The sequence below is a fragment of the Rhipicephalus microplus genome, chromosome X (assembly GCF_043290135.1).
Source record: "Rhipicephalus microplus isolate Deutch F79 chromosome X, USDA_Rmic, whole genome shotgun sequence".
Classification (NCBI taxonomy): Eukaryota; Metazoa; Arthropoda; class Arachnida; order Ixodida; family Ixodidae; genus Rhipicephalus; species Rhipicephalus microplus.
The window spans coordinates 362,655,751-362,727,839 of NC_134710.1; the positions used below are offsets into that span (position 1 = coordinate 362,655,751).

The 72,089-nt window shown below is 46.5% G+C and overlaps 1 protein-coding gene, 1 long non-coding RNA gene and 1 pseudogene across 3 annotated transcripts in view; 1 reads left to right on the forward strand and 2 right to left on the reverse strand.

The window, feature by feature from the left end:
• Positions 1-35,552: 35,552 nt before the first annotated feature.
• Positions 35,553-38,345, reverse strand: LOC142775362 (uncharacterized; annotated as a pseudogene).
• Positions 38,346-61,070: 22,725 nt separating this feature from the next.
• LOC119162310 (uncharacterized) lies at positions 61,071-64,585 on the reverse strand. Its single transcript, XM_037414752.2, has 2 exons — positions 63,636-64,585; positions 61,071-61,777 (listed from the first exon to the last, which is right to left on the reverse strand). Exon 1 carries the CDS (start codon positions 64,346-64,348, stop codon positions 63,719-63,721), a length of 630 nt encoding a protein of 209 aa, XP_037270649.1. The 5' UTR covers positions 64,349-64,585; the 3' UTR covers positions 61,071-61,777; positions 63,636-63,718.
• A 6,449-nt stretch (positions 64,586-71,034) lies between these two features.
• LOC119162309 (uncharacterized) overlaps positions 71,035-72,089 on the forward strand; it is a 5,311-nt gene continuing 4,256 nt past the window's right edge. Inside the window, exon 1 of one of the 2 annotated variants that reach the window (XR_012888015.1) lies at positions 71,035-71,887. This is a non-coding gene — a long non-coding RNA (uncharacterized LOC119162309). The remainder of the gene's footprint in view (positions 71,888-72,089) is intronic. The other variant, XR_012888016.1, reaches the window with a different exon arrangement.

Genomic DNA, 72,089 nt, shown 5'->3' on the forward strand with positions numbered 1-72,089 from the left:
CGCTTGGAATCTCTGAAGCACCGCAGCCTGAATGGCAAGCTATAAAATACGCCGCTACAGTGCGCCGCAACGCTCCTCTACACCCACGTCAGCAGACTGCCCCACCGCAGTACTACCGCCAGACACCGCCTTCACCACTACTGATGCCATACGACCCACCTGCCGGCCAGCGCTATGATTCTAGGAAGAGTGACATCTGGCGCGCCCCTGACCACCCACTGTGCTACTACTGCGGTGAGGCCGGCACACATACCAACGCTGCCAAGTACCGCCAGATGAGACTTACTGAAGCAGAATCGTGAGCTGGGCGAGTTGTCGGAAGTTCATCGTAGCATATTTTACAGCGCAACGGGTTAGAAACGGACAGATTTTTCATTACATCCAATAACAAGTGCATAAGTCATCCATTTATCACTCTTCAAGATGAAGAATATAGGTTCCTGTTAGATAAGACATGAAGCGTGTTGTGCTGTAACACATGTGTCCATGCACAAAGTCTTGATGACTCATTGTCTCCTATATATGTCTTTTCTTTTTCAAAGTTAATTTCAGTTGAGAGTTAAGCACTGTGTGAATATTCCAAGATGAGATGGGGCTACCTGATTTTGCTATCGACGCGCTGCGTCCACAGTGGGGTTAAAGACCACGTGACATCGCCGACTATCTCACCGGAGCTCAGCGGACAAACAGAGGATCTCTCGTTCACCATCACCCGGCTACTACATATCAATGCACTGCCGGCCGTACACTCGCCCACACCAAGGCTGGTCGCCTAGCCAGTATCAGGAAAACTAAGGGCAGCAACCGATGAAAGTGCGATTGTTGTACGACGAACTTCCGTAGAACCTCCGGTGCCGACGATGACGTTGCGACGAAACCTCAAGAACCAGCCACAACATGAAATTTGCCATGACGTGAAAAATTCGGGGCCAGACGATGACTTCATGACGGAACGTCGAAGCAGCGGTACAAACCATCGTACCCAAGATCCGACGCCGCGTTCTAACTGCAACGCGAGGAGACGAACTAGTGACCTGGACGTACTCATCGACGGCCACAGCGTCACAGCTCTCGTCGGCACCGCAGCCGATTATTCTATCATCACTGGGACGTTCGCCACGAGGTTGAAGAAAGTTAGGACCACTTGGGAAGGCCTTGAAGTCGCTACAGCCAGAGGTCACCTATTAGCAGTAGCTAAAATCTGCGCAGCCAGAGTTACCAATAACAGCCAAATCCATCCCGGAAGTTTCGTTGTACTGCAGCATTGTTCGAGAGATGTCTTTCTTGGAATGGACTTCCCGAGCCTCCAAGATGCGGTCATCGACCTAAGAACAAAGTCGATAACCCTATTCACAGAAAAAGCACTACCGCCACGTACGCCATCAGGAAGCGATGCCCTGATTGTGGTGGAAGAAGAAGTCACCATCCCACTTTGTGCAAGCGCTATCATTTCCACCGGCACTCCAAAAGCTGAAGACAACGAAAGGCGTCGTTTAAGGCAATGAGCACCTATCGGTCAACCGCGATATTTGTGTTGGAAGATAAATCACTGAGCTGCGGGAGAAAAAGCAAAAATTATGCTCATATTTTTAGTAACGAGTACACACACGTGAATAAAAGTACAACAGTTGCCCACATAAACGAAATTATAGGAGCCACCGGTGCTTTCGTCCTCACCGATTCTGCAGAAACTACTCCGTAGAACAAAGCTCCTCACCCAGCTTTTGACGTCAATCCAAGCCTTCCGAAGCATAAGCAAGAGCAGCTCAATGCCTGCTCATGCAATATAAGGACTGCTTTTCGTTGTCGACGAAAATTAGCACACAGCAGTCGCGAGACATTGCATAATAACAGAGGAAAACGCCAGACCACTACGACAGAGCCTCTACTGAGTTTTGACGCGAGAATGCGAGATCGTAAGAAGACAAGTCGACAAAATGGTATACGCGATGACATCATTCAATCGTCTAAGAGTCCTTGGGCATCACCCGTGGTGTTAGTGAAGAAAACAGGTGGAATCCTGCGTTTCTGTGTTGATTATCGCCGCCTAAACAAAATGACAAAATATATATTTATCCCCTCCGTCGAATAGACAACACCGTGGGTCGACTCCACAGTACGAAGTGCTCTTCGTCGATAGACCTCAAGACTGGCTATCGGAAAATTGAAGTGGACAGTAGAGACCGAGAAAAGACGGCGTTTATAACACCGGGCGGTCTTTTCAAGTTCAAAATCACAGCCTTCGGTCTTAGCTCGACACTTGCAACTTTTCAATGCATTATGAACACAGTGCTATCAGGATTTAAATGGCCGACTTGTCTCGTTTACTTGGAAGACATCATGTTTTCCTTGATCTTCAACGAGCATCTTCGGCGTCCTTAAGCTGTACATCAAGCCATAAGACTTCCGGATTCACCCTAAAGCCAGAAAAGTGTTGCTTCGCATACGAGGAACTTTTATTTTGGGCCATGTGATAAGCAATTTCGCAGTAGGACCTGATCCGCAGAAGACAGCCGCCATCGCTGCGTTTACAGCCCCCGCCAACACGAAGGCTGCGCGTCGACTTCTCGGCCTGTGCGCCTATTATAGGTAGTTCGTCAGCAACTTTGCCCACATCGCCAAGCCACTCACTAACATTACGAGGATTGACGCCGAGTTCACGTGGGAAAAGCCACAGGAAGAAGCATTTGGGGAACTCAAATGACACCTGCAAAGGCCTCCGACACTCGCGCATTTCGACGGAAACACCGAAAGAGAAGTGCACAATAACGCCAGCAGCGCAGTTCTCCACGCCGTCATTGTGCAGAAGACTGATGGACTGGAAAAGGTTATTAGTTACGCTAGCCGGTTGCTATTCAAGGCAGAAAACAATAATTCCACAACAGAAAAGGAATGCTTTGCCACCATCTGGGCGACGTCAAAGTTTCATCCTTACCTTTACGGCAGGCTTTTCAAGGTTGCGAGTGACCACCACGCCTTGTGTTGGCTAGCTAACTTGGAGGATCCTTCAAATCACCTTGCGCGATTGAGCCTGAGATTTCAAGAATACGACATCACCGTGATATACAAATTTGACAGAAAACACTCCGACACCGACTGCCTTTCACGAGCCCCTGTCGACCCACCACTACCCGAACACCTCAATGACGACTCCTTCTTCGGCACGATAACTGTCGACGGCTTCGCGGAACGACAGCGGGCTGACCCGGAACTTAAGAGCCCAATAAAATACCTTGGGTACAGAACCTCGGTTATTCCAAATGTATTTAAACGGGCACTTACGTGGTTTTCGCTGTGAAACGGCCTTCTCCAAAAGAACTCACCGCTTCGAGCAAAGTACTTTCTTCTGGTGCCTTCAGCTCTGCGACCAGAACTTTTCCAGGCCCTGCACGATGATCCAGTAGCACGACACCTTGGTGTTTCCCGCATGCTCGCGAGAATATAAGAAAGGTACCACTGGCCACGCCTCACCGCCGACGTCGCTCGTTACGTGAGGACATGCCGAGACTGTGAGCGTCGAGTTTGGAAAAAAAATGAATCGTCGTAGCTACAGACTACCTCGCTTACTACGCCGAAATAAAGGCCCTACCCAAATGTAGTGCCGAAGAGGTAGCGAAGTTCATTGTTGAGAACATCATTTTTTGTCCTGGCGCCACAGAAGTTGTCGTCACCGATAAAGGTACGGCCTTTGCTGTTGATTTCACTCCCATGATCTTCAGACCTAGCCAGACAAACCACCACCGCACCACCGCCTAACACCCACAGACAAATGATCTCACCGCGCGGCTAAACAAGACAATCGCCGACATGCTGGCCATGTACGATGACGTCAAACACAAGACGTGGGACGTCATCCTTCCATACGCGACCTTCGCATACAACACGCCCGTGCAGAAGACGACGCGCATGCCACCCGTACAAGTTCGCCTGCGGAAGAAACCCGGCAACAACGCTTGACGCAATCCTGCCCGATGTATCGCTGATGAAGAAATTCTCGACATCACCCTATATCTTAAGCGCACTGAAAAAGCTCCTCAACTCGCCTGCCTGCGCATCACAAATCAGCAGATGACGGGCCGCCGCCATTACAATCTTCGGCGACGCTTCGTGGAATACAAGCCCGGTGAACGTGTTTGGGTATGGACGCCGCTGTGGACTCAGCAAAAAGCTTCTGCGATGGCACTTCGAAATGACATTCAAACTAGGCAAAATGAAGAAATAAGCGCAGTTCCGTTACTGTCTCTCTCGATGAGGGCACCTCCACGGTTTAGCGCAGGGAAGAGGAGAATGGGAATTAAAAAAACAGAAGAAAGGAGGAAGAGAAGGGTAGTGAAAAAGCATTCGATCGATCGCATCACGCACGCGCGTAAGAAACCAAACACAGCACACGCAACCCACCAAAAGACCGTCAAGAAGCTGGAGGTGAAAGAATTCGTCCGCGGAGGGGAAAAAACACCTACTGGACAAGTGGAAAGAAGGTGGGGCGCTCCCCCTGTTAAAGATAAGGAAGAGAGTGACTGCTCCGTCGGCGCGGGGAATAGGAAAAAAAAGGCCGTCAGGCAGCTCGGAGCGGCAAACGTAAACAAAGTCACGTGGGACTCCAAGGAGGATGCGGCGTGGCGCGACGTCAACTAACTCCGACACGTGTGTAACGGGCCTCTTTAGAGGCGCGTGAAAGAGTCGGCGTCGTAGAAAAAGTTCAGCAGGGCTTCAAAGGCCCTAAGAAGCGTTATACAATGCGCGCGGGGAAAGCGTAGGTGGTCGAGACTCACGTGTGGCAGTCCCAATCGGCCGTATGCATCGAAGAGCCGCCGGCGTTGGTCTGCGTAGCCGGGGCACTGCAGAAGAACATGCTCGATGGTCTCCGCCGCCGGGCATGCCGCACACGCAGGGCTCTCACTGTTGGTGCGGCGAAATTGCAGCTCAGCCGTGCGGCTGCAGTCAGTGCGCAGACGGAGAAAGAAGGCACGAGCACGCCTGCCGATGCCGGTCCTCGGCAGCAGTCAAGGGGGGTTTCCCGTGGCCACACGTGAGTCGAGATAAAAGGCGCACATGGCGCGCAATACGAAAGTGCGCTACATCACCCGCACGGACAAACGTAGTGACAGGGGTGGATGGGTGGTGGGCCTCCTTAGCCAGGGCGTCCGCGGCCTCTTTGCCACGTAGTTCATATGCGAAGGCACCCACTGAAAAATTGGCTCCTTATCTGCATGTCATCTGAAAATGTCGTCCAAAGACGCCAGTCTTCCGTGTGGAGAGAGTGAACAAAACATTTATTTTATGTTCTGTGCAAGAAAATCGTTGAATGGTTTTCCGAAGGCGCTGCGGTAGAGTGCCTCGAGCGTGCAGCGGAGGCGAACGAGCGCATCAAGTGAAGTCACACATGAGACATGAGCGCCCTCTGGCAGTTCTTTTTGAAAAACAAAGCGCGTGGCCCTGAGACGGGCATGCGCGCCCGTCTCAGAGGTGATGAGGTTTGGAACGCCCGTCGACGGGTAGGTGCCACCACCATGTCATCTTAGCAAAGCGTTGGAAACGCTCGCTTTTTCGTGCAAGCGTTTCATGGTCGGCGGAGCGTAATACGCGCTACGGTGCTTAGAATTACTTATGTATGTCTTTTCTAGTAAAAGACGAACATACAGAATATATGTGTGTTGTTATGGTGCCTTAGATATGCGCGATAATTGCATTTTAATTGACAATAGCAGACGTATGAACGCTGATCCTTGAGCAACATTGGTGGGCGCTGCGGATGGGGTCAGCCTTTCGAAATATCGGCTGGTGCTGTTTATAGTACCTGGATCGCGGTAACGGTGGACAAACAGACAATTGTACAGACAGACAGATGGACAGACAGACAGACAGACAGACAGACAGACAGACAGACCAAAGTTTTCGCGTGGAAGTTCCCTTAAAATCACATTACAGCCACTCCGCACAATCACCCCGAACTTCCGTGCGAGCCTCTGCGCAATGAGGACGCCAGTGGGGACGCCAGTGGGGGACGCCAATGGGGATGCCAATGGGGACGCCACCTCTGTGCAATGGGGACGCCAGCTCACGCGAGCGCCAGTAATGCGGACCGTGAGTCGCACAACACCACCGCTGTTGGTGGAAGCAGTTCGGCGAGTCGATCTGCCGCTAGGTCAATGGCAGCGAGCTCATCTGTAGTTGACGATGCAGTGAATGGTAGCCGGCGCTGTCCATGAAGGCCGAGTGCGAGGACCACGCATGCGGCAGCCGCTGCGGCGTCTGCCACGACCGAGCCTTTGGTGAAGATGAGGAGGCGGCCAGAGAGTCGCTGCTCGATGACTGCTGCGGTCTCTTGTTGGAGGAAGCACAGAGGGGTGTTCCGCTTGGCTCAGATGCCGGGGATTGTGGTTGAGATCGCGAGGCACAGATAGTGGTGCGGAAGGATGGGGAGCGTGCCGCAGTTCGGTGGCTGCGGGACGAGTGCGCGGTACTCGAGCGCTCGCTCGCCCATACCAGAGTGCGGGCGACCGAGCAGTCGGTGAGCAAATCTTCGTCCCTCAGGCGTCCGATGCATTCGATGTAGGTGTCGCAAGACACCGCCCTTTTGGAGCAAAAGGAGCGTCTGACCGGTCTCCGCAAGGGTGGGGCCGATTGGCGAGGATCGCGGTAAGCCGAAGAGGCGGTGCACGACGCCGCGTTGATCAACATTGAGCGTGGCCCATTGCGTTGGTTTGAGCCCGAGAAGGGGCACCACATAAAGCGTTCTGGTGGAGGCCACGGCGTTGTACAGGCGCAAAGTGATGTCCGGGGAGCAGCCTGTGCCGCCCGCGAAGAGGCGAGAGGCCATTCCGGCTATCCTGATGATGATCCCTCCCGGATATCGGTGATTGCGGGCTTCCAGCTGAGGCGGTGGTTGATTGTAAGCCCGTGGTATCCGACTCTCCTCTTCTATGGCAGCTGGTAGCCACGAAGGTGCAGCTTCGGGACTTCGTAGCGGGCCGTTTCGCACGGGTGGGCGAAGTGGGCCGCAGTCTTTGTGGCAGAAAGTTCAAGGCCCACGCCACTTATAAAGCTGTCCACTGCATTTATGGCAGCCTGGAGGCTCTAAAAGACTTTTGCGACCATGGGAGGTAGGTCCACTCGTGAAGAGCGCGTCGTCGTCGGCATAGATGGCCACACGCACCTCGTAGGCTGTGCCGCATGGGATGGAGTTGGTGATGCGCGCGAGGGCTATGTTGAAAAAAAAAGGGCTCAACACACTGCCCTGCGGCACACCAGCGGTCACAGTTCGAGGCCCGCTGAGCTCACCGGCGACGCGCACTCGAAATGAGCAATCACGGAGGAATGCCTCCGCGTTATCTCCACATCCTGCACACACGCATGGCACGAAGGGCTTCCATGACGGTGACGATGGCACTTCGGACAACACAAGGTAGTACGACGTCTCGGCTGACTCGACTACGAGGTTGTCGCCGACGGCATTATGAACTCTCAACGGCGCTGATCACGACCGGAAGTCGTTCACGTCGCACGCCTCAAGCCCGTACATGCACGTTAAAGCGTTGAAACGGTCTATTTTGTGGTAATATATTAATTCCTGTATTGTACTTTATTATTTGTACTTTCCTACACTATTATTGTACTTTCATCTTCCTCTAGGAAGATGAAAGGCATCGGAATGATGCCTTTTTTTAAAGGGGGAGCAATGCCAAGTTCCTTCCTCAAGTTTTCTTATCACCTCGTAACGCTGTACGCAATTCTCAGCATGAACCACAGTTACACTGTTCGTGAAGCTTCGGGACGACAGTAGATCAGTTGAAATTTCGTCCACTTCATGAACATGATTGATTGATTTGTGAGGTTTAACGTCCCAAAACCACCAGATGATTATGAGAGACGCCGTAGTGAAGGGCTCCGGAAATTTTGACCACCTGGGGTTCTTTAACGTGCACCCAAATCTGAGTACACGGGACTTCATGAACAGTACAGTTTATTCTGGAACCTACGCCGCCACTAGCGATCACGCTTGAATGTTCGATGGCAAGTGTATAAATTCTGACACGCTTCGCCGCTTCTCAGTTGATTGAAGGTCGTCGCTGCGTTCGCACTATCAGTGCACGTCTGTTTCCGTAACCCGAATTTCCGAGTACCGGGTACAGATTCGCCCAAATAAACAGTTATTTCGGACCATCCAATCTCCTTCCTTCAGCCACGTCCTCATGACAATATACTTGATCGACACTCGAAATTTTCAAAGATCTGGGATTATTTAGGTATTCAGAGATTTACTGAAGATCACTGCATTATAATCGGCGTTTTATTTTGAGTGTCCCTTCAGGAGCTTGTTGGGTATGGCATGAGGTCGCGCACTTTTTGTCGTTTCAAATTTTAGCAACTGGTTAAGAACCCCAGCGTTAGTCATCTCCAGATAGACAACGCGTGTTGCAGAGCGATGTGTAAAAGGAAATATGTATAAATTGGTTGTTTCCAGCCCGTATTAAGAAGCAAATACGGCACCTTTCTCAAATTAAGGACGGCAGTGCCTACATGCCAGCAATGAAATTCTGGATCGAAATATAAACCACTGAGATGCATGAGATGCTAATCCTATGCAAGGCATTGCAGGCAGGGCAATAATTTTTTTGTTTTCGCTAAATCTAACACAGAAGTGAAGTGAGTGTTTTATGTTTTTCCTCTTACAAAAGTCGGCTTAAGGAATACAATATCGCATGAACTTCCTGCGATCATCATGATCAAATTAGCACCACGTCTGAAGGTGCCACATGCTCTACAGTAAAGTGATTAAAAACTGTGCTACGTTTACTTCGAAATAGGAAGTACTTTGCTCCCTCTACGTTAACAGTGTGGCAAGGCATGTTGGCCAATGTGAACTTGATCACGTACAATTGATTGTTGGCGAAGTAATAACTGTCAATTTATTAGTCCTGATGCCTGTTACAGGAAGTAATCTGATCTTTTTTACTTTATTTCAATGATATGAGAATTGATGTGATGTAAATTTTTATAGTTTAAGCGTTAGAATGTGGTGATATTTCAACTAAACTTGAAATCCTGTTTGGTCAATTTTATGGCTCGAAAATAAAATAACGGTGGCCGGTTGGATTCTATTCTTCTTATTTTGGCTAATTTTGAAGCTATTTTTCGTTTCGAGGCTCTGACAGCCATTAGTGAAAGCATAGCATTGAGAGAGCAGCATTGCGGGAACAAATTGCGTCCTGCATTCGCAAGCACGGTGCGTACAGCGGTCGCGCCTCTCTTGTGTTTGTTACCATTTTCTCTGGCAGTTCGACACACACACACACTCACACACACGTATATATATATATATATATATATATATATATATATATATATATATATATATATATATATATATATATATATATATATATATATATACACATATATATATATATATATATATATATATATATGTACAACATTATTGAGATCTAACAGACAGTATTGCCAAGTAATGCACAGGGGAAGTTATAAGAACCAATGGAATGTAAATTAGAAGAAAAAAAAGTGGATGAAAAAATAACCAGCCGTGAGCACGGCTGGTTACTTTTTCATCCACTTTTCTTTCTTCTTATTTACATTCCATTGGTTCTAATAACTTCCCCTGTACATTACTTGGCATTACTGTCTGTGAGATCTGATTAATGTTTTGTTAAAACACGGAAAAACGAGCCCTTAGGTATACACTTCTTTCCCTTATTATATATATATATATATATATATGTGTGTGTGTGTGTGTGTGTGTGTTTGTTTCTGTGTGATTTACCAGTCAATAATTCCCAGGAAAGTATATTAGACTGAATTGTGCTGTAGTAATTGGGAAGAAAGAAAAGTTGGTGAAAAGACAACTTGTCATGAGAAAGCACCAAACCTGCTACCTTCGAATAAAATTCGGTCTAATACCGCCCCCTATAGTTTGCTTGGCATTATTGTCTGCTGGATCTCATTATAATGTGTCAAAAGACGAAAAAACGATCCTTTAGGTATCACTTCTATCCTTATATATATATATATATATATATTTATATATATATATAACCTCTAGTAACTCACACTTCTCCCACTTTGTATAATTAATTCGAAAGTAATACTTGACCCTTAGCGCGGGCAATTAGGTGTAGCCCCACCGTGGTGGTGTAGTGGCTAATGTATTCCGCTGCTGACCCGCAGGTCGCGGGAACGATCCAAGTTGCGGTGGCTGCATTTTCGATGGAGGCGAAAATACTGTATGCCCGTGTGCTCAGATTTAGCTCCACATTAAACAACCCCAGGCGGTCACAATCTCTGGAGCCCTCCACTACGGCGTCTCTCATAATCATATGGTGGTTTTGGAACGTTGAACCGCACATATCAATCAAAATAATAGGGTGTCATTCCGGTGTTGATATATGGCTGTAAAAAAACCCATATGACCGACGAATAACGTCACATTTTAATGAGAAGTATAACTTACCTGCCCCCCCCCCCTTCTAAAGAAAAAGCTCTTTTCTATGAACACCTAATCAATTGGTAACGACTTTCTGATAACGTTATACTTCGTCGTCCCTTATGGGGTCTTTAGGCAACTTCTGCACATAGAAAAAATACAGCTCATTATGTTTTCTCGGTATTATACGTCTTTTCGACACCATCCATACGACAGCAGCAGTCTGTGCAAACTATAATGTGATGAACTAAGCTCTTGACGGCTGATATAAGATGTACATCTGCTCTGCTCTGCCATGCAGTTGCACTCCGGCGCTCCCCTTCATCTTGTTTCGATAACTCTGGTGTGCAATCAGGTGATTACACTTCGTTTCATGTGCTTTCGAATGCGAAAGCGGATGCGACAGCTTGTATTGGAAAAGCATGAGTCTCTAATGGTTTCAAAGCTTGAAGCTGATATCATTTTTTGAAGAAAATAGGTGGCGAGGTTGATATAGCGCTGTCATGCAAAGTTGTTTTAGATGTTTAGTAAGAAGAGCGCTCTAAGGTTTAAACCTACGAGAGACCTAACGAAGGGACCAAGCCGTTTGTACCAAAACTCAAACATGATGTTTAACTGAAAAGTAAAAGGACCAATATTCCCCATAAAACGAAACAACTAATAAACAGTTAACTGGACACGGCGAAATATATCTATCAGCACTCAACAAAGAAGTTCAAACTGTTCAATTGAATCTAACGTCCGAATGGGGCTGAGCGGTAGAGTAGGGCAAGATATCTGTTCGGTCTCACCCACACGCTAAATTCCGGCGACGCTGAGCAAACCGGAACGTGGTGATTCTGGCTCCAGCACGCGGGCAGGACGAGGATGAAGGAACGCTGGCTGCTGAAGACACGTCGAGAAACCAGACCGGAATGTGGTGGCTCTGGTTTTAGGAGTGTGGACCCGTCGATGACGAGAGAAGGCTGGCTGGTGGCGACGCGTCAGGAAACCAGGGTCAACCTGGCCAAGCAGCTGGGCGCACAGCTAGGGCCCGTAGCCCGACGGCTGTTGCTCACCTGTTGGAAGCAAAGTCCGCAAGCCCTGGGTAGGAGTTCAGGACCGGGTGGCCACGGTCCTCTCGAGCGAGAACACGACGGCAGGAGGCCCCGGCCGGTTGAAGTCCTCCAGGCTCGGGTCCAACGCCCGACGACCCATCTTCAGCGCCAGGTCCGGTGACGACTTTCCACTTGCCCCGTCTTCCTCAAACTCCCTTTAATCTTCTCTGCTCAGGCTTCTGCTTCCGCTCTGGCCCACTTGTCTTGTCCCGATTGGAGATTCAGTACTTTCGTGGTACCCAGCCATTGGGCCTTGAAATCTCCGTGGTCTATGATAATAGGTTACTTTATCTTTTATTTTGTTCACAGGATGCCACGCGACCTCATGCATGCGACGTCTTCACTGCCGTCGTCATCGTCATTGTCTAGGCAGCACCGTGCGTGCGCTCTGTTCTCTTCTGTTTTTGTGACGCGCACTTTCTGAAGGCGCGCATTTTGAACGCGCACTCCACTCATCCCAAGCGCCTGCAAGAATTTTAGTGAAGGCAAGACAGAAACTTGAACTTGGAGTGGTTTATCAGAACCGATTGCTGTTTGGCCTAACGGCTATCCATCCACACTAAAATCATAAATGCCAAATACCAGTATACATTTTTGTGCTCTCCTTTTTTTGCTTTCCTTTTGAGGAGCTTGCTTCTTCAGCTCACGCCCTGTGAGGCGGCCGCTAGTATGTAGACAGGTGTTGCCAGTATACACTTCTGCCGTTCCCGCTCAAGGTAGTCGCTACGGTTGCCTTTGTAGTTGTTCCAAAAATGCTGACTTGATAGCACCCTAAGGCGTCGGTTTTCGATGGCTGCCGCTTCTTCTCTTTGCTTCGTAGGCATGGCAGCACGTGACAAGGTCCTGCAATGAGTGTTATGCACGGGTGCCAAGTTCCTCTCAAGCCCGTTCCTGCCCTCGCGCCGCCCCCCAAGGCGGCGGTTCTCCATGGCCTGCGCTCTCGCCTCCGCGCTACTGTGTCCACTTCGTTTTCATCGATTCCTAGGCGTGGTAGCATGTCACAAATTCCTACGAGCTGTGTTACGCACGAATCCTGATATATTTTAAGCCCCCTCACCCTTTGCGCTCGCGCCGCCCCCCAAGGCGTTGGTTTTCGATGGGCTACCCCGTCGCCTACACGCGACTACATCCATTTCGTTCCCCTCAATTCTTAGGCACGGCAGCACGTGTGAAGTTTCCACGATGTGTGTTGCGCACGGGTACCGCTATTCTCCTAGGCCTCCTCGCCTGCCTGTTCTCAGCTCAGTTGAAGCACGCCTGATAGCTCCATTTCTGCCATTTATAAACTATAGGCGTGTTTCTGATGGCAGTGGCCAGTATGGCATAAGAGGGCAGGTGGCTAACGTGCTGATTGACGTGGCCAAGACTGTTCAGTGGTGGCCACGTGACGTGCCTGGCAACGCTGCCTTCGGCGCACATATCATGCGCCAGCTTGTTAGCCAGGCTTCCTAGAGAAATTGTCTTGCCAAAAAATCGCCCCATGCACCTCCGAGCTAGCTCCTCTAACATCATTCACTTTGTGCATAATGGCGGTGTTTTTCTCCGCTCGTCCATTCTTCCGCTTATTTTGTCTTGCTTTAAGATTGTTCAGGTGCCCATTAAGGGCCCGAATTCCCTTTGTTAACTTGAACTAGTAGATTCTTATCTCCGGAAAGTTTCCTGTATTTCAATCACACGTCAAGGTGCCAGCAGGGCGATACACGTGACTTCATAAAGTTACATTATTTATTGGTTCTGCATGAAAACAGTACCAACACAGGACTAAGTGAAATAAACATGGAATACAAGCATTGGCGAACAACCACGCGCAAGCGGATTGCATCCAAAAATATATATCAGTTATAAAACCTTGGTTCATTCAACGAGAGATGTCTGGTGCCGTCCTACCACGCTTTGACATGCAGTGTGAAAACTTACCGAAACCTTTACGAAGACCAATTTTATTACTCCACGTAGGTTTCTTACGAAATATGTTGGCCAAGGACATCCGATATTTTATTCCACAAACAACTTACTTCCCACCATTATCCTTCAGAACGCGGTGAACGAAACCAGGATTTGGAAACATGTGTAGGTAGCACCATCTCTCGTCAGTGGCTGCATTCCACACCAGAATAGTACACAGGCGAAAAAACTCGTAACGGGAAAAATAGTTTTCAAAAGTGACTCTCAGTTCCACACAGCAAACACTTGATTGAACACTCTGTTAAAAATACAGTGATGTACTGCAAACCGCGTGGCTTCCCAAAGTGTTTAATTCTTTAGAAATGGCACCTATGACCGTGTGCCATATACTCTTACGGTTGCTGCTCGATTGTAATGGGAAGTCAGACACTTCGTAGTCCAATACTGGAATTTTACCAAAATGTTCTGGTTGGTCTCTACTGCACAGCTATCCAAAACGACGTGTCGCTTCTGATGACTAGCGCTTGTTAAGTGTGAAAATGCGCTATAAGAAGATGCATGCGGAGATGCAACTTTGAGACTCCGGCACCAAGCACCATGACGTCGTAAATTTCGAAGACTTTTACTAAGCCCTTGTAGCTTATAATTGATAAAACTGTAGTACACTATAAAACCTGTGAGGGGTTTTGCAGAAGTAAAAACGCCAAGTTAATCTTGAGAGTGTTCTTCTACACTCACAAAGCATTAGATAGAGTGCGTTCATTTTTCTGCATGAATTGAGAGAATGAAACTACTCTACCTCTCTCTGAGTGAGTGGACTATACTCTTCAGGCATGAGAAAGCAAAACGAGGGTTATACTCCTGCTCTTGATTACATTTAGATGCATCGGCACACATCGAGCGATTAGCACTAATAACCACACATATATGCTGTAAAACGTTTGCATTTGTTTGCTAAGGCGCTATAAATGGTTAACAAAAAGAATAGCGTTTCCAGTGCACAACAGTGAAATTCATCGCACTGGAAGGCCCTTGCAACTCTTTATATCCGCGTGATCAGCTTCGAATCTGTGTATTGAAATGACCGAATACTCTGTTATTCAATTGATCTTATTTAATTGGTCATGATGGAAACACAGTGGAAACGGCTGCGACATTCTCTTTCATGTTTTTCACTACGACATTCGCACATGGGTTATGGTGCCGTGAGTCTAACGTACCTTACGGCTACAGTGAAGTATTGTGGCTTTAGTCGTAGAATATGAACAAGAAAGTGAACAAGAAGAACCGAAAATATGTCCAAGGTGGTGAAATAAAACTACATTGTTTAGTGCACACTCCAGAAGAACGATGTTTCGTACGCTGAAATGACTAACCACTTAGCGCAACAGTGCAAATGCCGCTCATATACTCGGTGGCGCTAATCCTCTTTTTGTACTGTGCATAACGTGTCGCATAGGCGTTCTAGTCTCGTGAAGCGCAAAACAAACACACTAAACAGGTTAGCTGCAGTCCCGCTAGTTTCGAGAAGCGCAGGGACATGAAATCTGCACTTCTAAATATGAAAATGCAGACAGGTCACAAACATTACTTATGACATGAAGAATTCTACGCTACTCACCATTTTCCAGTGTGGTGTGGTGGTTGTTTTGGGCGCGCAATGTGGAGAGCACCTATAGATCATTGGTTCTAGTCCCACTCTTTCATCGTTTTTTAACTTTTTGTCGTAGTGCTCGCATTTGCCATTCATTACAATTTTCATGCGTGAAAATGCGTCAATAACAATTAAGGAGCCCGATTTCGATCCAAGTTCTGCTATTTTCTTTGCGTGAGGTGTAGTACTACTACTCCCTGCGGTGGGATCATGCTACTCTGCTTTGGACAGCTTTACGTTACTCTGCTGAGGGAAGTGCTTTGACCCTTCCGGGGGGATCACTGAACTCTGCCTCAACCACAGGTGATGCACTCTGGAAAAGAAAGCGAAATTTGTGGCAAGAAAGTACTCTCCCAAGGAGAATGTCCAGCACTCTCTCAAGTGGTAAAGTGTAAATTTTCATATATAGGTGTCATAGGCCGAGAACACAAAGTTAGAGAAAATTTCATCGAGCCATTTTATGTCGCGAAAATACAACTTTATTTGGAAATTTTCGAAGTCACGCGCAGAGGTTGTGGCGCAGTGTTTAAAATCAAGCTCCATGCTCAATTTTCTTCGCTAATACTTAACTTATGGCAGTGAAACATATAGCATTACAGTTTTCAAATGGCAGTTTGTCAATAGAAACTGACTCAATATTCTTCAGTGTCCTTTTAAGACCTTAAAATATTCACCTGGCTACAATCCGCCCGTGTGCCGTGTACAGTCACAGCGCAAGCACAAAACATCTGTGCGCATAACCATATATAAAACGCACATATGGTTTAAAAATACACCATCTGTTCTTCTCTCTCTCCGTCCACCTGTCCATCCGTCCGTCTGTACATCCATGCGTTCATCAGTTCGTCCGTCAGCTCGTGCATCCGTGTGTCCTACCGGGCGTCCAGCTGTCCATTCTTTATACTAGTCGGCGACTTCAACATAGACATTATGGACCTTAGAACCTAGCTTTGCTTCATCATCAAAATCCACTTCGAGAATATGCGTCGATTTGGATTTTTGATGCTCGTAATAAGTCTTTGCGAATTGTAATATCTTTAAATGCATACTTAAAATTAACGCTATTTCTGTATATCTGCTCTAGTATTTTCGGCTATTTCGTTCTCGCGTGCAAAACGCCTTCTCCTGTCTCCTGTTCTGCCATGCGGCACCCGCCGGGTCGGCTTCAAGCAATGTGTCCCTCCGCCTCCAATGGTTACCGACCCTTTTATATATGTCAACCTGACCACTAGTAGGTCAAAATTACATCTAGGAGGTCCTTTTATTCACTTACGTTTGAAAATATTGAGACTCAAAGCAATGCCTTAAATTCTCCGGGCATCGTAATGAACACCCACGCAAGAGAAACTTTGATAACGACTCTACAGGAGCAAAAAACAAATGTGTGCGACACTCCACAAGCCTTGTGGTACACACCTCAGCAAGTGACAACACGGAAACAAATAAAAAAGTTGCATAAATAATCGAGAAAACAAAAGGTAAGCTTTGCTTATACATTTGCGCGCTCGCCTTTGTCGAGATCGCGCGATTCCTACTATGTTAGTCAGATATACCAACAGAGATGTGTACACTTAATTTTTCATCACACTGTGAATGAACGAACAGAAGATGCTGAAGTGTTTAATTTATTATGTGGCATAGTGACACCAGTATCAGTTTGAGAAGCTGACCATGAAGTTTTAGGGAGGGGCAGCACTATTCGTTCGAGAAGCTGATCATTTTGTTTTATTGAGGCGACTGAGTGACAGCAGCATCAGTTTGAGAAGCTGAGCTTGGCAACATTTATTCTTTTCCAGGGTGCTATTGTGATCCGAGTATCAGTTGTCCTAAAGTTGCACTGCAACATTTTTATTAGTACCAGTAGCTCTTAATTTTTATTTTCTTATTTACAGGATTTCTGCTGGCTTCAAAGTGAAGCCATAAGCAGGAGGGAGTAACTTATAAATATAGCACACTGAACATTTTCACAATATATTACGCACAGAGAATGCCGCGGTCACACAGGTTTTACCATGGTAAAAAGAAAATTATACAGTGCATGACATGAAATGGCGCATAGCATAATACCTACATAAGTGCGTACTAACACCACTTGTGTACTAACAACGCAACGTCACAAAACAAAGAGTACAAATATGGCAGGAAGACATGCTACAAATTTTTTAGCTCCGATAAGAATGACGCCACTGTCGCCGCCTCCACAATCCCACCAGGAAGGCGATTCCACTCGCGTACAGTTCGTGGGAAAAAAGAGCCCATGTACAAGTTCGTTCTGCAAGAAAATTCCTGTAATTTTTTTGAGTGATCCGCCCGCGTGGGTCGTCGCACGACTTTTTCTATATACGCACTTGAATCAATGCCAAGCTTATCGTGGCAGAGCAGAAACATATATTTTAGTCTTTCGCGATATTGCCGCAAATGTAAAGCTTCCAAGTTCGCTGTCTGAAGGAAAACAGTGACTGACGTAAGGCGATTGTATGAGCGAAAGATAATTCCAGCAGATTATCTTTGTAGGTTTTCTAGTTTATCAATATTTTTCTTTGTGTATTGGTCTCAGACGATGCAGGCATATTCTAAAAGGGGACGAATGTAGGTTTCATATGCTAATAGTTTTATTTCTTCCGTTGACTGCCGTAACGATCTTCTAAGATATCGAAGCTTTTTCATGGCATTCTTTTCTAGAAAAGTGATATGTTCATTCCACCGGAGGTCTGAAGTGATTATTAAACCCAAGTATTTAAAACGATTTACAGCACTAAGAAAGCGACCATTTATTGAATACTGGAAAGTAAGTGGTGCCTTCTTTCTTGAAATTGTCATTGAGACGGTTTTTGTAGTATTGATGCTCATCTGCCATTTACTTAATAATGCCTGGTCGGCAGGTGTGTTTACTTCCTGATAAAGGATGCAATCGTCCGCGAACAGTTTGATTTTGACAGGTATATCGTTTACGATATCATTTATATAAACTAAAGTGAATAGTGGCCCGAGAACCGACCCTTGGGGAATGCCTGATTGCACGGGGGCCGGGCGTGAGCACGAGCCGCCAACTGATACGCATTGACTCCTAGACGATAAGTATGACTCTATCCATGAGAGAAGTGAGTTATCTTGTAATATGAGTTTTTATTTTAACAAAAGCTTATCGTGCGAGACGCGATCAAATGCCTTCTGGAAGTCCAAAAACATTATATCGATTTGACTCTGTTTATCTAAGGCTGAGGCAAACTCGTGTATTGTCTCAAGGAGTTGGGTAACCGTCGACATTCCCTTACGCAAACCATGTTGGCGGCAATCAATCAATTTATTTGGTTGCAGAAAGTTTGACAAGTGCGTAAAAATAATATGTTCTAGCAATTTTGAGCAGGTACACAGTAAAGTTATTGGTCTGTATGACGTAATTAGTGAAGGATTTTCCGCCTTGTAGGGATCGCAATAACCTTCACGCGCTTCCAATCTCTCGGGAGTTCTGCAGTGGACAATGTTTTTTTGAATATAATAGATAAATACTTTGAACACCATTCTGCATACCTTACTAGAAATGCGTTTGGTATGCAATCAATTCCTGGTGATTTCTTTATATTCATTTTAAGCAGCAGTGATTAGACACCCTCTTCAGTTATCATTAAGTCAGAAATTTCACGTACGTCCTGAGAAATCGCAAAACTTGGTTGTTTCCCATCATCATTTGTGTAGACTGAACAGAAGAACTTGTTAAACAACAACGCAAAGAGTGATTCATCAGTTACCAATTCTCAATTAATGAGGATTTTATATGCCTGTTGCTTTCTAGGTGACAAGTGTCGCCAGAACTTTGCAGGAGCAGAAAGCAAGAAGTTTTTCAAAAATATGTTAAAAAAGTAGTCTTTTGCCTTCTTTATGGTTTCATTTAACTGCCAACGCATATTAGAAAATTTTGATACATGAGAAGATGACGGGTTCTGGCGCAGTTTTTTGCGCATCTTCTTTAGTTGGCGTCCCGCTCGCACTACTTCCCTCGTCGCCCAAGGGCGAGCAGATTGCATTCTGACAATCTTTGAGGAGAGATGACTTGAGATGCATTTCATAACAAGATTCTTGAAAAAAAAAACCCAGAAATCTTCGACAAAGCAACTACTTGATTCATACATATCACCGAAATCAGAAAACAATATATCTAACAGGTCAAGAACGGCGACGTCATCAGCACGAGTGAAATTCGGCACTACGCGTTTTTCCTTCACTTCTTTCCTTACGTGGAGTGGAATGCTTAAAGATAACAATCGATGGTCGGATACATTGTCATAGACGCACAAAGCAGGATTTCGACGAAGGATTCTGTCACTCACAAGAAAAAGATCCAAAATAGATTGTGCGTTACTTAGAACACGGGTGGGTTGTTTTACTAACTGTGTAAGTCATGAAAAAGAACAATGTCGACCAAGGGCTCAGCAGCACTAGAAAGCGGTTCCGAGAAGTCCGCCTCCCAATTCACTTGAGGAATATCAAAATCGCCAGCTAACAATATATTACAAGTGTTTGTGTTGCAAGAACAAAGAAAATCATTAATACCATCAAAAAACGCCTTCTCGGCAAGCGGAGGGCGGTAAAATGCACCCACAACCAGGTTCATTTCCTCAATGTGTATTTTAATAATGACACCTTCAATACCATCTCTATCGGAAAGCATAGTCACATTAAGGTAGTCTTTAAACAGGATGGCCACACCACCACCACGAGATGGTCTGTGTTTCCTATAAATGGCATATCGTGGGGGCGCTATTTCATCGTCCTTGATATCTGAATGTAGCCAGGTTTCTGTTATTACAATTAGATGGGGTGCATGCGCTATTGTGCTACTTTCCAGGTCATGAAGTTTATTAATGATGCTGTGGGCGTTAAACTGAATGCAGCGAAGTGAATTGCCTGATTGTGCTTTGGTTCACTGCTGAGATTCCTTAACGACATTACCTGTAAGTGGCACTCGTACGTTACGGTCTGCATCCCAAACGAACAGAACACCATTAACTCGGATTTTGTCGTAGATTAATTTCACCTTTTCGCCTGCCCTTCGATATTCCGCCGTGCTTTCCCAAAGTTTTCTTCTTTTATGTCGTGTAGCTTCCGAGAAGTCCTCAAAAATTGAGAAACCTGTACCCTTAAGTTTGAAGCAATTTTTAAGCACAGCAACCTTGTCACGGTAATCAATAAGCTTTAGAATTATAGGGCGAGGCTTACGTAGTTCTTTGCGCCCAATTCTGTGAATTCTTTCTGCAGACGACACTTGTATTTCCAGGATATCGGTAAACACACCCTTCAACACACTTTCACTCAGTTCATCGAAACTTTCATTAGTTGTTTCCGGTATACGGAAGACAATCAAGTTGTTTCGCCTATTTCTATCTTCAAGATCAGCTAGCTTGCTTTCCAAGCTTACGACCCTTTTTTCAACCTATACGCCATTGTTTTTACATCATTTACAGCCGTAGCGACTTCTTCCACTTTTTTTAACTTCAGCTAAATGCCATCCATCCTTTTCCGAACGCTTTTCTGACCATTCGAAAGCTCAGCAAGCAACTTTTGAACGTCAGGGCCGGGATTTGGCTCGACGTCACCACACAACAAAAGCAAAGAGAGAAGCATTTCGCGTAAACCAGAACAGATTCTGCTTAAGCTACATGGGCATGTCAGCTGGAGAAAGAAAGGGTCATCACATTTGACAGATGAAACATCATCACTAACCTGCATGCAGAAAATAAAGGAATTTGACATGATGTCGACGTGAGGCCAACCGACATGCCCACTGAAGAAGCTCGATGGATGCCGTGAATTTATATCTCCGTCCGGTGACGTCGATGTAGCCGCACGTGGCACTTTCTATCCTTCCCAGCACCGCTTGTAGTGCACTAGATGTCCTGCGCAGTCTTCAAAATTTTCCAGGGGTTCAGCGAGGACGAATGTGCAATGCGTCTCTCGGACCATCACCGGTCAATCCCAAGATGAGAAGCTGCATGAAGAAAATAAACGGATTTGACATGATGTCGACGCGAGGCCAGCCGACATTCCCACTGAAGAAGCTCTATGGATGCCGTGAATTTATATCTCCGTCCATTGACGTCAATGTAGCCGCACGTGGCACTTTCTATCCTTCCAAGCACCACTTGTAGTGCACTGGTTGTCCTGCGCAGTCTTCAAAATTTTCCAGGGGTTCAGCGAGGACTAATGTGCAATGCGTCTCTCGAACCGTTGCCGTCGATCCCAAGACGAGAAGCTGCATGACGAAAATAAATGGATTTGACATGATGTCGACGCGAGGCCAACCGACATGCCCACTGAAGAAGCTCGATGGATGCCGTGAATTTATATCTCCGTCCGGTGACGTCGATGTAGCCGCACGTGGCACTTTCTATCCTTCCCAGCACCGCTTGTAGTGCACTGGATGTCCTGCGCAGTCTTCAAAATTTTCCAGGCGTTCAGCGAGGACGAATGTGCAATGCGTCTCTCGGACCGTCACCGGTCAATCCCAAGATGAGAAGCTGCATGAAGAAACTAAACGGATTTTACATGATGTCGACGCGAGGCCAGCCGACATGCCCACTGAAGAAGCTCGATGGATGCCGTGAATTTATATCTCCGTCTGGTGACGTTGATGTAGCCGCACGTGGCACTTTCTATCCTTCCCAGCACCGCTTGTAGTGCACTGGTTGTCCTACGCAGTCTTCAAAATTTTCCAGGGATTCAGCGAAGACGAATGTGCAATGCGTCTCTCGGACCTTCGCCGTCGATTCCAAGACGAGAACCGGCATGAAGAAAATAAACGCATTTGACATGATGTCGTCCGCGAGGCCAACCGACATGCCCACTATAATAATATTATTTCTTGGGGTGTAACATCCGACAAACATCTTATGAATATGACATTTAGCATAGTGGAGGTCTCTGGAATTTAATCCGTCTTGAGATCCTATCGTGCACCAAAATCTGAGTACACTAGCTTTAGTATTGGTATTGAGACTCCTGTGAATACGCTAGCCAAACACGATAGTGCAGCAAGCGGTCTGGATTATACAGTTATTTCTCAAAGTATGCTAGAAAGTATTCTTTCTCCTTTCTATAAGTGAAGCCATACACCAAAACGATCGCGCCATATACTGAGCTTGCATGTCACTGGCTGATGTGAGCATGGCCTTCTTAATAGTTAGCGCGACCACCGCGGCCACATGGGAAGTCACCCACATCCACGCTTACGCTCGCAATCCCACTTAAGGTAAGCCACATGTTCCCAGAAAAATATGAAAGGCTCACTGTCATGAAGCCACGTAAGGTATCCTTTTTCCCAGTGCCATACAACTCTGCTTAGCTTGCAGGGGGCTCGTCGGTACAAAAGAAGAGAGAAAGCATTTGCAGCATGTGATACAATTTTGTCGAGGATTTGTTGGTGGTTGGTTCGTGAGTTAATATACTCCTCTAATGAAGCCTATCGGTAGTAACCTGTAAAATAGTTGCAGGACCTATTAAAGATACAAACATTATCTAAAGTATCGAAAATACATACACTGATACCCATATTGCCACATGTATTACGGGGCAAATAGAAGATTCTTAACGAGTATCTAAAATAATATCGAAGGTGGGGGTATCTTCCATACGGCCAAGCGCTGTGATTGGATGATAGCGTATATCGTCTGTTAGAGAAATAGAATAATTCTGGGAAAGATGGTGGCCTGTGTTTTAAGGTGTTGTGACTTATGTTATGAACCAATCAGTTTTACACTAAAATGAAAGAGTGTTTTATTATAATGTCTGTGCGTAAAAGAAAAATACTAACACTACTAATATATTCAAATCAGTGGAACCGTACTCGTAAAAGTACCACTTACATTCTTGCTTTATGAGACGGAGGCACAGGCTTGCCGGCTTCTTGTTTCTTACATAATGCATGAGAGAAGTGAGTTAAAAACCATGGCGGCAGTGTTGGTTTCCGGAACGTGGCGCGTACCCATAGAGAGGTGTAGGGAAGTGATTTAATGGTCGCTCTCACGGAGGGATGGTGCTAGCTACAGGAATACATGTCACGAACCTGAATAAGCTAAAACTGGATAAAAGAGAAACCCCAGGTAAATTAACAGTTATCGTTTCAACAGAAAGAAGCAAAATATTCAGGTTTTAACAATATGGCGCCGACTCCTGCAGTCGCTTAGTGGTGCGATTTCTAAGATTGTTTTTTTTAAAGATTTCAACAATATAACGTCCACTCCAGGTTTTTTAAAGCGCCACGCTTCCTAAGCTCAATGCCAGTCCGTAATGCCAGTTAGATCTTGCAGCCGGCCACACACAAGAGCAAAGAGGTTGCATTTTCCTGTTTTATACCATAATACATATGAAATTTTTGTGGCAGGATATCGCATGGAGGAAGGAAAAACTAAGGAGAGGTCATGACGTCAAATCGTCACGTTTTTCACGACAAACTTCATATAATGGGCTCGTTGAGTTGACTAGCCAAGCAGCAGCATAGATAGATCGTCTTTGTCCTTTTTCACTCATGGATTTCACCCAAGCAGACCATGTGGCAATAGTCCCCTCCTTTGAAAGCATCGACTCGATGTTTGTAAAGGAAAAAAAAATGAAGGCATACACACGCAGATATAGAGTACCAAAGAAGAAGAATGCTAGTACTCGCAGCGCAAATAAGGAAGTTTCTCCAACACTTGAGCCAAGCGCTAAAGGAAAATTCATAAAAACGCAGAAGAACACAAACAGCAGCAGCAACGCAATGTGGCGATGAGGGTGGCGATTTGGGCTTGTTGGTATGGTTGCATGATGATGGATGGTAGCGCAGACAACGAACACGGACAAGAGAAGGCACATAGACACAACACAGCGCTAACTTTCAACAACAGTTTATTACACGCAGATCTCCGTGGTGTATGCGATCCACCACGCCAACGTCGCACGTGCGTAGCTCTAAAAACCATCAAATATAACCAACGCGCGTGTTCCAATACTTGGAATTGCAGAGCTAGGTGACACGTGTGTGAGCAGCCCATCAGTGGTGTTGACAGATAAGGAACTTGATTACATGTATTCGCGATAGGGTTTGTGGTAACATGGGATAAAAGGAAGAAAGAAAAAGTAAAAAAAGATTGAAAAATATAAAATTGTAAAGTATTGGAACACGCGCGTTGGTTATATTTGATGGTTTTTAGAGCTACGCACGTGCGACGTTGGCGTGGTGGATCGCATACACCACGGAGATCTGCGTGTAATAAACTGTTGTTGAAAGTTAGCGCTGTGTTGTGTCTATGTGCCTTCTCTTGTCCGTGTTCGTTGTCTGCGCTACCATCCATCATCATGCAATGTGGCGGCCTGTCTTAACACGTAAAACCACAAGGGTTACTGTGTGAAGTAGCGCTTCAGCCGAACGACATGCACGATTTTGAGCTGAAGCCGACTACCAGAAGACAATTATCTCATAGGTATGATCTGTGACATGTCCAAGAGCCTTGTACGGTCCGAAATAACAGCTTAGGAGTTTTTTTGATAAGCCTGGTCACCGGGCAAGGATACACACCCACACTCGGTCCCCAGGGTGGTAGGTGACGTTTCGATGGGGGAGGTTGTGATGCCATGCGTCTGCATCTTGTTGGTGACCGGTGTTTATGCGAGCTAGCTGAGGAGCTTCTTCGGCGTATTGAGTGTGTTGCTCAGCGTCTCGGGCAAGGTCATTGCATTTGTCGCACGGAAGCATAGCATCGAGCATGGTTCACACGTTGCGTTCGTAAACAAGTCGGAAAGGCGGAAATCACGTTGTTTCTTGCGTTGCCGTATTGTATGCAAACGTGATGTATGCAGGAATCTCCTCCCAGGTTTTGTGTTGTACGTCCACGTACATGAGCAGCATGTCTTCTATGGTCTTGTTATGCCTCACTGTCAGTCCATCGGATTGCGGATCATAAGCCGTTATTTTTTGATGACTTGTGCAGCTGAATATAAAAATGTGATCCATAATTCGTGCTGTAAACGAACGACGTAACTCTGTCCGTAATCACGCACGACGGGGCACCATGCCGTAGGATGATTTGGTGCACGAAGAACTGCGCGAATTCACAGGCCGTGCCACGCGGTAACGTTTTTGTTTCAGCAACACGAGTAAGATTATCTGTCGCAACTATAATTCATTTTGTTCCCAGAGGACGACAAGCGCAAGGGTCTGAGAGGGTCCATTTGCACGAGATCAAACGGTGGCCGTGGTGGTGGTTCGATAAGGCTGCTGCCGGATGGGGCAGACGTCGTCGTCGGTAAGAATTCGATGCTTCGTGAGGTAAGTTTTACAGACTTTGGAAGAACAGGCGAGGCAAGATTATAGTTTCCTTGACAGGTCATGAAGCGCAACCTTTCTCTCGTCTGACAGCGTCGAATTACTGTTGATGTGGTCCAGAAATTTCTCATCTTCATCCGTTTCCTCGGACGCGAACCACACCGTGATGTCGGCAACAGGGTCTTCATAGGCTACGGTGGTTCCGCGGAAAAGATGCCGGTGCTCGTAGTTGAAGTTTGTAACTAGTATCTGCGACTGTTAATCACGAACACGCACAACACTTTGGGCGGCACATACACCTTGGAGCAGCAGAAGTAATAGGTTGCGTTCAGTCACCACGTCACCGTCTCGAAGATCTTCACAAGTGACTTTGATGGGAACAGTCGCTCGAGGTGGCAGTGTCACACCGTCATCAGCAACACGCAGCGCCGGTCTACGGCAGTTATCAGCGTCTCGATCTCTTGCGCCTTGAGTCTAGAAGGTCACGAGGCCCTCAAGGAGATTTATCATGGCACCGTATTCTCGAAGAAAGTCTATGCTGATAATCAGCTGACGTGAACAGTCGCGAAGAACGAGGGAGCTGAGTACAAACGACGCATGAATTTTCACTCTTGGTGTACAGCGTCCCAGCGGTGTTTCAACGTGTCCTCCAGCTGTTCGAATTCGCGTTCCATTTCATGGCGTGATCACTTTTCTGAGATCTTTTGCTAGCCTCCCGCTGATATCCGAATAGTCTGCACCAGTGTCTACCAAAGCATTGACCTGAAAACCGTCATTCAGCTCAAGTGTGTCGAGTGACACGCGGTCACTGTGTTCGGATGTCGATATCGGCGTTTCTTCGGTACTGCGATCAATCTCTGACGAAATGCCTTCGGCGTTGCGTGCAAGCGTCGATGGGAGGTCTCCCGCAATCTGAGTCCCAGTGACCTTGCGCCCACAGGCCGCTGCCTTCAGTTTTCCAGACGAGGGCTCGGGGAGCGTTCCCGTGCCGTCACCTCGAAACGTGGCCCAGTGGCTGCGGGTCTCCTTGGAGATGGTGACCGTCGTGATCGCCGTCGTGTAAAGGGTGCGCGTTGTTGCGCGAGATACTTTTCGCTATCCCTTGGCCTTTGATCAATTTGGGGACGAGGGGAATTGACGGAAAATCCACGCAGTCTAAGTCACTGGTATGGGCTTTCTCGGTAAATGTGACCAGCCTCGCCGCGATGATAGTAGAGGGGTCGTATGTCCGGCGTACGCGAGATATCAGACTTGCGCGTCGGTGCACGGTGATCATTGATGTCCAAACCAGCGCGCACTGACTGAATCGCGACTGACCGCATCATTGTCTGTATCGGGACGTGCGGCACTGGCTGGATCGGGACGTAGGGCATTGTCTGGGTCGGGACTCCTTGACCAGAAAGAGGCGTGGCAGATCGCAAGGCTTTCGAGTACGTAAGACGGCGACTGTCAGTAGACACAGAAGCTATTTCCGGATCAACCGACATCGGCGGAAAACCATGGGCGTGCAGCACCTGCTGGACCTCGTCACGGATGACATTAGTGATAGAACCGACATTGATGTGCCTTGTCCCGTACATCTTTCCCATTTCTTCGCGGACGGCAAAGTGGATGACCTCGCGAATCCATTCGGGGCTCTTGCAACGAGGTGTGGCGAAAATTTTGGGAGTGGAGGCAGCATTCACTTGACGGTCAAACAGGGCAGACCGTTGGTGCAGTACTTGCTTTATTGTTGCCTCTTCAATAAGGAGCTCAGCAACACTTTTGGGAGGACTACGCACCAAACCAGCAAAAAGTTGTTCCTTCACACCACTCATGAGGTGGCGCAACTTTTTTTCTTCTGCCATAGCTGAATTCACTCGCTTCAAAAGCTATGTCATGTCCTCGACGTACATCAAGACAGTCTCTTTGGGCATCTGGATGCGTGATTGTAGTGCACACTCTACCCGTTCGCGGTGGTCGAGACTCCTGTAGGTTTCCAGAAGGCGACGCTGGAACTCACGCCAAGATGTCAGAACAACATCCTTTTTTCAAAAACCACGTATTGGCACCGTTCCTTAGGCAAGTCTACACGTTCCGGAGGTTCGTGGCATCATTCCAGTAATTGATTGCTGCGACACGTCGAAACTCACTCAGCCAGTCGTCAACATCTTCAAGCTGCTCTTCCTGAAAGGGGCTAAACATCAGTGGGTTCTGGACGGTGCACCAGATTGGCATGGAAGGTGTCGGGGCTTGCAGGAGATCTTGTGTTGAAGTCACAGTCGCCGCGTCAGTAGGTGGTGTGTCAGGCGGTAGGCCTCGTTGGCGGCGGCTTACTCTGTGAACAGTAGTGTCCACGGTTGCAGGGCTTGTGTTCCGGCTGCTGAGCGGGGTTTTGGGCATCGGGTGAATCGTGAGACGTTGTACCAGCACCTCTACTAGTCTTGTCACGTTTCTCACGACAAACTTGTTATAATGGGCACGTTGAGTCCACTAGCCTAGCCAAGTAGCAGCTTAGAGAGATCGTCGTTGTCCTCTTTCACTCATGGATCTCACCCAAGCAGACCATGTGGCAATATTCGCGGAGCCGCCGCATCGTAAACGCCCGCACTACCTCTTAGCGGAGAAGCATATAAACACTTCGCGATATCCGGCGAGCAGCCGCCGAAGCGGCCTTGGAAGCGGCGCCGGTGGAGTGGTACGTGTTCTTAGCCGGCAGCGATTCAATTCACGAGTGCTGCATCTTTGGATATTTTCACAAAGCTGTAGTATATACTCAGTGCGAATCGTGTGCACCACCGGATGTACCTGGTGGCACTTTTCACGTATGTTTGCTTCACTGTTGTTCAATATTGCATGGTATCTGCATGCGGAACTCTCATTTGCACGCTCCGTTGATTCGTACTGGTTGTGTCTACTGAGAACGCACGCGAACTTTCGTTTTTAGTGTTGCAGGCATCGTGTTGAGTTTTTATAAGTTATGTCTTTCTTACGGAAGGACACTAAACTTTTTTATTATTGAACGTATCGTGCATGTATTGTACGGTGTGCACTCGCTGCGTGTTAGTTGTGTGCTCACTGGAATTACACACTTTACGTGCATGATCGCTCATCGATACATTACAGTGGTGCCTTTTTCCGACGTGAAGTACGTCAACTACTAGGCTGGCATTGCACAGAAAAGTTCCGAAGCAATCTCTTAAAATCGTGCACTGTCACCCTCACACTATATACCAGCAAAGAACTGCTATTGGGCCCGTAGATTGGGAAATCTGGCTACGAGCAAAAGGAAAAATGGCCTTGAGGTGAGCAGAACACGTAAGTCACTACCGGGTGAGCTTGAATACGTTGATGCAGGGGCTGAAGGATTTTGATAACGACACGTACAGGTGCTTTCTGTGATGTTGCACAAAAACACTTCATGAAGTATTTTAGCACGCCACGTTGGGGCCTGCCACGCACGAACAGTCTTGGAAAGTTGCGCTCGCAGTGTTTTTATGAATAAAAACCATAAAATACGCGTTAAGTTTACGCCGGGACTGTTAGTCTGCGCAGAAGCAAACCAGCGCTGAGAGCACGTCGCGTAGCGTATGCTGTTTTGTTTGCCCCTTAAGATTGACGTCATTTCCGCTACACGTCTCACAATGCATTGGGATACGATAGGGCCTCTCCTCAGTTTTTCCTTACTCCATGGGATATCGCGTGCAATCTTGGCAGTGCAACAATCATGAGACCCGGCCACTACCACTCGCGATAACACATCCACTACGCTACGGGTGACTTGTGAATGGCAAGAACTCCTTCACAATTTCATTCGAGCTCTTCCGCTCATACTCATCGAAGTTGTTGTACTGTGTCCTGGCTTGCATCGATTCTCTTTTTTGAGTTTACACTTGAAGCTGAGAGCTATCGCCCAGATCAATTTCTCGGAGATCATTCGTCGCTTCTGAAAAGGTATGTAGGCTTTCATAACGGCTCCACCGTTGAGGTATCCCATATATTTCATCGCATTCTTGCAGCGATACCAATAACAATATTGATGGTACTGAACGCCAACTGAGTAGGTGTAGGTATCGCACTGTTCACAAGCTTGCGATTTTGATATTCCCCTGCCGTATTCGCATGGGCGGGGGTCCAAAACAATGCACGGGCATACGTACATTTATGAGTACCCCCAACCTCCCCCCCCTCTCTCTGAACATAATAAAAATGAATCTGGAAACTCCCTCGTAGCCTTTGCTTTTTTGTAGCATCCTACTTATTATGAAGCGGAACCAATCGCTCAATTTAAACTTTGTCGTACGAAAGCCTAGCAGCCCCACTGAGAATACCCGTGCGCTTCTCTAACCTGAATAACCTATCTGCTTCCACTTAGGCACTTGATCAAAGTGTGAGTTACAGTGTCAAGCATTATTAAAAACGCATCGAAAGGCACTGATTAGACATCATTGTTCTTCCTAAATTTTTCGTGGCTTCGGAGAAAAAGGCAACGTTGTGAGCTCGTAGAGAACTAATATTTTACCTGTGGATAGGTTTATGACTCCGGAATACGAGCTGTTGGTACTCGGCTGCTTATCCGAAGTTCACCCGTTCGATCCCGGTCATGGAAGTTGCGGGGGCGACATGATCTGTGCCAACGTATAGTGCGCGATGTGAGCGCACGTAAAAGCAGGTGGTTTAACTACCGCAGCCCTCCTTGACGGCTGTCCTGGAAATATTGTGGCCCGGGCACGGGAAAACAAGTTAATTGGGAATTTTATTCTCATGAGGTTTTTATCAGTTCAAGATTTTTTGTTGCGTTTTCTCCGCTTAGGGTGCAAGCGTTGATTTCACCCAATGAAAAAGAAACAGGCTAGGACCATCGGCGGCTATTCAGAAATTTAGAAACATTCGCATATGCTCAGCATTCAGCAACGCGCGCTTTTGGTTGACTGGGAAGAAGTGCGTATGGGGTCTTCGTCGTTCTCGAAGACAGCAGACGTCACAGAAAAGAGCGATAGTTTACCACAGGCGCCAGACCTCGCATGCTGCGGAGACAATGCTCACGCTAGATGGGCGAACGTAGGAGAGTCACTACCTTCGTCGTCTTATTCCCCTGGCCAGACCATGCAACCGAGTGTCTTACGCAGGGCGCTATAGCAAAGTGATCTAAACGTAGCACAAGTTCCGATTTCGTGATCTCCTTCATCTGTGTCTGAACCTATTGTGCGTACTGTTTGTGAAGGAACTCGCACACTCCATGGCTGCAAGATCGGGGCCTACAACCAACCAGTCATTGAACGCTGTGCTGGTGTCGAACACGGACAAACACATGAACCATGTCGCGAAGTGAGTCGTGAGTTTCAAGAGTTGACCATTGAAAGGCAATGATTCCGCCTGCACACCAGAACGCATGTGAGAGGTCGGATTTTAACATGTTCTCAACTAGGAGGAGCGGGACCTCCCGCGATGCTAAGTCTGCTTCAAGTAGATGAGCAGCTGGGTGCCTGACGATGACCCGTTAGAGACACTCATGCTCAGCGAACAGCGCCTTCGTTCACATTTGCAAAATGAGCGATGGTCTGAAAGTGCAGGACTTCCTAGAGATGAAAAAGACCCGGGCTAACAACAGAACGAGCGGATTGGTTGAGCCACACTTAGCCGAACGGTACGATGCCATGCGCGAAGTCCACCGCGACATAGACTAGTTGCGAAACAACAAGCGATGAGTGGGTGCCTGGCTAGTTTATCACACGAGGGGTTTGTGACTGCAGTATAGCCAACCGTAGCATAGTGAGTGCGTGCTTTTTCCAAGATGTCTTCCTTATCTTGTTCTTCGAGTCTATTGATGATGTCATGTCTGGAGCACATTAAAGGTCCGAGCTGTCGCATGCTGTCATCGCTAGGTGTAACGCAGGCAAAATCACATAAAACAGAAAAAAGAGGAAGCAAATGTGAAAGAGAAAGACGGAGAAATAGGGAAGATACCAAAAACAATAGAAAGTGCAAGAAAGATAGAAAAACAATTCTAAATAAAAATAAAAGAAAATTACAACAAAACAAACGAAAAGTAAGAAATAGAAAAAGATGACGAGAGAAAAATAAAACGAGAGAAACAAAGAAGCCAGTCCGACTACCTTCAGGCTTGACACCTCTAGTGAAAGTCTGTCTTGACCTATGACTGCCTCTATGTAACTGATCAAATTGAGGGGGCAAGGTTAACTTTAGTTGAATTTTCAATACTAAATAACGCCCGTCTAGAAGGCAGTGATTTGTTGCTGTTCGTGTTAAATATATGTTTTGCTTCTATGGTCGTCAAGTGGGCATAGTTGTCCAGTGCTCACCCGATGATGGCGGTAAAGATTTCAGACCATGGCGCTTCATTTCAACAATGGCGAAATGGTAAACTTCTGTATTTCTACAATCAGGTGAGTGCTCAAAAACGTCGATGGGTAAAACTTTGTGGCACGCTGTACTGCGGCGTCTCCCATAATCATAGCGGATTTTTCACGTAAATACCCGAACAATAAATACCGTTTATCGCATTTACATAGACCAAGCTGCGAATGACGCCTATGTGCTTACAATTGGATAAATATGTTAGAAGTTCAAAAAGCATTATTCATCAGCAGGCTACCTCAAACACTGTTCGCTTAGCGTCTGTAATTACCTGGCGTGGTTTTCCTGGCCTGTTGGTACATAACTGCATGGCGACAAGTCTCCAAAAGGAAAGACCCTGATGTCGCTTCCTATTCTCCTCCTGTACGCGCGTCGTAAAGTGCTCAACCCTTCATCTTAAGTCATCTGGTGTGGCTATTTTGCACTGCACTTCAATATCTAGTGAACGCGATTACTTCTACCTTTTTCTTTTGGTCAACGCGAACAGACCAAAGACCAAGTGAATGCCAACTTGCACGCCTCAAGTCACGCGTCTTGTATTATATAGTCTACCTCGCACAAAATTTTTGGTGGTGCCGACTTCCCAGTCACTATGTTAGGTTTAAATGCACCATTTGTGCTCTCGTTTTGCGCTTTGTTTCATGGATACACTAAAGCTATTGAATATTTGTCTTTTCTTGAGAAGATGATGAACAAGAAGAAGCCGGCGAACAGAACGCGTGAACTCTCAAGAAAAAATAGAAAGAAAAAACATCTGTCATGGACTGTTCTTTTAAATCATTAATCCCTGCGAACATTCGTCTAGTGGGAATAATATGGGTGCCAGGCCATCGTAGTTTATTTATAAATGAGATAGCTGACACACTCGCGCGAACATCCCTTGATCTTCCGATTGTGCCAATCATGCCTCTTACAGCTTATGTAACAGCAGCGAGGATCAGAAAGCTTTCTCTTCTTGAAGACTTATAAAAAATTACGATACCGAATTCAGATTTTTTGCACCTGCACTTCGCATAGAATAATAAATGGTGTCCCACGCGTAAATTGAAAGTTTCCATAACTAAGTCAAGTTGCCGTGTATCACCTTTTAACTTCTACCTAAACAGGTCTGGTCTGGTGCCGTCCCCTCTGTGCTGAAGCTGTAACAGACCTGAACACATCGACCATTTTCTTCGCACATGTCACCGTTTCAAAAATCAAGAAAAAAATTGCTTCAAAATTTTATTCAAAAAGTAGGAATATCCCTTACTACGCCTCATATATTGTCTTTCGGGGCCACTTCATTGGGACACAGCGACAGGAACATATGCAGGGCTCTCTGTGAAATCCTATGTAACACAAGAAGATTGCCTTGCTTAGCCATTTATCAACTCTCGATGTTTACTAGCCAATCTACCATTTATTATTTAGCTGTGACACTGTAATGACTTACCTTCAGAAGAATTTCATATACCAATTACACCTCAGATAATCAACGAATTCTATTATTTTTCTCCTTCCCCTCCCCTTTTTTACATTGTGCCAAATTAATTTCACAGTCAGAACAAAGTAATCCTATTCCCCTAGTGTAGAAAACATAAAGGTATTGGCTTGCAATAACCACCAGCTTCTTGGCCAATTTTCCTTAGTTGGTGAGAGCCTCAAAAGAAAGGATCCAGCAAGCAAGCAAAACTGCTATGTGTAAATAATTTATATATAGTCTTGTTTCTTCAAATGCCGTGACCAGTTATTTCACAAAGTGGTGCAAAAACCCATCCGGAACTCTCACCAGGATAATAGATGCTACCAGTGCTCATTGGGAACTTTCCAACGGAAGACAGCGCGTCGCGAGGACCGCGGCAACCTTAGAAGAAAGCTAAAAAGGAAATCCCGAAGGGACATATGCTGCTGCTTTTCGTCGTGGCAGCAACAGTCGTTTTAGGTGAGCATGGTCACGCATTGTTGAAGCAAGATGAATCGCGTCAGAGCACTGAAAGAGAAGCAAACGGCAAGACGACAGATGAATACGCGTTTTATCAATAAAGCCGAAGCCGTGATGGAAAGTGGTGACAGTGCAAAGGTTTCATCTTTGATTAAACGGCTACAAGGCAACAACGCAGATTTAGTTAAAGTTTACGCCGACCTTGAAGAACTCATTCCGGAGGACGAGTTTGCTACAGAGTTTGAAGCTGTGTTGACATATCAAGACACTGCACTAGAAATGCTGGGACAGCTGAAGGATCGGGAGTGGCGATTGCGTCAAAGCCATTGTGCTACGACAACCCCGTCTCTAACTTCACGGCAATCCCAGCCTCCCGAGGATCACGCACAGCGGAAAGAAATCAAGCTCCCCACACTCCAGCTGCATACATTTGACGAACAACTCTACCGCTGGCCTTATTTTTGGTAACAGTTTAGGACCGCTGTTGAGGAAAACAAAAACGAAAGAAAAAAAGTTTCAATATCTAAAGACTCTTCTAAAAGGGGACGCAGCCGCCCCGATTTCTGGGCTGGAAGTGACGGCCGAGTGCTACAGCAATGCCATTGACAGTTTTAAAAATTTAGGAGATAACCAGCGTATTGTGCAGGACGATCTACGCCGACTGCGCGCTCTACTGGCAGTTGATTCTTCGGAAGACGTCTATAATCTTTTAAAGCTGTTGGATTATGGGCTGTGCCACATCAGAGGTCTGAAAGAATTAAACGTCAGTCCTCCCAGTTATGCAACAATGGATGACGGAAAATTTGTTGAAGGCATTGCCAACAGACATCGTCGTTGGTTATTACAGGAAAGAAGCCAACCTAAGGTTACCACCGTCTACAACATACAATGCAGGCTCGGGACAACAACAGCCTAACCAGTGCCTCCTCTATAACTTTAAGTGCCTGGTGGATGGGGAGGATAACAAAAGGCGCGACCGTCGGCACGAGTACAACCATTCACCCCCAGGCGCCTCAACCCAAACAGGGTTTCGCGGTCTTTCGCCGCTTTCACTCGCTGCCCACGCATCAGTTGCGCAGGTGCGACTGCTAGTTTCGTGTCGCGATTTTTTCGAATTCAGGGTTTCTTGAGATGCTCACAATGATCGGTAGAAGCAAGGCCTACTCGATCGCTAAGCTCTTGAGCTCGCTCGCAACAAACACAAGACTTGGCAAAACCCGCAGTTGCTGACTTAGCGCTCGGCCGTGGAGCAAGTTTATACAAAACCCAATTCAAAATCATTCTACGTTCCGCCATTAACCAAATCCAACTGAACCAGTTTGCTGTCCCAATTCAAAATATCTCGTGAAATATTAACCCAACATTAAGAAAAAGGCGTGCTGTTTCTCTGTCCAGGGTCCAACCTGCTGCCTAGGAATAAATCACCAAGTGACAAGGAAAAAAAAATTATTGGAAGAAAGCAACCTTTCTCGCAGCCGTACATATGCTGCCCCACTATAAAAAGTTTGCGCACAAAGAAATAAATATAAAATTACACACACAATGATTTTCACACCCTTACATCCATCGGCCTAATAGGGAAACATTTGGTGGCAATTAAAGAAACATTAACTGCACAAGAAAACAATATTTCACAACCAAACATACATTGGCCTAAGAGTGAGACATTTGCTGACAAGAAAAAAAATCACAAATTGCAAAAAACTATTTTTCAGAGCCATGCATACAATAGCATAAGGTTAAAACATTCGCTGACAAGAAACAAAATATCATAAAGTGCAAAAGAGAATATTTATCACAGCGCTGCCTAAAATGGCTTGCAATGAAAATATTTGTTGATAAAATAAAATATCACATAATACACAAGGACACAACCTTTCTCAAATCCTTACATACTTCCTTGAAAATGGCTTCCTCGCGAGATATTTGCAAGCATCCTGCTGGTCAGTCACATTAAACGCATAGTTCGAGAGGAGTGGCCTGAGGAAGTAAATACATATGATGTTCATGAGTCGCATCCTGTGGTCATAGCTGCCATCACTGTGGCATTTAAGGAGCCTTGATGCAAAGAGGGCTGGAATTGTGTACTTTGTCAAGGTACTGAGTGGCACTGCCAAAGTCGGGTTGTCTTTGAGCGCACAGTCTGCAAAATCTCGCAAAGTATCAAGGACAAAAAGGAGCTGGTCAGATGGATAGAGCAAACCACCTCGGTCTTGGTGGCGTGTCAGCTGCAGGAGTGGCTGGTTGCTGGCTGGCTTCGAACACACAGAGACACAGTTTTCACAGTTCACTTTTTCACTCACCACATGGGCAATGTAGCCCCCACATATGCTGTGGCCGATATTTGAAGAGATGGCAGGTACTGAGGCAACACAGAAGCGGTTAGCCTTTGCAACACCACAACTGCCTTTTTCATAGAAGGTGGTGTTTGCACATCTGTGTTTGCAGTAGAAGGAAGCGGCACGGACAAAGTACACGATGGTTGCGAACTTGAAGCACAAGCAGGTAGGGGTACTGATGTTGAACTCTCAGCATGAGCAACATTTGATGCTGCACTAGCCGCAGCGATTCCGGTCTTCAGGATTTTTTCTAGACCCGAAAGTGCAGCACGAACATCCAGCGTGTCATTTGTGCCTGATGACATCCTCAATGTTCAAAACAATGACTCTATTGGGTCATTGTTGAACCGGCAAGTAAGAACAAAGAAGAAGCTCTCATATGTGAGCAGGTGTCTTATACGTGCCACTGTAGAGTGAGTGGTTACGAGAACAGCCTCGTACGTCTCCTTCGTAAGAAATTCTCGCGGATGGTTGCACCTCTTCTTCAGCCCATCCAAATACAATGGAAAGGTGACTTCAAGCCATTCGAGCCTAGGATCTTCAACGTCCTTGTAGTGTCGAGCATCAGCGAAATTCTGATATATGTGCTGCACAGTATTGTTTGTGTCGTGCAGTACAAACCAACGGTAAAAATTCTTCATGAAGGTAATGGTTGGGCCTGCATGAGAAAATGATTTGGAGCATGTATGTTCAGCTTGACTTTTCAAGTACTCTAAAGCAGCCGTCACGTTTGGGGAGAGGAGCTGAACAGCTCTTCCAACGTTCATTTTTTCTATATTATTAGGGAAAACGTGCTTCCGGCTCAAATATCAGACAGGTTTTACAGTTAAACCTTTGTGCATCTCGTACAGGTCCTCGATGAAGGAAGCAGAAATTTCACATTTTGGCCCAATATCATGCGACAACAGTTGTGACCGGACGTTCTTTAACACATGACACGGGTCGAAACTCAAGAAAAGGAGTCTGTCTGGGTCACAGAGATGTTCCGTCTTGTAGGTTACAAATCAATTTCGGAGAAGTTTGTTGGCATTCACATTAACTTTGTGATTGTCGGTCACTAGCCGCACAATCTTAAATCCACATGCTTCCACTTTCTTCATTACAAAAACAATCAATTTATAAAGTTGGTCGCCGGTAAGTCCCTTCGTAATATGGTAAGCCACTGGTATTCGGAATGCTGTGCTTATGCCACTAATCACGAAACAAAGAAGTGAATTGGCTAAAACAGGGCTGCTGCTGTTTTGTTCTAGATCAACATCTACGTGCCCAACAAAGTAATCCCTTTGCTTGTGGTACTGTAACTTTTCTTTTATCCTCATTTCGTCAACGATGAGAGAGCATACCCTTGACTGAGGCTTGTCCAATTTTTTAGCTTCTGTAGCTAACCTGGTTTCAACCAATTTGCTGAAGCCTGTCTCACCGCTGGTAATGCCAATGTTATTCGTCAGGGTTGTTGGATTTAGAAGTTTTAGAAGCGTTTCACGTCGCATGTGCTCGTACGCTTTTATTGACAAATGTCGAAGGACCACGCACCGACGAGTTGTCTCTTCACACCAGGTTGGCCTTTTTTTCTTAAAGTTTGTGATTTTGTCTAGCAAAAACGATGCTGCAGGCTGTTGCTCTGCGCCCTTTGTCTGATATACGAAATATCTGACGCCAAAAAATCTTCTTGCAGCTTTTTTAGCTCCACTTTGTACTTTTCCACAGTCCTTTGCAACTTAAGTGCCCAGTTTCTCAGGTCCTTTTCTTTTCTTTTCTATTTGGCTTTTTCTGTGGACAGCAAACTTGATACTTGCCTACTGTCGACCTGAATACCTCGGTAACATGCACGAGGCTTGAGTGCACCTTTCTTATCATGCGTAACAACATTGCGCTGATCGGTTTGGCTGACACAAACGGCGGTGTCCATGGGCTCTGGTTCCTCCCATTCAGGTTCTGGTGGTGTGGGTGCTGCAGGTGGCAACAGCCCAGTAGCACCGCTTGTCGCATGACCGCTCCCCACTCTGAACAGAGCGCAAGCTCGCTTTTCAACGCTTGCTGTGCTACGTTCAGCGCTTCCTTTTGGCTGCAAGTATTTGGGGTAATCTTCAAAAACTGAAGGCACTGCACCTTTCGTCAACCATCGTCTCTTTCCTTCAAGAAGTCTTCGAAGCGAAAGTGTCGGCTACATACCTTCGTGTAACAGGACGTTGCATTTGGCGACCAGCCGTCCCGCCGAATAGTGGCCAACCACTTCTCTCGTACGTCGGCGGCAGCAGGAACTTCATGGAAAGATAGTCCAGGTACTTTCTTGTTCTCGTCCGACTTGCACAGCAGCACGCAGCAGTATGACATCGCAAGTCATGCAAGGTACGTGGTCACGACAAAGGAAAAAAAAACTTCCATCGCATTCAACTCGCCAAACCCAACCGCACGTGTCAAGGCACAACAAAGCAAACAAGCGCTCTAGGTCGCGCCTGCAACAGCACTACCGGCAGAGCACCCGACCCTGTTTGCACAGCGCCACCACGCAGTGGCGGCGAGCGGGAGAAACGAAAGCGCCGACGCCCGCGAGAGGGTGTTCTACCAGGCACTGAAAGTTGATAGAGGAGGCACTGGCATGACTCATCATCGACAGCCACAGCCGAGAAGGAGTTACAAGAACTCCCGACGTATCTTCGAGTGGAAATTGAAGGCCACGAAAAAAGTGAAGCACATGAATTTAAAGGAAAGAAAGGCGCTCGTCCACCTGAAGAGAAAAGAAACTTGAATGCCACTCTACCAACAGCAGCAATCTTGCAGCGTTCGTCGAAAGCTCAGGATAAAGTCTCTCTGTTTTGTGGGTCTACAAAGCACGCTACTCCAGTTTGTGACAGCAGTATTACCCATGAAGAAAAGTTGAACAAATTGGCTACTGAGAAGTGATGTTATCGATGTGCCATAAGAGGGCATCTAGCCAAGGATTGCTACAAAAAAGTCAAGTGTGGAACATGCGGAGGTAGACACGTTCTTCAGTGTGTGATCCCAAATAGAAACCGAAGAAGAAAGAACATGAAGGCTCGGTAACTGTAAACAGTTTGCATACTATCTCTCATTCGTACATTGGTTCTGATGTCTTATTGCAAACAATTAGGGCATGGGTCATGGAGAAAACGCAAAAAGCCTATATTCGTGGCAATATGGAGAGCGGAAACCAGCGTACATTTATTCGGGAAAATGTATCCAAGACGCTTGGATTGAAAAAACTTGTATCGGTTAATCTAGAGATAAATATATTTGCAAAAGCCAATTCTCTTCCGAGACAACATTGTGTCGTTGAACAGAAACTTAGAAGTCAGTATAACACCCAGGAGTACCTGTTAATCGCCATTGAAGTACCATTCGTCTGCAAGGATGTTGTGTAAGTACCAGTTGATCATGAATTTGTCAGAGACATCGAAATCGGTTGTGATCTCCTTGCTGATAATTTCATGATATTGGGCATGAATGCAATTCTAGAAATCAGCCTTTTAATCGGTGCTGATCAGCTTGGGCAATTCATGTCGGGAGAGACGAAGCGGTACCATGTACAGAAAAGCTTGGTGGCTATGGGTTCTGCTTTTGGATGGTTGTTGCAAGGACTACTTTCTTTTGACACCCCTTTGAAATCAGCTCTCAATGTATGCGTCTTTTGACTAAGTATGACTGCCTATACCGACGAGATTGTATAGAGGTTCAGGGACTTGGAGAGTATCGGGATTATTCCAGCCAACAACACTCCAACCAAGGAAAAGAATACGGTAAAAAAAAGATTTGAACAAGACGTTACCTTCTTCGATGGTCGCTAACAAGTCGCGCTTCCTTGCAAAAAAGGTTTGGGAGAATTAGATGGTAACCGAATGCAAGCAATGAAACAACTGAAGTTTTCGGGAAAGAAGATTAAGAAGAATCCAGAGTCTGCTGCGGAATACGAAGCTCTGACGACCTATCCAGCTTCTGTACCTGATATAACTGTCTTAGATCTATTGAACTCAAAATACGCGACTTTGTGGTGGGCGGAGAATATTGAATATTGGTCTTTCCTTGAGAATTTGATATAAAAGAAGAAACCGTCGAAAAGAATTAATGAACCCCCAAGAAAGGAGAGAAAAAAGAAAGCGTCCATCATGAACTGTTCAAACTGCTATGTGTAAATAATGTAAATATAGTCTTCTTTCTTCAAATGCCATGACCAGTTATTCCACAAGGGCAAAAGTTGCTAATGTCTGGCAGGAGTTTCTGAAAGGTTGAGTCAGATTCAGGTTTCGATATCAACTTTGACAAATCTCTTCATTCATAGTAAAATTTTCAGATTCATCGCTTCACGTTCATTTTAGTTCATTGTTCAATTCAGAATTGCCTTTTCTGTTTCGCATTCAATTCTTGCATCTTAAGTAAAAAAAGTATACGCCTTCATAATTGTCTTTGAAAACGATCTGGTTTGTTGGAAATCCGTCAGCCTGGGTTTAGGTCTCATTTTCGAGGGTCAACTCTATTCATCTCTACCACGCTTGAAACGCTACCAGATATTTCTCTTTTACTTTGGCTTACCATTTGTTCACAAGTTTGCTCTCAATGGCGCTGCATGATGGCGTACCTAACTTCTTCACCATAAAACGTTCAATTTGAACTAGCAAGGCTAAGAAGAGGAGCATGGCCTTCGTTTTCGAGCAGTGTAAGTTTCACACGTACCGCAGTGACTGACAATTTAGTTCTGTTGTTCACTGTAACAGTCTGTGTATACAACCAGTATATAGAAATTCTCTAGAGTAAGTCATTAGGCTACTCAATATGGCGTATTGGTTTATGAAAGTTTTATTTCGGCGCAGAAAGCACGCACTTATCTTATTTGTTCTCCTTCTGGCAGCGAAGCTACCGTAGCCCGCCCGTCATTTCTGCGATTAGGATAGATTTACCAGCGAAAAAAAGAAAAAAACCTGAAAAGAACACACACACACCCAGCGCTGGGTCTGTATGTCCTTCGTAGATATTCTGTCTTTTTTGTTGGTAAATCTATCTTAATCATGAACCAACTTGTCCAAGCAGCAGTATTGGCGAAGTTTATCTCTGTGGTGTCTCTAGAAAAGCATCATCATAAAACAGAGGTGGCGATGATGACTGCTCTCTCGAACATGGCTCATACTCACTTAGGGGGATGAGCCAAGCCAAGAATTGATTATATGAGTTAGGGATACATATTCAGTATTGAATATTGAAAACCCTGAGAAAAAAAAGTGCGTAGACCCGCTACTTCCTCCTCCTCTTCATTGACGTCGTATTCTGCTTCGCTTCAAAAACCGAAGCGCTGATTTCATGTGTATGGGAAGCACTTACTCTGATACGGAAAGAGAGGAATAAAGAGAGTACGGAAAGAGAGGAATAAATTGATAGAAAAAGAGAAGAAGACAAAAATTCTAGGAGAAAAAATACTTTGGGACTCAATATTCGAGCCCGCTTGCAGACGATCAGAAGTGGAGTGGTAAGTAGCAGCTAGCCCTATATTTCAAATAGAAACGCCCGTTGAGTGCATTGCCGGCCAGACCCTAGTTCTGACCACAAGGCCAACGATCATCCTTACTAAGCTCGCGTGGCTTGATCTCGCGTGCCATCGTGAAGGCGCGATACGCGGAGTTGGCGTTTGGGGCTACGCGCCATCATCCCATTTGATTCCTCGAAAATCAGTCACTTCTTCAGAAGAGGTGAGTATAAAGTCCTTAATAGCAGGTTGGTGCGTTCAGTTATCAGATATATTGCGTCGCATTCAAGCCACGACGAAGGCTGAGCCGTAGCCGTGCTAATAGTAGTAATATTGGTACTAGGGCCCTCAGTGTCCGATCAGTAGTCTTGTGCTGTTCACAAATTAGCGTTTTGAGATTTGCCTGTCATAATTCCAATTCAAGGTGATGCCCCCGTGTACCTACATTAATAGAGACAAACCCGCCACCCTATCTATGGCAAAAATAAACCAGGGAGCTTCCCCGCAGGGGTGTTTTATAGCATGAGTGCTTAGTTTCTGGATGTAGCTGTTAGCTGATAAATATGTTGGCACAACAACGCTTCTAATGACAATACGGGCATGGTTAGCTAGCGAAAATAAGGTATCCACTTGCCTTTCAATGCTTTTGCGAAATGGCGGTTGCTTGGTCAAAAAATGAATCGAAGCAATGCATAGACATCAGTAAACTCTACATCAATTATTTCTAAATTGCCTATGTGGTATATATATATATATATATATATATATATATATATATATATATATATATATATATATATATATATATATATATATTGTACAGAAGCCGCCGAACACTGAAGTGGGTCGAACTCTTATGTGCTTTCTAGTGGGTCTGCCCAAAGAGAACGCCGCTCGCGCGGAGACCCCGTGTTTTGGCCGTTACTGTCGCCATTGTGTAGACTCGCTGTGTGCCGGCTAATAAACGCCATAACAAATTGGTGGAGAGTGCTACGATCCCCTTCGATGCCCTTGGAACTACGCTCACGTACGCTGCAATCTACCATGTCCCACGACGCCTCTCAGCAAACGCCTCCTCCCATGCCACCCCCATGTCCCGGTGTCCCCAGGATCCGCGATCCACCCATCTTCACGGGCGCCGATGGCACTGACGTGGAGGACTGGCTCGCCATTTACGAGCGCGTGAGCGTCCCCAACAAATGGGACGAGGACGGCAAGTTGACAAACTTGTTGTTCTACCTTGCGGGCGTTGCAAGTTTGTGGTACACCAACCACGCGTCCGAGTTTGCAACCTGGTCCGGTTTCAAGACTGCTATCACCAACGTTTTTGGCCGCCCTGACGTTCGCAAGCTGCAAGCCGAGCAGCGCTTACGTGAACGCGCTCAGCAGGCCGGTGAGTCATTCACCAGTTACATTGAAGATGTCCTGGACTTGTGCAAGAAGTCGAACGACAGCATGTCCGAATCAGACAAGATCCGGAACGTCATGAAGGGCATTGACGATGATGCCTTCACGATGCTGCTTGCCAAAAACCCAGGCACAGTAGCTGAGGTCATCACGCTGTGCCAGAGCTACGAGGAGCTCCGCCGGCAGCGTTCGATGACCCGTCGCTCCACACCACGAGATGCAGGGCTTGCAGGCTTGGAAGCGAGCTGTGATCAGGTGGCACTGCTGGCAGATCTCAAGTCCTTCATACGTGAGGAAATCGCGCGGCAGTTCTCTCTCCTGCCCTTTGCCCACCCACCGGCTGCTCAACAATCGGCCACTACCATTCTTCCACCCATCCGCCGAGCGATTGAGCAGGAAATAGCGGAGGTCATGCCTGCGTACCACCCACAACAACTTCCGGCCCCTGCACCCCCAAGTTACGCCCAAGTGGTCGCAAGGCCGCCTCCAGTCGTTCAAGCGCCTGCACCAGTGACTTACGCCGAAGCTGCCGCACGACCTCCGTCCTTTGCAGCGGGTATGCCGGCTGCATATGTTGGCGCAACCCCTCAGCCTCATTTTCAGCTCACCATGCAGCCTTTCCAGACACCGTTCCGGGCGAGACCCACCCCGGCAAACCGATGGCGCACACCCGACAACCGGCCCATCTGCTTTGCTTGTGGTTACGCCGGTCACGTAGCCCGTTATTGCTCTCGACTACAGCCGGCTCCCACTTCTCCTGTTGCTGGCCACCTTAGCCGTTCGTATAACGAGGAACTGCCGTCTGTGCCACTGTCGTCTCGCCCAGGTCCGCCTGCTCGAAGGTCGCCGTCTCCACCACGTCGGTCTCTGTCCCCCATGCGGCCAAGTTCTTCTGCTCATGAGCGGGAAAACTAGTCGTCGCAGTCCCAGAGGCAAGGAGTGCGACGCTATCGCATTGTGAAAGCCCTCAGAGCCGCCCATCTAATGTCATTGACGTCCTTGTGGACGGTGTTCATGCATCTGCTCTTATTGACACTGGAGCTGCGGTATCAGTTATGAGCGAAAACCTTTGCCGCTTGCTTCGAAAAGTGACGACGCCGATTTCTGGACTGTCCCTTCGTACCGCTAACTCACATCGTATTAATCCTACAGCAGGCTGCACAGCTCGCGTTGTCGTTCAGGACGTTCTGTATGTCGCCCAATTCATCATCATTCCTGCATGCTCTAATGACGTCATCTTGGGATGGGATTTTCTCTCCCGCAACGACGCCGTCATTCATTGTGCCACCGCCGAAATTTAACTCTCGCCCTTCTCGCATTTGACGCCAGAAGACGGTCCCTCGACACTGAACAAGATTCTTGTGAAAGACGATACTATAGTGCCTCCAAGCTCGACGATGGGCGTATCGGTCTACTGCACCGGTCTCTCCGACACAATTGCACTTGTTTCGCCATCCTACCGTGCTTCCAGGAGGAAAGGGTTGCTAGTACCTTTCGCGACCGTGCAAATCACCCAAGGCAACGCCGCTATTTTTGTGACCAACCCATCCCCGTACACTGTTACCTTGGTTCAAGGGGAATGTCTCGGCAGAGTGGAAGCAGTCGACGACGCACAAGTCCTGGACGTACCCGAAGACTCGCGTTGTCCCGATTCACGTACCATCAGTGCTGTTTCTACTTCTGACCCATCATCTCCTGATGTATTTGGCCCATTCATTGATGACAACCTTACGTCAGTGCAGCGTTCCCAGCTTCTAGACCTGTTGCAAGAATACCGTTCTTCTTTCGATGTCGGGCGAAGTTCTCTCGGTCGCGCGTCCACTGTTACGCATCGTATTGACACTGGTGCCCATCCACCATTACGGCAACGTCCATACCGCGTGTCGCCTGCTGAACGCCGGAAAATTAACGAGCAGGTTGACGATATGCTCCGACGCGACGTCATTCGGCCCTCGGACAGTCCATGGGCGTCTCCTGTTGTTCTTGTTGCGAAGAAAGATGGTTCTGTGCGGTTCTGTGTGGACTACAGACGGCTCAATAAGATCACTCGCAAGGATGTCTACCCACTGCCGCGCATCGACGACGCAATTGACAGCCTTCACGGAGCCCAATTTTTTTCTTCTCTCGATCTGCGCTCGGGGTACTGGCAAGTACCCCTGGCTGATGACGCTCGACCGAAGACTGCCTTCATCACACCCGACGGCTTGTACGAATTCAACGTCATGCCGTTTGGTCTGTGTAATGCACCTGCGACATTTGAGCGCATGATGGACACCGTACTGCGCAACTTGAAATGGCACACGTGCTTGTGTTACCTCAATGACGTTGTTGTCTTCGCTCCAGATTTCTCCACCCATCTCCAACGTCTAAAAGAAGTTGTCGCACGTGTGAGCAATGCCGGCTTGCAACTAAATCTGAAGAAGTGCCTCTTTGCAGCACGCCAACTCACCATCCTAGGGTACGTCGTGTCCAAGGATGGCATTCTTCCTGACCCAGCCAAGCTTCGGGCCGTGGCCGAATTCCCAAAACCTGCGTCCGTCAAAGAACTGCGTAGTTTCGTGGGCCTGTGCTCATACTTCCGACGCTTTATACGAAACTTCGCCACGATTATATCACCGCTGACGAAGCTCCTCGGAAGTAACGGGCCCCTCAATTCGTGGTCGTCAGAGTGCGACAACGCGTTCTTGAAGCTCCGCCACTTGTTGACGTCTCCTCCCATTCTCCGCCACTATGACCCTACGGCCCCAACAGAAGTGCACACGGACGCCAGTGGTGTAGGCCTCGGCGCTGTCCTGGCGCAGCGCAAACCCGGGTTCCCTGATTATGTTGTGGCATATGCAAGCCGTACGCTCACAAGAGCCGAGACAAACTACACCGTCACGGAAAAAGAGTGCCTGGCGATCGTCTGGGCTCTTACAAAGTTTCGACCTTATTTGTATGGTCGCCCATTCGATGTCGTCACTGACCATCATGCAGTATGCTGGCTGTCATCATTGAAGGATCCCTCAGGCCGCCTCGCCCGTTGGGCTCTTCGCTTACAAGACTACGACATCCGCGTCCTCTACCGCAACGGACGCCAGCATGCTGACGCCGACGCCCTCTCGCGCTCCCCTCTGCCTGAAGCTAACGTGCTCTGCTCAGTATCCTCGGTTGTTGTTTCTGCCATTGATGTTGACATCATCGCTACCGAACAGCGAAAGGATAATTGGATCGCCCAACTGATCGACTTGCTCTCTGATCCGTCCGCAACGCCATCCACGCGTGCCTTGCGTCGTCGAGCTCACCATTTCGCCATTCGTGACGGCCTCCTACACCGACGCAATTACGACGCCGATGGCCGGCAGTGGCTACTCGTGATACCCCGCAGTCTGCGGTCGGAGATATGTGAATCCTTCCATTCTGATCCACAGTGCGCGCACTCTGGGGTATTCAAAACCTACCATCGCATTAGACAACGCTACTTCTGGCGCGGGATGTACCGCTACGTCCAGCAGTTCGTTCGCTCCTGTCTCGCTTGCCAACGCCGCAAACCGTCCGCACACATGTCACCAGCCGGTCTGCAACCGCTACCTTGCCCTGACCGTCCGTTTGGGCGCATAGGTATCAATTTGTACGGACCACTTCCTCTGACGTCCACTGGCAACCGCTGGGCCATCGTCGCCGTAGATCATTTAACGCGATACGCCGAAACCGCCGCTCTCCCTGCGGCTACTGCGCGTGATGTTGCGTCCTTCCTACTACATCGATTTATATTGCGCCACGGTCCACCCCAGGAGCTTCTCAGCGATCGAGGCCGTGTCTTCTTGTCAGAAGTCGTCGATGCCATTCTCAGTGAGTGCCACTCTGTCCACCGCAAAACTACTGCTTACCACCCGCAGACGAATGGTCTGACCGAACGCTTTAACCGCACCCTCGGCGACATGCTGTCGATGTACGTCGCCGCCAACCACACGAATTGGGATACCATACTGCCCTTCGTCACTTACGCCTACAACACCGCCCCTCAGAGCACGACTGGTTTTTCACCTTTCTTTTTGCTGTACGGAAGGCACCCGTCACACACCATCGACACGATACTCCCGTACACGCCGGATCCATCTGAGTGTACACCTATTTCCGAGACCGCCAGGCTTGCTGAAGAGTGTCGCGAGCTTGCCAAGACTTTTACGACGCATGAGCAAGAGCGGCAGAAGAGTATTCGTGATGGCTCCGCCACTTCTGAGCCCACCTTCCTTCCTGGTTCCCTTGTATGGCTCTCAATCCCGACCTCTGTAGCTGGCCTTTCTTCTAAACTACTCCCGAAATATGAAGGTCCCTACCGTGTGATCGAGCGCACATCTCCGGTCAACTATCTTATCGAGCCAATTGAACAATCTTCGGACATGCGCCGCCGCGGGCGCGACATAGTCAACGTGGAGCGTCTGAAGGCTTACTATGACCCGCTCGTAGTGACAAGCTGTTAGGTCGCCAGGCGGCTCCCTCTTCGACCCCGGGGTAATTGTACAGAAGCCGCCGAACACTGAAGTGGGTTGAACTCTTATGTGCTTTCTAGTGGGTCTGCCCAAAGAGAACGCCGCTCGCGCGGAGACCCCGTGTTTTGGCCGTTACTGTCGCCATTGTGTAGACTCGCTGTGTGCCGGCTAATAAACGCCATAACAATATATATATATATATATATATATATATATATATATATATATATATATATATATATATATATATATATATAGATATAGATATATATATGGGAAGAAGTGTATACCTAAGGGGTCGTTTTTTCCGTGTTTTGACAAAATATTAATGAGATCTAACACAGAATAATGCCAAGGAATGTATAGGGGAAGTTATTAAAACCATTGTAATGTAAATAAGAACAAAGAAAAATGGGTGAAAATAACTGGCCGTGAGATTAACGCGTTCGATGCTCGAACCACTGCGCTATTATGGCGGCTATTACCCCAGTCACTTTGTTGGGTTTATATTTAAATTTAAACGTGAGACTGTCAGTCAGTGCGATCTGTAGCCATGACGGCGAGTGTGAAACACCCTTTTATGAGCCTGTGTGGCGTCACGTACCACGTGAACTTATTACGAGTGGGCAGCTGACCGATAGTCAGTCCCTCATATACAACCTAACGGCACCAAGTCTGCCAGTATGAGACCCTCGTAATGAATAAGGGAAAGAAGCGTATACCTAATCTACTTCTATATAACTTACTGTTTCTTTTCAAGGTACGCCAGAAGTTACTGTATTTGGAAATACCTAAGGCCACCCCCTTAAAACATTCATTTGTGACCTAGCAAAACAATCAATTGAGATGAGAGCCACTGCTGCCGCTTCTAGGTCGTTAAGCCAGAGGCAAATAAGCTATTGCCACATTTTTGTCGGATGTTCATTGTCCCAATCTAGGTGTATATACAGTATAGCCTATCGAAATTCTCAAGATGGGACCTGTTGCCCTTAAACTGGCCATGATGTCAAAAATATAATATTTCTTTGTGAAGGTTCTATTTCTGCTACGACTGCATACTTGTTAGCTGAGCTTGTGTTGATTGTTTCAGTTGTTTCAACAGTAAGGCTACTATAGTTCACCGCAATTTGTGCGGTGTCTCCAAAGAAATATTCTTATGATCCAAGGATTACGTAAAATTAAGGGATCGTTTTCTTCATTAGACACAATAATATTGACAACTAACAGTCATGCTTGGGAATCTTGCCGGTCACGAGTTATCTTTTTGTTCACCTTTTCATAAACATAATACAATTATTCTCATGATATGGCCTAAACTTTACATGACATTACTCTCTGTTAGTTCTCATTAGGTACCAGCACGCGCTCTCGTCATCTTCTCCATTTTCTGCTTCACTCCCACTACACAAGCATCGATATCTTCAGCATGGTATTCACTCATTTTGACGGCCAAGAAGGCGAACACAGAACTAGAGAGAAACAAACAAAGAGAAAGAGAAAAAATAATTCTACGAGAACAACATTTCTTCGCAAAGCGAGATTCAGACCCACGTACACTCTGTGCAAAAATGAAAGGCCAGAAGAGCGCTGCCACATATAATAAAGTGATACGCTTCCTGACAGGATGTCAGCCAGACACATATGGTCGGCCACAAGTGCTAAGAGAGCTCATGCCCCGTTTTTGAGGCGATGATCATCATTGAGCTCTCGCAGGTTGGTCTCGCGTGCCACAGCAATAAGAATGTCTGCCTTGCACTCCGCAAATTCCTTACAGACACAGAAGAATTATTTGCAAAGAATTCTCAATGGAAACTTGTACTTTGGATTTACCAATTATTTACTCATTTCAATTAATAGCTCTATACGTGCTTTATTCTTACTAAATTTTATCATTATTCAAACTTTCTATATTGCTTAGATATCACATTAACTCCTGTTTCTTTGTTGCAATCTTAAATCTCTTTATTCTCCATTAGATTAACTGCCGGTTTATGAGCCAATCCTCCGTAGTGGTCAGAGTCGAAGCATGTAGACAGAAGCAAGCGTGCTATCCTGAAGGCGCGAGGTCAATGAGATATGTCGAGTGCCGCGAGTATAGACTATTTCACAGATTCATTTGAGTTCCGCCCAAATGGGTTGTTCACTTATTTGCTTTGCATCGTTACAACTAAGTGAGCAGTGCTACGACAGACAGACACGCACGAAAGTTGTTGGGTTCGTGGATGCAATGTTCCATGGTCTTACTATACTTCACGGTGATTCAAAAAAACAATAAAACATTCACTTATTATTGCAAGATGGTGGTGCCCATATTTCTTAGGTAAAATAGTTCATAGTGGAACGCTCGATGAGCTTCTGCTCATACTGGTGACATTAAACTTGAAAGAACAATTTCGATTTTTCATTCACTCTCTTTTGCTGGTTCTTGTGAAAGTTGCTGTGTGCTGATCAGGCTGCCAGAGCCACATCTATTTCAGAAGCGTGAACGCCACCGCCACGTTCAATTTTCCCAAAATTCTTTGCTGCTTCTGTATAAGAGGGTATGTAGCCTTTGCTAGCGGGTTGTTGCATTATCACATGTATTGCGTCGCATTCAAGCCATGACGAAGGCGGAGGTGTAATAGATACCAATACTAATACTGTCGGTACTCAAAGCCTTTCGATTCAGTTCAGCGGTATGAGGCTATTCACAAGCTAGCGACTTTGATATTCACCTGTTATATATGTGATTCGAAATAATGCACGCATGTATATACAATGACGCGACCCCTCTCAAAATGGGAAAAGTGAATCTAGATGCTTACCTGGATTCACCTTTCGAAGCATTGGTGCTTAAAATCAAGTGGAAGTGGTCGGCTTATTATTATTTTGTGCAATAATGACAACACCAGCACTGTGAACTAGCTTGAATAAGCTATCTACTTGTCTTTTCGTCAGCCTATTATTATTTTGTGCAATAATGACAACACCAGCATTGCGAACTAGCTTGAATACTCTATCTACTTGTCTTTTGACGCTTACGTACACTGTTGGTCCCTTAGTGAAAATGAAGCAAAAGTAATGCATAGACAACGTTCTTTTGGTACACTTCTTCGTTGACTTCGCTGGAGTAGGCAACTATGTGAACTCGTACAGAATGGCATGTTGAACACAAAGAAGCTTCGCAAGGCCTAAACACGACCGATGGAACTCAGTTGCTGACCTGAAGTTGATCGGTTCTATTCCTGGCCGCAGCGGTCGTGTTCCGGTGAAGGAAAAATGCTAAGCAAAATATCAGAGCACGATTAAAACACCCCAAGGTGGTAATTTTTGGAGATATTCATAATGCCTTTCTTTATGTTTATATGGTCACTATGGCACCCTAGAACCGTATAATAGGTATATTTTAAATTTTCTAGCAATTGATTATTGTTTCTGCCGTTTTCTCACATTTTTCTTCGGTTATGGTGCAACAGTTACTTTCACTCGGTATAAAAAAAGTAATAGTTTCACCACAGGAGCAAAGCAATGAGTGTGGTAGCCCCAAATTGAAATGCCACGCGAAGAATGGTAACCAGATCAAAACGTGCTGCGCTCTGCTCATGACAAAAGAACGCTCAAAAGAACACCCCCAGGATTAGCGTGAGCTAACGAAGTTCGCAGCTCAGCGTTCAGCGCGCTGCTTAAATTCAAAGATTTCACGAAACGTATACACTCATGTATACACAGGATGAGAGCAAACTACCTTGTGTCACACTTGCTACTTCGCTGTCTTTGGAAACCACGCTGTTTGCACAAATGCAGAGGCTGCAGTGAGTGAAGAGACCTTCGTGCGCTATCTAACTACAACGCAATTATTGCGATGAAAACCCAAGACACACAATTATCCACTGCAAGATAAACACACGCGCATGCACGGGGGAGATCACGCGTCACAGGGCAAAGTGCACGAGTGGGCCGCCTAGCGCACCCATCGCTCATGTCGCTGGAAAAGCTGATAACATACTGATACTTCTCCCGAGATCGGCATGGATGGGCATACTCGCAGTGGTAGATAATGTATAGAATAGGTCAACGTTTGTCCAATGAACAATGTCTACATGGCTTTCATGTACATATACACATAGGTATATAGGGGCATGAGGTGGAGACGAATGCTCTGGAGGCGCTGCGTTACAGTGCTTTGAGCGTACAGCGGAGGCAAACGAGCGCATCAAGTCACGTAACACGTGAGACATGAGTGCTATCTGGCAGTTTTCTTAGAAAGCGAAGCGTGTGGCGCACGCCCATCTCAGAGGTGATAAGTTGTAGATTACAAGGCGACGGGTAGGTGCCACCACCGTGTCGTCGGAGCAAAGCGTTAAAAATACTCGCCTTTTCATGCACGCGCTGCATGGTCAGCGCAGCGTGATCAACGCTATGGCATTAGTAATTACTTAGGTATGCCTTTTGTCGTAAAAGACGCACATACAGAATATGCACATGTGGTTATGGTGTTTTAGATATGCGCAATATTTGCTTTTTAGTTATAACTGCACAAGTATGAATGCTATATTTTGAGCAACATTGGTGGGCGCTGCGGAAGGGGTCGGCCGTTTGGGGGAATCGGCTGCTGCCGTTCCGAGAGCCCAAAACAGTTAGGAGTGGACAAATAGACAAAAGCACAGATAGACGAACCAAAGGTTTTGTGTCGAAGGTCCCCAAGAAGGACTATCCTCTTTAAAACTTCCACTCCTGCAAGATAGCTAAAGATTTTGCCCACTGTACATATGCAATATATCTTGACTAAAGCACTCATATCGTTTACATAGTAATAGTTTTAGGTACCCTTTCTTCTCTCTAGCCATTAGCCAAGATAACGCTTTGACTTCCACTATTACCAACACCACGTAAATAAGTGCAATTTTACCCCTACTTGAAAATGACATAATGCGCAAACATACCACTTCGAACCTTTCGCCATTCTCCCAATTAATGTATATTACAATTTGTATTCATCCCAGCTGCTACGTTCTTTTTTATTTCAGTTCATTCCGCCCCCTTGAATATTATTGCATACCTTTCTTTCATTTTTGGCAATGATTAGGCATACTCCCAGCGGTAGACAATGTATAGAATAGGTCACCATTTGTCCGATGAACAATGTCTACATGGCTTTCATATACATATATACATAGGTATATAGGGGCATGAGGTGGAGATCAATGCTAATGAACAAAAGCAGCCGAGAGTGTCCATATATTTGCTATCGCAATGAAATGGACGAGACCAAAAAGCAGGGAGAAAGAAAGAAAAAAAAATAAGTTACGCGCTAATGAAACGTAGAAGAGTGGACCGTGAATTGATAAGGTAGTTTTAATGAAAGAGGCCATAAACCATGCAGCACAATCATTCTATATTAAAAGTCAATAAATCATATATTTATTAGGCTTAGGAACAACCATAAGGTGCAGGTGCAATAAAATACAATGAAAATGACCACAAAACAATATAGTATTATTGTAATAAAATATTGCCCACGCCGGAGCGCAGGTAATTGCCCCATTTTAAATGGGACGCATTTTCACGCTTCAGGTCGTTACCGTAGAAAAAACTCGCATGTACCTGTGATGGCTTGAAGTCGAACCAGTATTTTTCTTCTCATTCCCAGACAACTGTATTGACCGACTCAAAATATTTCCGTGGTCGCGGGTTCGATTCCCGGCTGTGGCGGCTGCATTTCCGATGGAGGCGGAAATGTTGTAGGCCCGTGTGCTCAGATTTGGGCGCACGTTAAAGAACCCCAGGTGGTCGAAATTTCCGGAGCCCTCCACTACGGCGTCTCTCATAATCATATGGTGGTTTTGGGACGTTAAACCCCACAAATCAATCAAATCAAATCAATCAAAATATTTCCGTGCTTAGCGTGGTTTCCCACAGCTTTCATAATCGTGGGCATGCAAGCTAGCTTCTGTGCCGATCGGTGTACCTGTAAACATGCGACACTGACATGCGATAGCATCATCGTTTGACGTCACCATGAATTGCCCCAGTGAGGCCACACTGACTTCCTAATGGCATAAAAAACGCTTGCGATATGTCATGCCGACGCTAGCGTTGACCAATATGTAACCGTTGACGATATCTAACCGACGTTAGCCTTAACACAAGGAATGATAATCTTACTAGTATCCCCAAAGTATGCGCAATGGAAGTCGGCGGTACACTCACCAGACAGGACACTGGCAAACTATCCCAGAAGATGAAAAATTTTATTTAGACCCGGCAAATTATGAAAGTCTCAAATGCAGCCAACTGTTGGGACTCCGGGTCCTGCCGGTCTCGTTTTCGGTAGCTGGCCCCGTCGCAGAATTCATCGTCCGACAATTCAGCGAGAAGAAGCGCCCGAACGAACGACAGAGATTTATTTACATGTTGAGAAGTGATCAACTGATCCAAAGAGAGAAGAGAGAGGCATACAAAACGTCTTCGGCATTTTATAGCGCCGCGTTGCCAACACTGGGCGCATTGTCCGCATCGTCAGCCAATACGGTGGCCCCGGCACCTCGGCCACGAGGGAGGGGAAATACACCTCACAACACATGAAGGGGCACAACCTAACACGATGCCCAAATATGGTCACGACACCCTAAAGTTGCCCAAACATGGTCGTGAACGCACAGCACCAATGCGTTTCACACAGCAGATTCCGGAATTCTCCCGGCGAGGGGGAAGAGCCTGAATGGAGAGGTGGGGGTCGACGACACATCCGGTCAGGAACCAGTTCTCCCCGCAACTCCTCTTGCTCGGTTCCTTAACGCAAAACCAGTGTGTTGACCTTTGTTCTCGCTTGGCTGCAAGGCCGTCTCAGGTGCAGGCTATCCCGGGAATGCGTCGACGATCTCCCAGAGGGTTCGCAAACCTTCGGAGAATCCCAATGCTGGGGCCGGTCGTAACAGTCTCTCAGGTGCAGGCTATCCCGGGAATGCGTCGACGATCTCCCAGAGGGGTTCGCAAACCTTCGGAGAATCCCAATGCTGGGGCTGGTCGTGACACAACCTTGTGGAGCTTTTGAAGTTAATCAATAGGCGTAGGGTAGCTGACATTAGAGGGTATATTATAGAGCGCCGCTGACGGTAATCTATAAACATGCGCTTTGAAGCGAGGCAGTTACCAGTACCGCTTAGCTAGTTCTTGTTTGTGATCAATGTTTATCTCGTGTATCACGTGATTTATCTTTAGGAGCGATGCTCCTTAGGCCCGCACCCCACCGCATTTCCAGAGTCGGGTCAGTTTCCCAGCTCACAGGTGGCACTTGCTCTCCGAAGTGGACGCGACAGCTGACGCAAGAACTATAGTGACGCCGCAGTTGCATCTTGAACCATGTGTGACGCGTTCGCAAATCACGCACGAGGTATAGAGAGAATGGGAGCACAGATAAACGCGTCGCAACCGGCTGCTCCTCGGATATTTCAGCTCGCTGCGGCATGTGCGTCACCTCCAAATTCACATCTGAGCCGTCGCGAGCGGGGCTGCAAATCTGCACTGTTTCTTTAAATATTGCTATCTGTACCGCCATCAGGAAAGCGTTGAAATCAGGCGCATAGTCGATTGTGTCTCATATCGAAAGAGCGTTTGGCATCGATTTTTTTTTCATTCTCTATTTCGTGAGTGTGTCATTCTTCGTAATATCCGGTGGTAACATGCAGTATATTTGTGGACAGGGTGGTAAAATAAGCTTCTTAGTGGTGAAACATCGTGAAAATCTGCAGTGCACTAGAAAGACACTGACAAAGGAAGACGACTGCAGGATGCGCTAGCTTCCAACAGAATGTTTATTTGACCGAGGTGGAATGTATACGTTTGAAACATGGGCCCGGGTGCCGAGTGATCCGGCTGGGCTGACAAAAGGAAAACAAATTCTTATGGTAGAATAAACAGAGGGTGGAGAAGAATGATTAAAGTGCTTCCAATGTTGTACAGCGACACGTGCAGAACCCCCCTACTGCGACATCTTTATGAATAAAACGCTTTTTTTCATTATAGGCTTTCAAAAAAACGTCAAATGTCCTCATTGCTCATATCATAACTATGCATTATCCGCAGAACTTTTTTCGCTACAACACTACCACTCCCGTTCCTGCTCATGACTTCAACTGTCGGATTGCACCTGTGGCGAGTCACAGTGTAGCTTCTGCTTACTAGAAGTGCTCCGCGCCGAATAATATGCGTGTGCCCGAACGTTTAATTGTCCCCATTGCTGCCAGATCCGCCAGAAAAGCGCCTTTCCGACATCGGCTATCTGTGACGCATAGCTCGGCCGCACTATACTCGGCGACAGCTTTCCTTGACAGCACTGTGGAAGCTATAGAGCCAAACCGCCTGCATGCGCGCGCGCCAGGAAATAGTAACTATTTTATATTCTGATTCTAATAGCTACTTGGCCCGATTAAATAAAACTTTCTTCATTATAAGGATAGAACAAGTATGGGACGCTGTTCATGGAAAAGAAGTTATCGTGCGCCCTAGTTTTTTTCTTTTTTATTTCTTGGACGGCACCACGTTTTCCGCACGCCGGCTGCGTCTGCTGCTTGCTCTTGCAGCGGCGAGCACAGCATCGGCCGTGGAAAAGCTGCTCATCGTTGGGACGCGCCGTCTTTTATACATCACGCATCGAACTTTCCAGCCTTATCACTGGTGGCCACGCAAGCTCTGAAATAAGCTTCACTGTTCGCGTCTTGCGCGCAATCTTAACAACGATCTACAACAATTGTGAGGCTTCTTGAACACTGAGGCGCAGTCTGCGCCGATCATTGCTGACAGCCTTTGAGGGCGTAAACCGAATACAGCAAAACTGAAACAAGACAGGCCCGTGGGCGGATCGTGCCGCAACCGGCCTTCCATTTCGCCTGTACCAGGGCTCAATACTGTAAACGTTAACATTCGATCACGTGTGGCGCGTACCCGTATATACTGGGCTGAACACGGAACCTGATTGATTGATATGTGGGGTTTAACGTCCCAAAACCACTATATGATTATGAGAGACGCCGTAGTGGAGGGCTCCGGAAATTTAGACCACCTGGGGTTCTTTAACGTGCGCCCAAATCTGAGCACATGGGCCTACAACATTTCCGCCTCCATCGGAAATGCAGCCGCCGCAGCCGGGATTCGAACCCGCGCCCTGCGGGTCAGCAGCCGAGTACCTTAGCCACTAGACCACCGCGGCGGGGCTGAACACGGAACCTAAACTTCACTGTTATAAAGGCTGAATAATGCTGGGAAAACGTTCTCAACAACGGAAATTTTTTTTTAAATGTACCAGTATATAAACAGCACAGTAACTAGCTGCATGTATGCACTCTCATCAAAGTTTATCTCTGACGTTCCCATTTTGCATGCATACATTTTGCTAAACACACTAGCGCAGCAAGCAAGCGAAAACCGAAACTGGAACCGAAATCGGCTGCAAGCTGCCGGACTACGTGCGTAGTAACACAAATATGCGGAGGCCCCGCCTCCGTAGCCTTCGCTCCAATGTCAAGAAAAGCTGTCAACGAGTATAGTGGGACGCCTAAACTGGAGCTAGCCTTCCGCGAGGAAGCTCTGCTGATGCGAGCATCGGCCGCTTTGACGATTTTCACTGCTTCACGCCCGTATTCACAAACACTCCTCAACTCGACTTTACCCTTCACTTGACAGTGTTGGGCACTGCGCCACAGCTCGGCTCAAACGGACGCTGCGCTACTCAAGAATGGCAGCAGATTATCGGTGATATGCAGTGACTTGCCGTGCCTAGAGAGGGAGCTTTCTCAAGTGAAGATGAAGTGGTGATTGAAGGGACGTTCTAGAGTACGGGGGTCGGTAATCTCACCAATTGCCTTATGCCCGTATTCACAAACGCTCCTTGACTCAAACTCAAGCTCAAGGAATCCTTGAGAATTTTCGTGTTGTGAAAATCGCAATGCGAAAGAGCCTTCAAGGATTCCTTGAAGTCGAGTTTGAGTCAAGGAGCGTTTGTGAATGCGGACCTTATTGTTTCCAATGCCGATGGCTATGCAATCGGCTAGTGAAGGTGCACAATCACAAGTCCTGCGATGCGGACTAAGATGCATATAATTCTGTACGCTTGTAGTGCCTGTAATTAACGACACTCACATCACGTCTTCTATAAGTGTGTTTCCTGCTTCATTTCGACAAGCATTTGAAGCATATATTGCACTCCTGAAGGAAAAAAAGGAAATGGTATAGGCAAATTTGCTGACGAGTACGTAGCCGTGGCACTAGGCAAAAGTATAGCACCACGTTTCCTCCACCTTCTCTTACGTCTCTACACTCCACTTTCCCATTCTTCGAGAGTAACGTAACCAACTGCGCGTGTGCCTGCTTAATCTTCCCGCCTTCTCGCTTGTTTTTATTCTCGAGTTCCTTCTCTTGCACAACTCGTCCACTCAAGGGTTGATGCTTATCGTGGTGTACATTATCCATTTGCAAGAAAGCAGTGTCAGCTGAAAACGCTTAGTTTATGCCAATTAACGTCTTGCTTATGCTGCACAAGTGGGATAGTCAAGGTGAACAGTGGAAGTGCCTCAGTCAGGCTTGTCGACGCTTCGATAGGAGGACCTACATTTGACAAAGATAGGTCCTCATATCGAAACGTCAGCCAACCTGTCTGAGGCACTTCCACTATTCACCCTGACTATCCCCACTACGTGTTTTCATCTGTCGTCTCTCATCTATATTTTGGGTTATGCTGCACAAAATATTCACAGCGTGAAAAACTAATGAAGGAGAAGAGAGGGAACGCAGACAAGGGTCGATGTTCCTTGTTTTTCGCGCTGTTAACACACTGTGCCGTAAAATGCCGAATATCCCACACAATTTGGTTTATAAGCTAATGATGCGTGGCTTGCTCTCAATCACGCACCATTCGAGGAACCTTGCAGAGGAGGATACGCGTTTGTATTTAAGACAAAACAGCGCTGATATCAACGACCTCGATAGAACTCGAGGAAGCTGGCGAGTAGTTGCTCAGATGGTCGGTTTTAACACGTGTTTCTTCGTCGATGTAGCCTGCATCTGCTTCGTAATTTGCGACGGCCAAGAAGTTCATCGATTGGTCCAATACGTTCTGGCTGACTGGAACAGAAATAGGAACAACAACGAAAAAAAGCGATGGACACTTCAGAAGAAAAATTCAGCCTATCCCACATATTTGGGAATCGACGTTGTGCGAAGCATGCGGAGGGAAGGTGACCGTGTTGCAATTTTTTTAATGACACATCATGCGATAGCGCTAAGCATATGTACAAATGTGGCACGCACACACTTATGTTGACGAATTGCAGATGTTTATATAACCAGTTGTTCGCACTCGCGCAACGATGCCAACTGGAGCGTGCGTATTACCAACGCCAGAAGCTGATGTGACGCGCTGATGCTCGCGAGGATGCTTCTCCTGGACACTGCTACATAAATCAACTTCAGCGCATAACAACCAACCACAATTGACGTTAACCCCACGTCACGGCTGCATGGAAGGAGTACATATGTAATGTTTAAAGACTGTGTAGGCAGCACTGCAAGCACTATTGACGTTTTACGAAGATTGGTGTCTATTTGAAAAGCACTTCCAAGACCCGGCGTAGCCGTGTGGTAAAATGCTTCAATTCCATGAAGAATGCTTGGGTTAGATTCTAGTTGGGACCCTGACATTTATTATATGCATTCGTTGGGTAGAGGATACCAATGTCACGTATTTCTTAACATTCGTGCGTTTATATTGTCCTTGTGTTTTCTCGTTGTTCTTGGGTAGATACTAAGTGTCAATAACTTGTGGCACATACCGGCATACCAGCAGACATACCCGCCCATGGGCATGTGCGACTGTCTGGCGGGAAGTGTTTGACGACGTACGCGACGGGATTGTGACATTATTCTTGTCTTAACCAGTGCGTCATATTCGTCAAACCATCTTACCCTCTATTGCTAATTTTGGTTCACGTCAAGTTAAGGGGGTGGCCACGAGAGCACCAAAGCGTAAGTGGCTGGATAGATAGATAGATAGATAGATAGATAGATAAATAGATAGATAGATAGATAGATAGATAGATAGATAGATAGATAGATAGATAGATAGATAGATAGATACGCTCAAAGTCGCTGATGTTCGCTAAGAAATGCTTCGATTTCGAAAACATGTCAAGGCGGCTATGCATGTGCTCATCGTATGCAACTGTGGTATTCAGCGCTTCGGCATCATGATGGTATACCAACAAGCCCCACAGGCAGTCACTGGAAGCTATCAGTTACCGGTACCAGTCATCATCCTTCGGAAGTGGGCTTTCATCGATGTTGAAGTGGAAGGGGGACAACGCTCGTTTATGTCATTGGCAAAAGACCGTGTGTTCCTGCTTCTGGCAGCTAGCCTTGATACGCTGCAAGTGCTGGTGAGGGAACGTTTTCAAATCCTAAGGGTTTAGCCAATGTATGCAAACATCGATGTTAATATTTGTTTTTCAGAGAGCTCGCCTGCTGAAGCGAATAAAGGTCTTCAAGAAGCTGTAAAAGCAGTTATACTGAGCATGTGTTGTGCTCACCACGATGAACGCAATTCATTATCTGCATTTACGCAATGCCGAAAAAAAAACAGTGACCAGTCTCGTCACTAGACCAGCGACAGTTCGGCTTGAAACAAGCTCCAATTGGTTTATATGTGCGGTTTAACGTCCGAGAACCACCATATGATTATGTGAGTCGCCGTAATGGAGGGCTCCGGAAATTTCGACCACCTGGGGTTCTTTAGCGTGCACCAAAATCTGAGCACACGGGTCTACAGCATTGAAGCAAGCCCTCTGGATCGGTTGCAATGAATGATTTCCCACCAATTAACGCTATTTAGCAAAACTATATACTGAGCCCCGACAAGAGTGTCTGGCGCTACTTTCTCATACAAAACAGTGTATCTAGTCACTGAGAATGTCTTCAATTGGAACCATTCAGCGCCAATTCATTTCCTCGCTGCAACTTAAATTTTCGTAAAATTAAGATGTTTTATTGAAAGTGCTTTACGTGACAAAACCGCATACATACTTGATACGTTCTTAAAATGCCTTAGGTGTTTGTGCTGTCCGGACTTCCTTCTTCTTTGTGTTTTCACGCCCTGTATTTTCAGAAATATTATGTACCTACTTAGGTCTATTTTGTTTTTGCATGCTTTATTTCAATCTATGAGACTTTTTGTATTGGGAGATTCCGGATCAGTTTCCAACACCCAGGGTACTTTTACGTGTACCTAATTCCGCTTGCTGAAGTAGCTCTAACTTCCGCAACTTTTGCGGCAGTTACCGTAAACAAGAGAAAGGGGATACGAGATAACATAAAGATACAATGCAACCAATCACGCTTCATTCTTAAGTACACATTAACACTACAGTTATTGTGTAGACCTTTGGAAGCAGGTTTAGGTAGTGTATTTTTTCAAATGGGAAGGGCCTTGCCAGACATATGAATGAGATGTGCGCTGATATATCGGCGAGCACCTAGCTGTACCGACGTCGCTCTGAATTCCGAGATAAATTGACAAATATCTTAAGACGTGCTGGATTTCGTCAATTGTGCATGATTGCGAATGAATGCGCAAAAACATATTCGTAACTAATCGTGCAACTTAACCAAATAATATGTAATGAGAGACAATATGCGTAAGCTCATCTGTGGAGCAAGTGAATTCACAGTGTTAGCGACGAATTTAAAGGGGCAGAATAATTTTTGTTTATTTCTCAGTCAATACATAAAAAAAGCGCACGAGTGCTTGGATGGAAAGGTCAGTCCATCTAGTAAAGTTCCCAACCTACATATGATCCGGTCGCTAGTCCATGATACCACGTCATGGATGTCTGTGTTTTAAATTTTTTAACAATGGAGTCAGACGTGTTTTTCACGACAGACTGTACAAACGTTCTTAAAACTGCGCTTCACTGTGAAATGTTCTGGAAGAGATGACTGCTGCTTTTCATCGCAACAATACATGAATTCAGTTAGTCGTTGAACACACCTCAAAGATTAGCGCCTGGCAGGCCTTTTGCTCCAAGTTAAATGACGTGCGATTGATGGTCAAAATATTTCGCGACGCTGTATGCCAGTCATACAGTATATGAAAGCGGGCACCTTCCAGTTCTTGAGCTTTTCTATTCGTATGAACTTGTAGCCTTGTCACCTTAATGAGGATGGCAGGAGTGAGGGAGGACCTTGAACTATGAATGCAGAGGTTCGATGTCTTGTGGCCTATGTAGTCAAGTTTCTTGTCAGGTCTTGATGGTAAACACTGATGCCATGCAACCTCATAGAAAAAAATATATGCCAGACGTTGCGCGCTTCGTGTGAATGTTTTCTAGGCTTATGCTCAGCTTGAACAAACTCTGCTACTAGTACATCAGCTTGTGATGGGGCCTTGCCTGAAAAGAGCAAGAAATAAACAGTTAATGGTAGCAGACAGTCAAAAAAACTTTCATGTAGTGACGACTCTCTTGTAAATGGCGACAGTCACATATAGGAGGATAGAGCGACTAACAAGAAAACTAAGTGAAAACCTTTTGCCAACTGCTACGCGAAGCAGAAGAGGCGTGTGCCAACGCAGGAATTGAGAAGAGTATGTGCATCAAGGTCATTGTTGGCCGAGTTGGTATTTGATTTAGTGACACACTTTAGCCACGAATCTCTTTTCCGATGCGACACGTCGTTGACGTTGTGCGCATCAAAAAAAGAGATCGTTCGATAGCTGGATAGCATGTGGCTGTGAGAAGACCGCGCATATAAGTATGTTGTGCACGTGATGCCGGCTCTGCGCTTAGTATACTTCAGTTGGAAGTGCTGCTTGTGCTTGTAGTTGGGCGTTCCTTTACTCTGTGCTTGTGATATTTCGTGCCTGAAGTATGTCCTTAGGCATGTGCATCTTGCCCATCCATGATTAAAAACATCTCTAGCTTGATCTAAAATCAGCATGTATGAGCACGTTTTTAGGAAGAAAGCTGTCTATATTTTATTTAAAGTCAAGGTTGAACTTGCAAGAGGACGCGAAACGTTAAAAATTATCACGTGATCCACTTGAAGTGAAACAACCCGAACTTCGCTCACTAGGTATTTGAGACGCGCTTGTGTCTTACAAAAAAAAAACTGCGCTCGCGTGACAATCACTTCGTCTTCAAAAAATTTGGACAGTGATGAAAGATAAATAAAGTCAAAAACGATCTCCCACCCATGGCTTTATTTATTATCATTTTTGGCAACCACATAAAAACATAAGATTTTTGCCGGTTAATACGACTAATGCCATGCTGGCGCATTATGTGACTGGACTGTTCAACATTTCGGCCTTAAGACCCGCAGGTCGCGGGTTCAAATCCCGGCTGCGACGGCTGCATTTCCGATGGATTCGGAAATGTTGTGGGCCCGTGTGCTCAGATTCGGGTGCACGTTAAAGAACCCCAGGTGGTATAAATTTCTGTAGCCCTCCACTACGGCGTCTCTCATAATCATATGGTGGTTTTGGGACGTTAAACCCCACATATCAATCATTTCGGCCTTAAACCATATGTTACCAGCTTGGCTTTATTAATGTGTCACATTACCTAGAGGAAATGACCACTGATATCATGTGCATGAGCATCGAGAAGAAAAACCGATTTACCAATGATGTTTACACATCACAGCAAGCTACACAGGACTAAATAGACTTGCCGATGCGCAATAGGTGTAGTCCGCATGAAATTGCAGATACTAGCTCGGGAAGCACTGATAGAAGGAAAATATAGCGAGAACTGCGAAACTCCTGGGTGCATGTTAGTGGCTCCGAACTGGCACTGACCAAAAGTGGCACCGACGAACTAGAGGTACTTTCCGAACATTGCCAATTAGTGTGATTATCACAACTTGCGGTGCCGGCGCACCAAGGTGTGCATTAAGCAACGCTCTTCTGGGTTTTAGCACCAGAAGGACGAAGCGATAAGAAGGCCTGTCACAGTAAAGGTCCCAGCTTCTAGTTTCTTACTACTCAAGTTTCAATAAACAGCCTCTTTTGTGGGTTCACTGGTGTTATTGAGCTTGGCTCCCTTAAATGCAGCCGTGTGCCTGGATATCCAACCACCGACATTGTTACGGAACGAGATAGGGGCTACGCGACAGCTGAGGTTGCGTATGATTAAAGAGATAAGCCTGGATAGAAGATGTTCTTTGTGAACTTGAAAAAGTAAAAAGTATATGCTTACTTGTTTGTGCAGTCGGTTATAATGAGTGCAAAAACTTGATGTGTCTTACCCTGCTTGTTCGTCCGCAAGGTGTAGTCTGCTCATTCCTCTGGTGGGTCGAAATGCCAAAAGAGCTATGCCATATTACTGGATCTACCGTGTGGTCAAAAGCCTTGGACCGCCGATGCTCTGTCGACCCGCAAAGTAAGCAGCGTCAAGATCTGCGTGAGGTCTCAAAAGCAGCTCCACCCTTTCCCCATGCAGGACGACTTGCAAGGCTGTTGTGAGGGCTTGTAGTTCCTCGTTTGTCTTGGCGTACGTAGCCGCGAATTGATGGCCGCGCCAAAGGACCAAAAACATCACTCCACCTTCCCGATGGTCGGGATTGGCATAGTTGTTTATCAAGCAGGCGTAGTACGCTCCACACTCGTGCCTCACGCGGATCGTGGTGTGACGACGAGGAATAGATTGCAGCGCGGCCGCCAAGTCCCGTATAAGCTGGTGAAGGTCGAACAGCAGCATGTTGGCCTCGAAGCGAATGAGAAGCCATGGGCAAAGGTGGTACCTCGAGATGAGCCAGCAGTAGAGCTTGGCGACACGCAGCAGGCACTCAATAACGTCGGGAGTCGCTTCCAGGGCCTGGCGTATTTCCTGGACGGTGATTCCCGGACACACCCTTCTGAGCCGCGGAAGCCAATCTACGTTCTCGTCATCGAGGCAATGAAGTTCGTGCGTCGGAACTCGCTTCAAGTACGCCAATAGCTCTTCCAAGACATTAGACATACTGGTAGAAGGCGGGATGGCCCAATAAATTATTCCTGATAGTCGATTTCACTCGCCTAGATAGACGCTAAAGAAAAAGGGCGAAGCTAGACCACAAATGGTAGTGGCAGGGAATGGAATGGAGGACAATGCGAGGGCAGTAAGTGTGCCAAACACATGTGCGGTGTGCGCTGCATCAACCAAGATACCAGTAATAGCTAGTCTTTAATGAAACCATATAAACTTACCCTGAAATGTTACCATTTTGGTGATATTTGCATCAAAAAATCTACAATACTGCTGCTATGCAGATACGCAAGCGCACAGGGAGCACCATATGTAACACACGACAAACGTAGTTCAGCACAAATCGCAATGTTCTAGATGTCTTATCAAGACAAACCAGATAAAAATTATGAAAGAGGAACGAAAGCAACATATCCCTGAAATGAATGATGTGAGTGTCTGAAGTAATAAGATTGTGAATTCAGTGTTACCGCAAATCACCCGTGACGTTCACCACTCACGAATGTAATGAGTGCCAAGCGTTTTACACTTATGTGCAGCGTTTACCGGTCACGACTCATAAGTGTATCTTGTGCTGAGTTTTGGATTTTGTCTTCCGTTCGTTATTACTGCTTTGTGGTATCGGATCTAGCTTTAAGTTTGCAAAAACGAGTTGTGGAAATGTTCTCCTGGTGGGCTTTGGTTGTTTCCAGTCATACGAAATACATCGCGAAACATATCGCGCTGTCATTCACTGCACAAGCGTGCCGTCGTCCGGGATCATCATGGCCAAAATCTTCATTGTCGTCAGCGTCATCTACTTCGTTCTGACGTAATGTGCATAGCCGGTATCTGCTGTACCATGATGGCAGAAAAGAAATGTGTTTGTCGCCCAAACGATTTTGGCTCATACCCACGAGGGGGATTGGCCACACTGTACCTAATGTTTTTGAACGTGCTCGTTTTTCAACGTCATCAGCGTCATTATCAGTGGCGTCTACGGCGCACGCCGACGCCACACAGCATGTAATTTTGTCCGTGACTCAAAGATCCGTAAGATGCGAATACAATAAATAATAACAATTACAGAGCCGTAGCGGCAATTGAAACCAGGCGATTTGTATGACAAGCAGTGTTTTACCAGATAGTCGCACGTCTGCTAGGAAATGCAGTGCCGAGAACTTGCTAGAAAATGTAGCGAAAAACATACGTGTCTTGTATGCAGGCTTCACGCTACAACATGTAATATTGCAATAATATTGCGTGGTACAAGCGTCACATTGCCATCAGGCCACAAAACGTATGATTATCAAAACGACTTCGTGGTTTAAAGTCCGCCATCGAAGAAAACAGGCACATAGCTAACTGCATTTATGTAGCCCATTTACGCGGCTTTAAGGCCACGTAAAGGGAGCATAGCAAGTTAGAAAACATTTCACACTCATAATTACTTGAGGTTTAAGGCAACATACCTATTACACGGAATGAAGTCATATGTCAAAACTTTACTGGCATGAGCCAATTTCAAATTTATCGACAACATGGTAGTAAACAGAATGTAACCTTCTCGAGTATCATCGTACAAGAAAAAGTAACAGGATGTAGCTATAGCGTTAATCTCTTAAAGGCGAAATTAAGGATCTACCAATATTTTAACCTAGGCCTGCTCATAGGCGAAAGCAATCTTTTCCCTTCTCATTGAATGTGTGCACCCGAACTCGAGTCGCCTTGATCGCTGCATCCTAGGTCGGCCCGCCATTGACCAAGCGATGAAATCGTGTGTTACACCATCTAAGGACGTTACGCTACAAATCTACGACGTAATCACGAGCTGTTTCTTTTTTCATTAGTCATTTCGATGCTAACACTCAGTTTTTATTTACGAGGCACTTCGGGCTTTCGATAATTCTTTCGGATTTCCAATACAGCGTAATGGTAATGAAACCATCTCTGGCTGTTTTAGCTAAACTAAGCCCAATAGAGATTTCGTGGTGATAACTAGGGATAAAATAAGCTAAGTTGTGATCATATTTGTAGTGTTAAGGCCGAGGTTAGGATGATAGTAAAAAGTTGAATGTTTTAAGGGCAGTAAAAATTATTTTAATAGTTACCTTCATTTTGACAAGTGGTTGAATTGGCTCGGCGAATCGAAACAATAGTACACCAAACATTTATTTTCGTTTATTGTATGTTGAGCCAATAGAAGACACCAGCGCAACGTGACGCAATGGTCGGCAACAAAACTGTGTCTTTGAAATTCACCCATGCCCCGCCGCGGTCGTCTAGTGGCTAAGGTACTCAGCTGCTAACTCGCAGGTCATGAGATCAAATCCCGGCTGCGGCGACTGCAGTTTCGAGTGAGGCGAAAATGCTGTAGGCCCGTGTTCTCAGCTTTAGGGGCACGTTAAAGAACCACAGGTGGTCGAAATTTCCAGAGCCCTTCACTACGGCGTCCCTCATAATCATGTGATAGTTTGGGGCGTTAAGCCCCACATATGAATGAATGAAATTTGCCCATTTTAAGTCGCCAATCCCTATGACCACGTCAGAATTATGGGCATATAAGGAAAGCTTGTCAGCTGTACTAAAACAACACATAAAAGTGTTCATAAAACACTTTTTTGCTTGGCAAATTTCAGGCAAATAAAGATCAGCATCGCAATTTGTCGATAAATATGGATTTGATGGCTCGTGAAATTTTTCGCAATGCCTGAAACTTGGGCAGCCTTTTTGCAGTTCTGCTTACTTGAGGTCCATGAAACCTTTGACACAGACCGCCCAAGCTATAGGGTACATGAAACGTGGCGTAGTTCTACTGTATTGCATATTGCCTTGAACAGCACATTTTGAGCTCGCGACATGAAACTCAAGACATTCAGATGGTAATGTGACATGCTTTACCGGTACATGATAGATCTAGATGTATCCTTGGAACAACACGGGAAGCATAGCGTTTGTGCGTAGTGCAAATGGCTTCCTAAAGCAGATGAGATTGTCGAACCAGCTGATCTGTTCTCGTTCTCAGGATGCTCCACCTAGAGAGACAAAGAAAGTACCGCAGGACAGTAAACACAAATGGTTGAATTCCTACCATCATCATTATCATCATCATGAGCGTGACTACGTCCACTTCAGGACAAAGGCCTCTCCCATGTCAACTCGGTTGACTGGCGGAATTCCTACCTAACACTGATTAAATGAGACAGCAAGCCAGAGCATGCGCAGTGTATCTACTATAATGAAAACACGTGTACCAGGGCGAGTGCAAAGGAATGTCAAAGGCGCGGTCATGTTTTTATTTCAGGGGAGTACGCGAATGACGCACACTACAGAAACAAGTACTGCACTTGTGGTGTCAAAAAGCAGTCAAGAGCAAACACTCAAGTGTTTGCTGACGATAGTATGCGTACGTGTAATAAAGCATTCCGCTTGAATATCAGAATATTTTAAGCGCGGAAAGATTAATAAGAAGCGGAGGCTAATCTCAACTACGCTGGTTACGAATAACACTAAAGAACCTCACCTTCCTTGCGGTAACTACTCTTCCGCTTGAGCTCGTGGGCCACCATTCGAGAAAGGCCGCGTAGTTATACTTGGGTTTTTGTCATGCCGAAGTAACTTTGAACCACCGATGTACTGGCAACGGCAACCAGCATGGTATGCAATGGCCAAGTTAGCGTGAACGCTGTCTAACAGTTTCACGCTCTAACCCCTCAGGGCGATGTTCAGGAAAGACAGGAGGATTATCTGTTGCCTATTTATTTGCACAGATGCGGCCGCGAAGCGCTGGCCACTCCAGAACACCACGAACACCAATTCCCACGTTAGTGGAGCCAGATCCATGCAGTCCCGAACAATGCCGCCAAGGTATGTTCCGCGATCGAACAACACACTGAAAAAGAGGGGCTTTTCAATGAAACATTGCATTGTACTTCTCATGTTGAGGAGAAGCGAACGGGCGTCGGCCCGCAGTGCGGAAGCACCGAAGCGCAGTAGAGGCCACGGGCCAATCTTCTGCCTGGACCTGAGCCAGCCGTACATAGAAGGGACACGCGTAGTCAATACGAGCATGCCGGGAGATTCTTTCAGAATGCGCTGCCTTTCCTGGATGACCACTTCCGGCGGCAGGGTTCTCGGCCACAAGAAGAAGCTCCTGTCTTCAACATCAGGCAGGCATTGAAGGGTCATGTGTTGCCAGTCGATCGATGTGAGCCAGCAGCTCGTTCAGGACAACGCTTACCATTCTCTAAGAAATCGGTTGTGGTTGCGACCATGTACGCCCTTCTTAAGGACTTTGTTCAGTCGCAAGCCTATCGCGAAGTCTGAATGCAACTGGCCGATTCTGTGGAAACGAAGATGTGCAGGTGGTTAAAAAGTGTAACGGATACATGTGAGTGGTTGGCAAAGGGGGGCCAAAAGGCAGCATTCGCAAAATGAAAATTATCGCTGGCATCGACTTGCCTAGTGGCACATTTAGAAGCAATGAAAATTAGGATTGCACGCTTTTTTCTCCCTCGTTGGCTGTTTCAAGCTGCAACGGTCATCTTTACGACAATCTATGCATCCTTTTCTTTTACTCTTGGTCTTGCATTTTTTATGATTAAGTGCATTTCTCGGGCGCACGTATCTCCGCATGCGCTTACTAAATTGCTGAAAACATATGGGCTAAACCTGGTGCATGGCACTGGTTCGTTTGAACAGCTTCATCAGGCGGGAGGGATCGCAGTTTAAGGAACAGCTAAAAGAGTTAGTGGAGCTTGAGTGATACCACCCTCTCCTCCATGGTATTCTGTGACGTGGCGCTGTTGTCCTTGGTCAATGTTTGGGCGATAAATTTCAACTCGCGCTCAACTGTGCCTGGCAACGGGCTCTATTTGATAATGCGCTGTAGGTAAATTGAGAGTGTGGCGGTATATCTGGCTGATTCATCCCGATACTTTGACGCAAGAATTATTGCCGGATAGAGCGTAGCTGCACTCCCAGTATCACCTGCTCGCCAGGAGCGAAAGCGGTGGCATTCATGACGATGAACAAAGCCCGTGTTTTCGAAGATTTGGTCATTTCGCTGGCTAATAAAAATGGCAGCCGATTCATGAAGCGAAGGCTGATGATGGAACGTAAATTCTTGGACGACTATGAAATGTTCATAAAATTTTTATTACATGACTACGATGGTGCCGATTGGCCACCGAGGCGTGCTAACGGACGCCTGTATACGCTGGTCGTGTCGGTCCTGCATCGGGTTGGAGTCTGCGAAGAGTCTCTATGCCAAGTGCGTACAATCACTTAAGTACTAGGTACGCGCGCATCGCGTTCCAATCTTTCCAAACACGTCTCATTAGGCACAGGCGTTTACCGAACACACTTTGGAATTTACAAAGCGACGGATGAACGGACGGATGGACGAACCCATTGATGCACAGACGGACAGATAGATACATGGACGGATGGACGTACGCACTGACGCGCGAAAAGACGGACAGACAGTAGCACTGATGGTCCGACGGATTGATCATGGCCTATTTTAACACGCAGCTGTTTTATGCCAGGGTCCACCAAGACTTCAGTGATGTTTTTCTGTCATGGAAGTGAGGTCCAAGAAATAGGCACGATCAGAAAGCAAAGAAAAAATGACCTCGTATCTTCATATTTGACTGGAATTGTCTTCGAAAGACGATAGTCTCATGCCTGGCGAGAGAAAATACAACGTATATTTCATGTCTTGCACGGGAATTGCCGTGAGTGGAATTCTGGAGGTGCCCTGTCAGGGACTCTTCATGTGCGCGCCGCCTCTGTGTGTGGTCGGGTAGGCTCCCTAGGACATATACACACAACGTGCTTTATATTGGCCAACTCATAAACTCGAGGTGGCTGCATACTACTGCTACTACAGATGACCCGCGGTCTAAGGAGCTTCGTCCGTAAAATTAAAGCAACCTTCGCGAAAGTCAGAGAGATTTATCACCGAGGCTGCCCCGTAAACAACCTAAGTGATAGCACTGTTCAGATGCCCCCTTATGCACGTTGCGTCTATGATTCAAGCCGCAGGCTTTGCATGAAAATAAAGTGCTTTAGTTTCATGACGACAAGATGTATTGAAGTAAAACACTTTGGCTATAGCTGCTTGCATGAAGCAAGGCATGTTCGCTTTTAGATGATTGTTTGCACTATTTTTATATAGCACTTGCCGTCTTTCAAAAAACGGGGGACGTTGTTGAACGCGCATAATCTGAATACGGATAAACTCAAACAAGGTCCTGACGTGGTGGTCTAGTGGCGAAGGTACTCGGCTGCTGACCCGCAGGTGGTGAGATTGAATCCCGGTGGCGGCGGCTGCATTTTAGGTGGAGGCGAAAATGGCTAAGCCCGTGTGCTCAGATTTTTGTGCACGTTTAAAGACCCCAGGTGGTCAAAGTTTCCGAAGCCCTCCACTATGACGTTTCTCATAATCGTGTGGTGGTTTGGGGACGATAAAACCCACATATCAATCTTACGCTCGCATAAGGGCTAACGCAAGCTGTCATGCGCGCTTGCTTATTTTTGCCGCTACTTTCTTGCAGGATTCGGAGGGGCGCGCTCGCCGCTATTTTCCCTCCTCACGATAACAATTTAAGTCGCTCCGTAAAATGTTCTCGTTTTATCTTGTAGCATCGCCAGTCTTACTTTAGTTGCTGGCTGAATGCGAACCCTGTCTTAGGTGGGCTCACATCGCGGATAGCACAGCTACCGCCGCAGCTGAAAGTTTTGTTGGCGTTCCATTCGCAAGCTGCCAGCTGTAGTTAAGCACCGCGCTATCGCTGACCGTACGACCAAGCCCCATCCACAATTAGGACGCAGATACTCCTGCGCTGCCTGAGCACTTTACAAGGATGCCGTCACATGTTGTAGAAGAGCTATGCACCCACTTGCAGGAAGTGTCCACGCAGGATCTACAGAGCCTGGACCAAGACAACGTGTATTGGCTGCCGTGACTCGGAGCGCTGCCACCACCAATGGCCCACCCGCAAATAACCGCCGCTCTCGCAGCTTCTCCAAGCATCCCTGTCTTGATGAAGCGCCTAACTTGGTTCCACAGTTGGCTCATGCAGACTGGACGCATGGGCCCATGGACGCTGCTGTGCCTCGGAGCCTCCGCGCAGCACGTCAATGTCGATGTCACTGTTGGATTCTTGGCGAATGCACTGCAATCACCAGTTTCACACGACGTTCAGTGCCTTGCAGCACCGCGACATGATCTTTGTCTGCATGATAAACGACTACGCGAATTCCGGCTTTCAGGAAGGCACAGCGGTGCTCCTGGTGCTCTGGCACGGTCAGCGATTCGCGGCCGTACAGGTGAGGTTACTCGAGTTACTGTCAATTCTTACGGCTAGCCTGTGCTCCGCCCTCAGGGGCGAAAGTGTGGAACTCCTGTTAGGGATCATGCCGACCTGAATGCCGCTTTCCTAGTGGGTCAATTTTTTACAAATTAAAACACAGACGTTTTGGCTGAGGTCCCCTTGCGTTTCCCCTAGAAGCCAGCGGTAGACCACAGTTTGGCTACGCCCAGCCAAGGTAAGAACCATGAAGTTTTTCTAATCAGGAACGCCGGATGATTGTATAGGCCTGTAATTTCGATTGTTCTACATCAGCCAAAACCATGGTTTATCCATCTTGTGTCCAGGCAAATCTCATTTTTCCTTTCTATCGTTTATTGTCACTTGGTGGTTATAGTTGTGTAACACGGCTGTATCCTCAGCCGCGCGGTGGTATTTCG

Bases quoted from the DNA above. Each gene is read 5' to 3' on its own strand.
- LOC119162310 (XM_037414752.2), bottom strand. From the start codon at position 64,348: ATGTCTAATGTCTTGGAAGAGCTATTGGCGTACTTGAAGCGAGTTCCG.